At 38.1% G+C, this 71,593-nt stretch overlaps 5 protein-coding genes, 1 long non-coding RNA gene and 1 pseudogene across 7 annotated transcripts; 3 read left to right on the top strand and 4 right to left on the bottom strand.

The window, feature by feature from the left end:
* Window positions 1-11,384: 11,384 nt before the first annotated feature.
* LOC110938082 lies at window positions 11,385-16,055 on the bottom strand. Its single transcript, XM_022180551.2, has 6 exons — window positions 15,952-16,055; window positions 15,789-15,859; window positions 15,629-15,677; window positions 13,834-13,940; window positions 11,783-11,865; window positions 11,385-11,688 (listed from the first exon to the last, which is right to left on the bottom strand). Exons 1-6 carry the CDS (start codon window positions 15,998-16,000, stop codon window positions 11,517-11,519), a joined length of 531 nt encoding a protein of 176 aa, XP_022036243.1. The 5' UTR covers window positions 16,001-16,055; the 3' UTR covers window positions 11,385-11,516.
* Window positions 16,056-19,514: 3,459 nt separating this feature from the next.
* Window positions 19,515-21,350, top strand: LOC110938081 (tetraspanin-2). Its single transcript, XM_022180550.2, has 2 exons — window positions 19,515-20,066; window positions 20,885-21,350. The coding sequence occupies exons 1-2, from the start codon at window positions 19,569-19,571 to the stop codon at window positions 21,173-21,175; spliced, it is 789 nt and encodes a 262-aa protein (XP_022036242.1). The 5' UTR covers window positions 19,515-19,568; the 3' UTR covers window positions 21,176-21,350.
* Window positions 21,351-21,706: 356 nt separating this feature from the next.
* LOC110938080 lies at window positions 21,707-26,023 on the bottom strand. Its single transcript, XM_022180549.2, has 7 exons — window positions 25,687-26,023; window positions 24,326-24,393; window positions 23,051-23,279; window positions 22,364-22,450; window positions 22,205-22,290; window positions 22,004-22,124; window positions 21,707-21,913 (listed from the first exon to the last, which is right to left on the bottom strand). The coding sequence occupies exons 1-7, from the start codon at window positions 25,921-25,923 to the stop codon at window positions 21,836-21,838; spliced, it is 906 nt and encodes a 301-aa protein (XP_022036241.1). The 5' UTR covers window positions 25,924-26,023; the 3' UTR covers window positions 21,707-21,835.
* Window positions 26,024-28,237: 2,214 nt separating this feature from the next.
* LOC110938078 (ubiquitin-related modifier 1 homolog 1) lies at window positions 28,238-36,885 on the bottom strand. 2 transcript variants are annotated; one of them, XM_022180547.2, is made up of 5 exons: window positions 36,735-36,885; window positions 36,602-36,635; window positions 30,287-30,362; window positions 29,546-29,628; window positions 28,238-28,636 (listed from the first exon to the last, which is right to left on the bottom strand). In XM_022180547.2, the coding sequence occupies exons 2-5, from the start codon at window positions 36,622-36,624 to the stop codon at window positions 28,519-28,521; spliced, it is 300 nt and encodes a 99-aa protein (XP_022036239.1). In that variant the 5' UTR covers window positions 36,625-36,635; window positions 36,735-36,885; the 3' UTR covers window positions 28,238-28,518. The 2 variants fall into 2 exon arrangements, with proteins under 2 accessions (XP_022036239.1, XP_022036240.1); XM_022180548.2 differs by having other exon boundaries at window positions 36,602-36,651; window positions 36,735-36,883.
* A 2,114-nt stretch (window positions 36,886-38,999) lies between these two features.
* On the top strand, window positions 39,000-52,031 carry LOC110938077 (annotated as a pseudogene).
* A 3,874-nt stretch (window positions 52,032-55,905) lies between these two features.
* On the top strand, window positions 55,906-59,327 carry LOC118491228. The gene is made up of 2 exons (XR_004890888.1): window positions 55,906-56,355; window positions 58,894-59,327. It is a non-coding gene; the product is annotated as an uncharacterized LOC118491228 (long non-coding RNA).
* A 2,228-nt stretch (window positions 59,328-61,555) lies between these two features.
* On the bottom strand, window positions 61,556-66,023 carry LOC110938076 (probable U3 small nucleolar RNA-associated protein 7). The gene is made up of 8 exons (XM_022180546.2): window positions 65,864-66,023; window positions 65,718-65,783; window positions 65,543-65,632; window positions 64,696-64,828; window positions 63,707-63,825; window positions 63,560-63,627; window positions 63,375-63,423; window positions 61,556-62,695 (listed from the first exon to the last, which is right to left on the bottom strand). Exons 1-8 carry the CDS (start codon window positions 65,876-65,878, stop codon window positions 61,676-61,678), a joined length of 1,560 nt encoding a protein of 519 aa, XP_022036238.1. The 5' UTR covers window positions 65,879-66,023; the 3' UTR covers window positions 61,556-61,675.
* Window positions 66,024-71,593: the final 5,570 nt, after the last annotated feature.

The following is a 71,593-nucleotide window of genomic DNA, read 5'->3' as shown; positions in this document are numbered from 1 at the left end:
TAGAGGCTGGCGGCCCCTTGCCCGCGCGGCAACCCGACACCCCGCAACCTTCCCCGATTACGCCCCTTCCACCCTAATCTAAAAAACCGTTGTTAAAAAATAATAAAAAAAAATGTTATAAGTTACGAAAAATGTGAACAGCTGGAAAATGTAACACATTCTCTCTCCTCTCTCCACTGTCACGAAAAGTGTGTCGGTGACAGAAAATGTTGCAGCTAAAAAGTGTAACACGTGGCAGCATCATGTCCATCCATTAAGTTTTCGAATTTTTTGTAACTCACATGTGATTTCTCCCTATGATTCATCTATAATTTTACCACTCATTTAATCTTATCATCAATTACCTAATCTAATGGATGAATGGGCTATTGAGTAATTAAGTTGAAAATGGTTGGCCTTGGGACTGTTAAAACATCAGCTACGGAAGCAACAAAAGAAAACAAGAATAAAAGGAACGATGATGTATTGATGTTGGCCTACTTCTTAGCATGGCAACTCCGGTTGTAGCTCTGGGGCATCGAGTCGTATTCGATAACAATTTCTCATTTAGACTTTCGATATGTTCCAAAAATAAACGAATAGCATGTTCTTCGTCAACACCTTGAAAACATTTCGATTTAAAATTGAAACCGGACCTAATTCAAATTCAGTGTTTGATGTTTTGTTTGGCCAAAAATATTTAAAACCGAGGAAAGTGATATTTGAGGAACCCAAAATCGAACCGATAAGAATTCACTCCTTTTGATATCGGTTAAATAAAATGTACAATATCTTTTAAATATGTTATCATCACGTATTTTAGGGGATCATGCTATGTTTTGTTTCATCTAGAACTTCATGAAGTTTCCATGCCTTTTCCTAATGACATACAAGTCTAAATTAAAACCTTTCACCACAAGTCATTGAAATGCTTTTTGAAAAATAAGTCACTATCAAAAGGCTTAACGACAAATGTCTTCGGTTTTGGCTTTGTCGCCCTTCGGTAATTTGAAAATAACCCTTTTTTTTAAAAGAATTCAAGTAATTGACTCCTTGACTAGTACCCATTTTTTTAAAAAGAATTCAAGTAATTGACTCCTTGACTAGTAAGGGTGTAAGGGGCACACCCCTAAGAGGGGAGTCCCCTCTCTTACGCCCCACCAATCTTCGTGTGCCACGTCAACTCCCCTCTTAAACTCTCCTAACACCCTAAATTGATAGCGGCACTCCCCTCTTAGGTGACTTGGTTTTTTATTTTTTTATTTGTTGAAATTATGCATGTTTATAAAAAAACTAGGTTAGGATCCCGTGTATTACACGGGTTGAATAAATGTAATTTTATATACTAAATTAAAACAATTATTCTTTAAAAATCTCATTTATTACACGGGTTGAACAAATGTAATTTTATATATTAAATAATAAAAAAATTATATCTCTAAGAACCCCATAAATGTAATTTTATATACCAAATAATAAAAACCCATGTATTGTACGGGTTGAATAAATCTAATTATATATACTACATAATAAAAAAAGTTATATTTTTTAAAAACACTGTGTATTACACGTGTTAAATAAATGTAATTTTGTAACCTTGTATAGTACACGGGTTGGATAAATGTAATTTTATAAACTAAATAATAAAAAAGTTATAACTTTATAAACCCCGTGTATTATTATACAGGTTCAATAAATCCAATTATATATACTAAATCATTATCATCATCATCATACCTAGTAAATCCCACCAATAGCAAAGCTAAGGTAGGGTCTGAGGAGAGTAAGATGTAGACAGCCTTACCTCTACCCCGTAGAAATAGAGAGGCTGCTTTCAGTGAGAGCCCCAGCTCGATAGTAGTTTTGCATCAAGCCTTGGATATAAGGCACACAACACTCAACAATCGGGATAAAGACCGATTAGTGCATGTTCCCTTTTGTCTTTCTGCTATCAACGCCACCACATGATGATGATGCATGATTAACGGTTCTCCGCTTTTAACGTTATTTTCACGAACTTAGTAAAAGAATGTTAAAATTAGTGCAATTTCACTTTTACCCTCCGAACGTCCACACATATGTACATTATATGCGCATACCGCAAGCGGGGCGAATATATACTAAATAATAAAAAAAAGTTATATCTTTAAAAGCATCATGTATTACACGGGTTAAATAAATGTAATTTTGTATAGTAAATAATATGCTATTGGATTCGTTTAAAAAAGCATAAACTTGGTTCGGTTTAATTCGAATCAAGTCATAAACTTGGTTAAGCTTAATTCGAATTGATTAGAACCATAATGTGAAAAATAAAAAACATAATTATATTATAAGCTTCTCTTCCTAATTAGTGTTTTTTAAAGTTTGATCTAATGTCTAATAAGTTATTTTGTATATTTTGTCTGTACTTTAAATTTTTTATATGAGCGTATTATTATTTTTTTAAGTTTAAGATTATTGTTTTGTGCTATTATTTAAAAAATCTTTAATTTATAATTTAAATTTGAAGATAATATATTATTAGATTAAATAGAATGATTCTATCCAACATTCAAAGTAAGATAAGATTTAATATTAATTGATTATTTATTATTTAATTAATTGATATAAGATAAGTATGAAAATGCAGGAAATTAAAATGTAGACGCCTTCAATGAGTGACACGTGTCTCAAAGTTGGTTTCTTTTATTATATAGTATAGATATTAATAAAGATTAAATAAAATTTAACAAAAGACATTTCAAAGTAGAAAATAAAAATAAAAATTAAATTCAAACTAGAAAATTAAAATTACATTCAAACTAGAAAATAAAAATTACATTAAAACTAGAAAATAAAAATTTTAGAAATCGCATTGTCATCCGTACTTGTTAGCGATGTCGCGCTTTCGGGCGAGGATGAACGGCAACATATTTGGCGGAGCATCGTCGTGCGGCTTGAGGAATGTTTTCATATCTCAATCGTAATTGTAGTTTTTCATCGTCTCGCGTTGTTCCGATATGAGCTCGCGAGCCTCCGACGCTCTTTTCTTCCTCAATTCGATCGCCTCCAATTCCATCGCGTGCTTCGCTTCTTTCATGGCGGTGTACTCTTTAAATTGTGCCGCCAACTCGGCCGAGCTTCCCTCGGACGATGTCGCTTGACGCTTGTCTCGCCGTTGTGGTCTTTGTGGCGAGGGGTCTTCGTTTATATCCGGTATCGAAGGGTCCACGTCAACGGGCTTTCTTTTATGTGCCGAACCTTCACCTTCCTCACCCAACAATGGGAGTTGGGCCCATTTGTCGTGTTTTCGAACGACCTCCCACGCCTCGACATGTTGAAAACTGTTCGGAAATCTCTCTTTAAATTCTTTTAAAGCGACTTTCATCACGTCGAGATCCTTACATCCGCTTCCTCGTGTGCGATCCTACATATTATAAAATAATAAGTGTTAAAAAAATATGAACTTAGTAAATAAAATTAAAAAATATACAATGTTAAAAAATATAATTTTTACCGCTTGTTGGTATAGGCCGTTGAAAAAATTTATTTTCGTCAACATCGGGTTCCATTTAGACCGTACTTGATGCACGGTCCGGTTACTTCCACCGACGGTGGCGTTAAAATGATCTAAAATCTTACGCCAAAAACTATCGCGGTTTTGTTGATTGCCCTTCTTTTTGTTGGTAGAGCAATGTACCCACGCCTTCGCCAACGCCTCTTCTTGGACTTTTGTCCATTTTTCGCTCACCGTTTTTCTCTTTTTATCACGAGCGTCATCTTCTTCGTTGCCCGCGTCTTCATCCACATTATATTCATCGTCCTCGTTCTCGTCCTCGTCGCCCAAATTTTGAGTTTTGGGCACTACCTCATCGTCCTCGTCGTCGTAAATAGGTAGAGGACGTTCGACATTTCCTCGTGTAGATGGAACTTGTGGGGCAGGAAAAGCATATGGGTCGAAGGCGGGGGATTGAGGAGGAGCGTCCATTGATAACAAATTTTGAAAATAGCCGAAATTGGCTTGAAGGTTGGGTGGTTGGGTGTTGTAAAAGGAGGGGTGTGAAGGTTGTTGGAAAAAAATGGGGGTTGTGAAGTGTATCCGAAAGGGGGTTGTGGTTGTGCACTTGCACCGCTCGAACCACCACGAGACGGTTGCAAGCCCCGTCCGTTAGTTTTTTTCTTGGCTTCGCGGGGTTGGTTCTCCATTGCTCGGTTTGAAGTGGGTGTGGTTTGAGAGTATAAAAAATGAGTGAAGTGGGTGTGGTTGGAGAGTATAAAAAATGTGTGAAATTGTTGTGGTTTGAGAGTATAAAAATTGAGTGAATGGTGTGGTTATTTATATATGTTTAAAAAGTAAATTTTTTTTTTAAATTCGACCGTTAAAATAATGACCGTTCCTCAAAAATCGTGCCCTTTCAACGCGGTGAATACATACCGAAACCATTCCCCGAATCGGGTCCCCGCGTTGATGGCGGCGGTGTTCCCGATCGGGGTTAGGGGTCACCGCATACACTCCCCGAGTGTGCCCCGAATACCCTAAGACATCGTATACATATAAATATATAATGGAAAATCAACAATTAACCATTGTCACCAATAAAAGTGTAAGATATAAGGGTGTGAGGGGCACTCCCCTAAGAGGGGAGTCCCCTCTCTTACGCACCAACAATCAGCTAGTGCCACGTCAACTCCCCTCTTAAACTCCCCTAACACCCCATTTTGATGGCGGCACTCCCTCTTAGAGGACTTGGGTTTTTTTTTATTTGTTGTAAAATTATGCATGTTTATAAATTAAAAAAATATTAATAAAAATAAAAATTAAATAAAAGACATTTCATTAAATTAAAAAAAAACAACCTAGAAAAATAAAAATTACATTCAAACTAGAAAAATAAAAATTACATTCAAACTAGAAAAATATAAAAACAAACTACTCGTCGTCGGAACTCACTTCAAGATGAGGTAGATCTAAACTTCTGAGATGCTCAACGAGATCGAGTTTTAGTCTCCAATGCGTGTCTTCATCAATGAGCTCGCTATAAGCTGTATCATCGAAGACGGGTTCGACTGGAGGATCTTGAATATGTACCGGTGCTATCGCCCTTCCGACGTCTTTTATAATCATATTATGTAAAATAAGGCACGTATACACGACGGACCTTATCTTTTTCACCGTTTTCGAACGCATTGGACGATTTAGTATTCCCCACTTCGCCTTTACCACACCAAACGCCCGTTCCACATCTTTTTTTGCGGCCTCGTGTTGCCTCTTGAACTGTTTTTCATTCGGGATGTGAGGATATGGAAAAGGCTTCACAAACACGGACCAGGTAGGGTAGATCCCATCAGTAAGATAATACCCGCGTTTGTATAAGTGGTTGTTCACCTGAAATGGACAATTTGGCGCCGTTCCGTTTCGTTGAGCAAGAAATAATGGAGATTGTTGCAGCACGTTGATGTCGTTTTGTGAACCCGCCGGGCCACAAAAAGCATGCCAAATCCACAAATCTTGAGACGCCACCGCTTCTAACATAACCGTCAGGTATTGATGAACGCCTCTCATGTATTGTCCACGCAATTCTGTGGGGCACATTCTCCAGACGAAGTGTGTACAATCCAGACTACCCAACATACCAGGTAGGTGATGCCTCTCCTCATGAGCCTGATACAATAGCACAACGTCGTGGCTCATTGGTCTACGTAAGAATTCACCGGCATACATTTTACAGACCGTCTCGCAGAAATATTCAAGGCACTCACGAGAGGTCCTTTCAGACATATTTAAATACTCGTCGTTTTCGTCTGGTGGGTTACCGGTTGCAAGTTGTTTAATCGCCGAAGTAACCTTTTGCAACGGCGTGAAACTTTTCTTCATTCTCCCGTCTAAGCCCTCTTGGAACCACTCGTCATACGCTTCCACGTCACTAACAATTTTTAGGAACAAAGACTTGGACATACGAAATCTCTGACGAAAAGTATCGGCATTAAATTTTGGATTTTCAACAAAATAATCGGCCATGAGTGTCTCATGGCCTCCCTCACGATCTCGACGGACTATTTTTTTTTTACTAAACGATGCCGTGTCTAGTAGCTCCGCTTGTTGGATGAGATTTTGGAAGAAAATTAAGCTACCATCGCTTGACGATGCATCTTCATCGTCGGGAAAGTCGGGTAGGGGAGAAAAAAACGGAAACTTGGAATCCATTTTGTGTTGTATTTGATAGATTTGTGAGTTTGAGAGTGGTGGGTGTGGTAAAAATTTTGATTAAGTTGGTTATATTTATATTGTTAAAAAATTGAATTTTTTTTTTTAAATTTGACCGTTGCCCAATGGTCCACTCTTGATTCTCGTGCCTTCAACGCGGTGACTCCACACCGATTACCCTCACCGATTCGGGTCCCGGCATGGATGACGGCGGTGTTCCCGATCGATGGATGTGGTCACCGAACCACTCCCCGCTTTACGCCCCGTTCACCCTAACCATTGAAAAGTTCTTTTACCAATAATTTCATCTAATTGCGAATAGCAAAGCTGAAGTATGTAAACCTTCTCCTAAGTAAATTTATTTATTTATTTAAAAAACACATTAATAAAAGGATTATATCATCTTCATCACACTCGGCATATCCCATCAATAGCAAAGCGAAGGTAAGATCTGATGAGGGTAAAATGTAGACAATCTTACCTCTACCCCTTAAGAATAGAGAGACTGCTTTCAGTGAGACCCCCGGCTCCATAGTAGTTTTTCATCAAACCTTGGACATTAGACACATAACACTCAGCAATTGAGACAAACGCCGATTAGTGCATGCACCCCTTTGTCATTCGGCTCTCAACGCCACCACATGATGCATGATTAACCCCCCCCCCCCCGCCTTAACGTTATTTTCATGAAATTAATAACAGGGAAAATTACCAAAATGTTGGTTGACCAAGAGTGTTTTCAAATTTGTCACCCTCCTGCGTCCTTGGAAGGACTACTCAGCCTCGGAAGCGTCCGCCTGTAACGTTGAAGCGTCCGTTTCCTTTCAAGTGACACGTGTTCGATGTTGAAGCGTCCGCCTTGGTTGCTAACGTGTCCGTGAAGCTTCCGAAGCGTCGGCCAAAGACGCAGTTTTGTTTCTTTGTCCAAATTATTATTTTTTTTTTATAACTTATGAACTTTGTTTCTTTGTCCAAATTTTTTTTTATAACTTATAAACATTTCTAACATGGGATCCGGTTAAGATGTATGTTAACGGAGCAAATTTTAAACGATATAAAACATGTTATTTTTTAGTCAAAAATTTTTATATTAAACACTATTTAACATCAAAACATAACATAATAAAAAAAACCAAACAACACATAATATTATATCTAAAACCATATCCTAATAGCCTCCCACTCCGAGACATGTTTGAAATTATGTCTCTCTTCATGACGGTAGTTGATGAGGGCCACCTCCTTCTAATCGTCCTCACCAAGGTCCGGAATTTCTGTCTCCACTTTCTTGAAATATCGATCAAATCTCTCACATTCCAACCGCAGGACACGGAACCTGGAGGATAGTACGTCAACGGTCCGGTTGTGGTCCGGACCACGTAGTTGGGCGAAAATCTGTTGAACACGGACCTAGAGCCCACCGTGTCCTCGACGTGGAGGATCGATCATGGCCTGCTCCCATGCTTCGCACAGAGCAATGTCTTCAACGTCAGTCCAGGAGGTGGCCATTGTCGGGTCGTTGACGGCGTCGGAGTTATAGTGAAATGGCTGATTTTTGTTTACAAATTTTTTTTGAAAACGGCGGGTGTTTGATAAGTGATAAGTGAACGGGTTATATAGTGGGGTAAATGTGTGCACGGTAAAAGTTAAACGGCTTTTGAGTTTCCAATTTTTTTTTTCGTAAGCGTCAGGAAGCGTCGGTCAAGGCTCGGGGGAGTGGGAGCGTCGGTCAAGCCTTGGGAAACGTCGGCCAAACCTCAGGGAGCGTCGGTCAACCCTAGGGAAGCGTCGGGTCAAGCCTCGGAAGCGTCGGCAAGCCTCGGAAGCGTCAGCCAAGGCCTCTGAAGCGTCGGCCAGACCTTGGTAACGTACACAGGGACGCATTAAAAAAAATTATGGTTATGATGCGTCGGTGACTGCCGCAATTTGGTAACGGAACGGACGCTTCAACGTGGCGGACACGTGGCGCTTGAAAGGAAACGGACGCTTCAACGTTAAATGCGGACGCTTCAACGTGAAAGGCGGACGCTTCCGAGGCTGAGTAGTCCTTCCAAGGATGCAGGAGGGTGACAAATTCGAAAACACTCTTGGTCAACTAACATTTTGGTAATTTTCCCTTAATAAAATAACGTTAAAATAAGTGCACTTTCACTTTTGTCCCCCGAGCGCCCACACAGGATGCTATCTGCAGTTACCCAATAATTTCGAAGGGGTGATTCTATAATAAAATTATTTTTATTAAACAATTATTGATGTCAATTTAGATTTCTAGTATAACTAATGTACCTGGTAGACAATGGCAAAGCATTGGTTAGAAAGTGTTTACTTGTTAAGATTTCATTAGCTAGCTTTGACCATCTTGCAATTTCTATAATAGTTGTTTTTGTAATTTCTACAATATGAGTGCAGTGCTTGTTTTTGTTATACTTGCGTTGGTTGTGTGCTTCATTGCCGTGGTGTGTTGTACAAGTAATAAGGCCGAAAGCGATCAGGCTAATGGCAACGCAAACAAAAAAGATGGAAACCGTAAGGAGCACGAGATTGATATCAGTGGGCTTGGTGATCTTGGTGGTGGTGGTGGTCATGGTGATGGTGGTGGTCATGGTGGTGGTTGTGGTGGTGGTTGTGGTGGCGGTGGCGGTGGTGATTGACAATCTCCATCCCTAATACATGTAAAACTCTATGCAATCTAAAGAGACCTATAGAAAAGGTTGCAATATTTTACTCTTTTGGTAGTGAAAGTTCAATAAAGAAGTGTTGTTACTTGTTTGTTTTGTAATTGCAATAATTTTATGTTATAAAACGTCCTTATTCTCCTTTTTTTTTTCTTCATTTTTTCTCAAGCTTTAAATAACGAGCACACAATTGAATATTAATTGAGTGGCTCTTGACTTAGAAAAGGAGAGGAGGCCAATTGTGGAAAATTAGTAGAAATATAAGTAGACCTTGAAATTAAAATCAACAGAACGTACAAAGATAAAGAGAGCCAATCAGATGACGTCAAACAAGATCCGCCAGCTAAAACAAGACGACTATAATTTAGCCAACAAAAATCCTTGAGAAGCAAAATGGGGCCCACAAAAACCAATATAAAAAAGAAACGTATAAAGCGTGGGATCTAGATTTAGCCGGCGGATGAAAAGGCACAAGCTAAATCAATTGGTAGATGAAAAACGAGGGCTAAATAAGCCGACGGCTAAAAACGCGGGGAAAGGGGGGGGATTTAGCCGCAGTCTAATTTAGTTCACTTTTTAAACGTGTTTCAGCTGAATTGCTATTATGTAGACCCCTTTGTACTTCACCGAGAGCTTTTTGTGCAAGCTAAGTCCTAGTCATCTTAGCCGCCAAATCATTTAGCTCTTTATGGTCTTATCTATACATATCATTATAATGTATAGCTGCTAGGACTGAAAATCCGATTGAATTTGATACAAACTGTATGTTTGAGACAGAAAACTCGATCGGTACAAACACACTCTTACTTGCACACACACTTCAAAGATCTAACTCTCAAAGTTATGAAAATATTCAAGTGACTATATCCTAGCTGCAGGGCCAGACCGACAGGCTTAGCATTCTAAGCGAAGGCCTAGGGCCACCAAAAAATAGGGGTCTCAAAAAAAAATATTTTCATGTAATCTCGTTATGTTTTCCTTTTGTTGTAGCTTCTAACGCCTTGCTAGTTTTGGTGTGGAATGAATTTTGCCTAAAAAAAGTGCATGTGTTTGTTACTAGTTAATAATTAATAAATACAGCCATGTTTGATGTTTCAACAGATTTTCTATCATTTAATTTAATAATAACCTTCCTACTTGTGCCCTTTGATTTGGTAAAAGTCACACAATCGTTAGCGCCCTAAACAGTCGGTTTCACTACACGCACTAGTTCTTGGAACTACGGTTGGGTGCACAAGTCAAAGTCCTATAATCCCCTCTTCTACTGCAACTACGGTACGCGCTAGGGACAAATAAGAGAATATAAGTTGAAGCAAAACATAGGACTGGATATCTCAGAATGCTACGGACTGAGATTAGGAAACTAAACATCAATCCAGACCTGCCCCTGTTTGGCGGGCAGGTCAAACAGGGGCAGGTCTGGATTGAGTTTTGCACACCACTAGAAGAAGTGCACCATACACTAATATATATATAGGTCCTGGCAGTGGCGGACCCAGGAATTTCTTCATGGGGGTGCGGAACATTTTTAAAAATTTTAGGCCCCTAGGTATATGAGTAAAAAAATCGGTTCGTATCGGGTCGGGTCGGGTCGGGTCATGTAAAACAAACGAACATCAAACTAAATTTATATAATAATCAAAAACATGTAAACTTTGTTACAAACATAATTAAAACGTCGACGCCCTACGGGTTTTCATTTTTTGAAATCTATCCAAATCATCATTTAAAACTAATTTTTTAAACAATTCTTTCTCTATATAACATAAGTTCGTTGCTCCATAACATAATGTTTCAATTTTAATTTTCAACTATTCAAGCCTAGAAATCATAACGTTAGTTGTAATCACCCTAAAAATATATAAACAACATAATCACCCTAAAAATCATCTAAACAACCATAAACAACGTCAAAAACACAAAATTTCAAACATATTTAACAACTTTATTACCTTTTTTTCTCCTATAATATCAACCAAAATCATCAAAATAACAAAGAAACCGGATTCCGGTTAGATTTGGTGTTAAACGACGGTGGTATGGTGGCTGATTACTGTGGTCGCCGGCTGCTGGACTGTTGTCGTTGGGTGATGTTGTTCGTTGGCAGTGCAGGGACGCAAGAGAGGGAGGGAGCGGGAGAGAATTTCTAAAGGTTTTGGGCTTTATTTATTTTATTATAGTTTGAAATATTGTTGGGTTTGGTTAATGGGCTAAGCCTTAGTGGGCTAGCTAGTTAGGAATTATAAGTGGGTAAATGTATGGGTATTTGGGTTTAGTTAGTTAGGTATTAAAAGTTATATAATTTAGGTAGTATTTTTTTTTTAAATAAGAGTTTACTAAAAAAATTAAAATATAAATTGATAACACTTTTTACCTAAGGGGTGCGGACGAAAAATTTCAAGGGTGCGGTCGAAAAATTCCAAGGGGTGCGGACGAAAAATTCCAAGGGGTGCGGACGGGATTTTCGAAGGAATTTAACACTAATTTTTTTTTTCCCCGGGGGTGCGCCCGCCCACCTTGAAGTGGGCTTGGGTCCGCCCCTGGGTCCTGGTCTGGTAAGTTTGAACACACCCCTATGCTTACTAAAATCAAGAATCATCAACAAAGAAATCTAGAAACATTTCCATGCCAGACAAGGTATAAAAACATATATATATTACTTGCTTCATCAACTTTCAATCTTCTTCATCGTCATCTGAACTCGCATACGCTGCAAGCAAGCTTTTTATGGGATTGTTTTCAACGGTTGGCGGATTTTTTTCGTCTGTGGACGCAGCAGCAGCTTGTGTTGAAACCTTTTGTCGCTTAGGTTTGACTTCCACCACATTTTTCAGTAGATCTTGTTGTCTGAAAAAAAAAAAAAAAAAAAAAAAAAAAAAAAAAAAAAAAACATTGTCACGCACGTTTCTTTGACTAGTTGACTAGAGAGTAAGGGACTCGCCTTATTCCAGTTTTTGTCTTTGGCTCAACACGCAGCGGTAATGGAACTGTAGCTGGAGAAGAATCAGCTAAACTTGCAGCTTTGTTATAAGGAGCCAAAGAATATAAACATATAAAAAACTGCAACATCCAGATTTACCTTTTTTTCGTCTTTGTTAAGGGGCGTTTTAGACATTTGACCAACACTAAAGCATTTACTTCAAGATTAATTAGGGGTCACTCTACAATTACTAAAATATATTTATAGGGAAGAGATCATAAGAAAAACCACTTTGAAAAAAGATTTTTATTATTATTATTTTTTCATTTCTTTTTATATGTTACTAATATTTGTGTAAAATGCCGTTAACCATCCAGAACTTGGTTTTAAAAAGCGCGCCCTAGGCGCGCCTAGGCGCAGGGCTTGGGGCTTTTTTGCTTCTCGCCTTGTGTAATTACAAGAAGCGACCAAAAAGCGCATTTTTTGATTTTTTTTGTGGGCTTTTTGGCCTGAGGCGCGTGCCTCATGTAACTTAGGCATTTTACTGCATAAAAATGTTGTACCTTGGGTTTTTTGACTTGTACATGTAATTAAAATGGTATAAAAGCCTTACTTATAGCTATATTTTGGTTAAAGGAAGCTAAAAACCTATGGGATATGTATGGGATATATAAAAAAAATTATATAAACATCTTGCGCCTCGGGTACGAAAAGCCCACCGCTTTTGCGCTTTGCGCTTCGCGCCTCAATTTTAGACCTCGTCGCTTTTGTGCGCCTCTCGCTTTTTAAAACCAAGATCCAGAAAGTTAAGAGGATCACTTGTTATATATACACACACATAAACCGAAAACATTTTGTTAACTTAGCTCAAGCATTTAAGTAGAGTTCCATTGTGTTGTTCAGATCATACTCATAGGCCTGTATTTTCTAATTATATATACACACACCCTTGGTTTTGAATGTTGCAATGATGTGTTTGGTCCAAAAATCTGAAGCGTGATGCGAGTGCATCTTTTAAAAAAACTAATTATACATAACAGCTTATAAAAACATACTTAAACTAAAAAAAAACTCATGTAATAAGAAGATAAGATTTGGTTCAAATCAAGTTGCTTTTTGTTTCTACAGCTATGGCAGACCTATTTCACAGCCTAAATAAAAAGCCCACTATCGTATGAAAAAACCCAGCCCGTTTCAAAAACTCTGAAAAAAAAAAGACAGTGCTGAATGTATCATAGCGCATCATGCGAAATTGCCACCATATCCTCCCATCACGTAAACGCAACGCAAAAGCTGTGTGTGTGTGTATTACTGGACTTATTTAGGCCATAGGGTGTGGCATAGCGCCACCCCGCCACATCAACATTTTTGGCGCCCCATAGCGCCCTCCCCCTCTCCCTGCATGCATGGTTTTAAAAAACGTTTGAGGCGTGCGCCTCAAGGCGAAACGGCCAAAAAACGAGTCTGAGGCGCGCCTCATGGTGTTTTTAATGTATATGCGCCTCAGAGGGGCTGAGGCGCAGCGCCTCAGGGCATTTTGATAGCTGTTTTTGATGTTTTTGACTTTTTGTGTCAATTTCAAGCATTTCATGTCTTTTTTAAGCGTGTTTTTGATGATTTTGATGAATCTGATGATGAAATTAGTTAGTATTATTATTTTTATAATATATATAATTTTTATATTTATTTATTAATACCCCCACGGCCTTACGCCTCGTTTCGCCTCGAGTCTTACGCCTCGTGAGGCGAAGGGAAAACGCCTCAAAACTCGTTTTTGTTCTTTTAAACCTTGCCTGCATGTTACCAAGGGAGCGCTACCCCTTGTCTGCCAGCACGCTAACGGCCAGAAAATGGCTTTGAAGGTGGGGCCCATTCTTTTCAACCAATCAATTTCTTCTCTTTAATTATTTATTTTTTTTAATAGGGGGCTTTAAAGGGGCTTTAAACCATTGCATGCAAGTTAAAGGGAGGGGCTTTAAAACTCTCTATGTGACATGGCGCTGATGTGGCATGATAAAGCCCCTAGGGGCTTTATACCACACCCTCCAGCTTTAAAAAAAATGAAAGGATATTTTAAAAGCAGCAAATGCTCGTTTTTCAGTGCGACGTAATAAACGTTCTGCATCCTCTTCTGCTTCCATCTGCTCTTTGAGATAGAGCAGATCATCACTGTCCAAGGCTGCAAATTCAAACTTTAGGGGGTGTTTTTGAATAATCAGAATCAGATAATCGGCTACTACTACTGTAATAAAACGGACTGTACAAGTCTATGAGATAATGTGATGGGCTTTTATTGTTAATCAAATAATAAGTTGTTTTGATCATTTGGAAAATTATAATTATTCGATAATTAATACATAAATAACCAAACACACACACACACACTTTACTTGATGTTGAAAATGTAATTAAATAATTTTATTTACTTTATGATAATCAGATTTGTTGCAGTTAATATAAAACTGATTACTTGACCATTTGAATAATTAGATAAAAAATAAGTTTACACAAAAAACTAAAAATTCAGATTATCAGTTTCAAAACAAAATCCAAACACCCGCTCTGTAAATTCAAATTCAGGATGTGTGTTTTGAAAGTAATCATGTGGTTCTGAATCATATAAATAAAAACTGAATGAGCTTTTGTTGTTTAAAAGAAAGAGTAGACCATAGTTGTTAATGGCGAATAGCAACAAATAGCGATAAGGTACCTATATGCTACATAGCGAATAGCGATAAATAGCGGGCGAGTATTTTACAAAATAGCGATACACTAGAAATTATTTTTTTTAGATTTTATATGTATATTATATCAAAATACTCTGGTATATATATGCTATTTTACATGTATATTTAACAAAAACCTAAAATCCAGCTATTTTATAGCTATATTTAATTGCTATATATACTAAAATAAATAAATAAAATGTCGCTATTATCGCTATCTATTATTACAACCCTAATAGCAAGCCTAGAGCTGTACGCTACACAGCGCGCTATAGCGATCGCTACGCTCGCTATTAACAATTGTTTGCCCTTGATAATCACTAAGGGGCTGTTTGGCAACTTTTGAATGGTTAAGGGGTTGTTGTTTACCTCTTAATGAGGCTTTTAATGGTTCAGACCTCTTATTGGTTCAGCACTTAATGGTTCAGACTGTTTGTTTCGCAAGCAGATGTCTGAATGGTTCAGACATTTGCCTCTGAATGGTTAGGTATTATACTGAGTCTGAATGGTTAAGACCTCTAATCTGAATTGGTCAGACATTTGCCTCTGAACGGTTAAGCATTATACTGGCTCTTAATGGTTTAGACCTCTTACTGGTTCAACACTTAATGATTCAGACCTCTTACTGGTTCAGCACTTAATGGTTCAGACTATTTGTTTCGCAAGCAGATGTCTGAATGGTTCAGACATTCGCCTCTGAATAGTTAAGTATTATACTGAGTCTGAATGGTTAAGACCTCTAATCTGAATTGGTCAGACATTTGCCTCTGAACGGTTAAGCATTATACTGGCTCTTATTGGTTTAGACCTCTTACTGGTTCAACACTTAATGGTTCAGACCTCTTACTCTTACTGGTTCACCACTTAACCATTCAGAAGTTGCCAAACAGCCCATAAGTGTTGAGGTTTGAACCATTAAGAGCTAGTATAATGCTTAACCGTTCAGAAGCAAATGTCTGACCAATTTAGATAAGAGGTCTTAACCATTCAGAAGCAAATGTTTGAACAATTCAGACATTTGCTCGCGAAACAAACAGTGTTGAACCAGTAAGAAAGAGCTATGAACAGCTAAACAAACAGCACCGTAAAATAATAAAAATAGTAATAATCTAAAAGTGGTTATTTGATGAGGAATGAATACCGCCACGGCCATGAAGGTAGCCACCACGATCTCCTGCAACCTCTTGCATCTGTGTATATTAAGGAAGCCATGATCCCTGTCAGGGCATGTTATCAGAAAAACCTTCCAAAATGAAAATGTTTGTATAATAATAGAAAATGAGAGTAGAGGAAGCGGGAACCTTAGCAACCATGCGTTGAAAAGTGATGTCTTCATCGTCGATTCGATCTTTCCCCTTCCCCAATTTCTTATCTGCAACCAACCAACCAACAAAAAGAAAGTTGAAGAAAGAAAAAGTGTGTTTGGATTGCAGGAGGAAATATTATTATTTATTTATTTATTACCTTTGGGATCCGACAGATTGGTGTACTCCCGGACTTCTCTTCCGGACATCTTATTTCAGCTGCTGCTGCTGCTCCTCTGATTTTCACCCTCTTCAGGAAAACCAAACCCTCGTTTTTCTATTTATTTATTTATTTATTTATTTATTAATTGAGTAAACTTCCGTTTTCCTCCCTATGTTTTGGTCGTCTTAACGGTTTTTTCCCAATTTTTTAAAAATGGTCATTTTACTCCCTGATTTATGAGGTTTATCTCTATTTCACTCCCTACCCCTAACGTCATCCAATTCAACTGTTAAATCCTGGTCACGTGCCACTCACATGAGGGGCATTTTAGTCTTTTCTCATCCCAGATCTGAACCAGGATTTAACAGTTGAATTGGGTGGCCTTAGGGGAGCCGGGGAGGGGAGTAAAATAGAGATAAGTTTCATAAATCAGGGACTAAAATGACTATTTTTAAAGGATTGGGGCAAAACTGTTAAAACGACCAAACCACATGGAGCAAAACAGAAGTTTACTCTTATTATGTGTTGTTGCAACTGGACCGGTTATCTTCACTTTCGTCGGTCTTGACTAAGATTTTGGCCCAACTATAGTTTTTGAGAAGAATTATTTCACAAGTAAGAGTTAAATGTATGTTTGTTCTATGTGGTTTGTAAATATTACAGACTTGATCTAAGTGGCTTAATAATTACACACCTGATCCTGGTAGTTGTAGATTTTGCACTCGGGTGATCTTTATCATTAACATATGTTAAATATCTCAGTTAAGTATGTGATAAATGACTATAATACTCTTACTTGTTAAGAAAATAAAACAATATATCTTCTACCCTACCACCAATTTCTTCTTCTTCCCCCTTAAACCACCACCACAACTACATCCATAGCTTTTAGGGTAACAAGACCGTGTATCTTTTCAAAGATGAATAGATGATCATACCTTAAAGTATAGATTTATGCTATACGCTTTTGGTTTGGATGTGTGTGGGGCTACGCCGCCTTGAACCGCAAGACTAAAAATCCTAAATCGAACCGAAACTATAGAACAAAAAACCCTAAATCGGTTGAGGGGTTGCACCGCCTTGAACAATTTTTTTTTCTTGTGTCTGATTTGAAGTGGTCTAACAAATACCCTTACTTTGAACGTGGCCACGCATTTGACGCCAGTTCGAATCAACGTGGGCGCCAAAATGTCTAACTTCTTTCTCAAAGAAGAAAAAAGTTCCTTTAACAGCACACAACTCCCACTTAACCTCATATCTACTCCCAATCAAATACCTTTATTATTGCCTTCTTTATAACAACGTTAGGTAAGATCAAAGAACAAACTTTGGTTAAAGTTATAGTTCAAATATATGTCTTATTTCGAATCATAAAAAGATCATACCAGTTTCAAAACTTCTTATGACACAGATCCATGAAGAAAGTTTTGCAGCGAGCTACGTCCGGTATCATTCTCCAATGTATATCTATGAATCTTGGTTCTCAACATGTTGAGCTTTCATCTCATGAACAACCAACCATTCATAATACTCTTTCATTCAAATTCATTCCCATGAATCTGATCGACTACAGACATTTAGAATACAATATTCAAGGATATGTAAACATACTAATATCGTACATAGAAACATTGAGTTTGAAAACATTTAGCCGTTGAATCAAAATAAATGCACAATGTAACTATTTAATGTTAGAAAACATCAAATAATAAGTAACAAAGCAAACCCATTGGCTAGCAAATCTAAGCCTTGTCTTATCGACATGTTCCACATGTTTTGCCAAAGACATAGGTTTAGTGAACGTGTCTACTAGATTTTGATCTGTGTGAACTTTGTCTATCACGATGTCTCCCCGTTCCAATATTTCTCTTGTATAATGGAACTTTCCTAAGTACGTGCTTCGTGACATGGGGTGACCTTGGTTCCTTTGATTGAGCTATGATGCCATTGGTGTCTCGCAATATCTCCCATGAGTTTCCGTGTGCTAGGTATGAATCTCTTCATCCAAGAAACCTCCTTTGCAGCATCTGATGTCGCAATGTATTCTGATTTGGTGGTGGATTGAGCGACGAAGCTCTGCTTAGAACTCTTTAAAGTGTGAGATCCACCATTCGGATTGATTACATATCCCGTATGTGATCAAGAATCATTTATGTCTATCTGGAAATTAGCATCAATATAACACTTAACTGAAAGCTCCCTTTTCTAGTCATCCACATATCAAGAACATCTCCTTAGTTTTTTATTGTATATTTTTTTTAACTAAACTTATACTTATTATGTGATTATACATTCAATATAACGAGAACTTAATTGTTTTATGCTATTACGTGATTAGATCTGTAATGTAAGTTGTTACATGATTATAGATGTAGTGTTACATTGAGTTTTTGTCATCGGTTTTGCACACATGATACGTAATTATTACATGGTACGTGATTACATTGAGGATTTGTTACTGTTTTTACATACATGGTACGTGATTCTAGATTTAGGTATACATTGAGTATTTGGTACGTGATTTGGGTATTCATTGATCATTTGGTATGTGATTATAAATGTAGTGTTACATTAAGAATTTGCACAACTTGCACATATGGTACGTGATTTAGGTATTCACTGATTATGTTCCGATGCATAATTATGTATTGGAACATAATCACGTAACATTACACAATCACATAACTTTATAGCTTGTAAAATAAAAAATTAAAAATTAAAAAAACCATAGCAATAGCCTACTCAAATTAAAGAAAATGAAATTCTCGTATCAATATTTAAAAAAAAATATATTTCCATATGAAAAGGTTATAGTCGTTTGAAAATAATGGGAAAAGTGGGTTTATGAGTCACAAATGTAGGATTTTTCATTTTTGTCCATTTCCTTACTTCTCTTTTTTTTTTTTTTTTTTTTTGTTACGTGAATTCTAAATTTGAAAACAACCAAATTTCAACCATTAAGCTTACAAATCAATGGCCAAAACCCTCTCCTACACTTCGTACATTTCCAATCTCTTGTATAATAACTTTTCTTATTGATGTATGTGTAAAGTTTGAACTTGTGTAGGATATAACATAATCCACTTATTAAGAATGACGACGCCTGAATGGTTCTTTATCCGGTACATTTAAAAAAACATAGGTTTCTATTTATTGAAAAGTCTCAACTCTTGAGTAATCATAAACTGAATTATAAAAAACGATTTTCTACCAAATTATAATATGCTTGATTTCATTATGTTCTTAAGGTAGTTTAGACTCTTCAAATCCATGCTTTAAAACTTAAATTCAATTAAATCCAAATAAGTGCATAACATCCCTTCAAGTCAAATTAGAAGTGGTTCTTGAGCAACAATCACTCCTCAAAAGAAAACCCCACCTTCCGACCATATCTTTAAATAATAATTGCATATATAAAAACACTAAAACAGAATCTTTTATTTTTATAAAATTAAAATTGGCATTTTCTTGCCTAATCATTCAAGAATAATAAAAGTAACCACCTAAATCCAATCATCCTTTGTAAAGTGACCATAGTGGCTCTAGAATATGTTCCCCAACCCATACATACTCTTCAACAACTTCTCCCTTGTGTGCAATTCCTTTGTGACAACATGGCAGTGAGTAACAACATAATAGCTACCGTAAATTTCATAGCACTCATATGTTCAATCCCGATCATATTCACGGGCATTTGGCTCGCTTCAAAGCCCGATAACCACTGCATCCGCTCGCTCCCATGGCCCATTGTTTTCATCGGCGTTCTCTTCCTCCTCCTCGCCCTCACGGGCTTCATAGGCGCGTATTGGAACAAACAAGGCCTGTTGGCCTTGTACTTGTTTTGCAACGCGGCCTTGATTGTCACGGGAATTATTCTTCTCATACTTGCATATATTGTCACACACCCGTCCGGTGCATACTCTGTACCGGGCAGGGTGTATGATGAGTACCGTTACATGGGGTACTCTGAATGGCTTCGGGATCATATTACTGATCCCGAAAACTGGGGGAGTATAAAGGCGTGTTTGGCTGCTTCTTCGGTTTGTAAGAAAATGGTTTGGGATTCATACACTGCACCTCAGTTCTTTGCTTCCCGTATCTCCTCTCTGCAGGTAATTAATTATTCTTTGGGTCCTCTTGAAATATTGCATAAAAATATAATATATCTGTTATCCTTATGTAATTTACCCTGATAATTGGAATGAAATTACCTAAAAAAAATTAATATGAAAAAAAATAAGCTAGTAAAATGTCAAAATTAATTTCCTTTTTTTTCATAGTAAAAGGAATTAATTTTTTATATTTACTCACATGTTCTAATGTTCTATGAACATATCATATTATCAAAAAGTTACTGAAAGAATTGTGTGAAAATTGCATAAAAATATAATATACTTGTATCGAAATTATTTTATTTGAACATTTTTAAGTGAGTGATTTATACAAAATCATAAGTAGTAAAAGTTTTATAATTGTGGTGGGCGGCCGAACCCCAAAACTTTTCGCTCAGTAGTGGAGAGTATGTAGTTTCCATATAGAAATTTTTGGCTATATACGTTTTCGACCCCCCAGTTTTATAGAAATTTTTTGGTCCGGTGAATTCCGCCACCCCGTTCGGAAATCTCAAGCTTCGCCACTGCTATGTTGTAACCATAGAAGCATTTACTACCAGTGTTGGACATTTAGTGGGGTAATTTTAACATTAATTCAACAATTTTTATGAAATGTTTAAATAAGTTGGGTGGTAAATATGATTAAAACATATAATTATAGTTACATTAATCTTTTTAGTAATAGATTGTTGTTTTTATGTTAACTACATTTTTCAAGTTATTACCCAATTGACATAACTTATGCCTCTAAATTGAGTGGTTCATAAATAAATATAAGTGAACATTGTCATCTCTAACAAAAAATAATTTTTTTACAGTCGGGATGTTGCAAGCCTCCAACAGTGTGTGGATATCAATACGTGAACCCAATAACATGGATCAACCCAACAAACCCGATGGGGGACGTAGACTGCATATTATGGAACAACGACCCTAATCAATTATGCTACAACTGTGACTCGTGTAAAGCGGGTGTGTTGGGGAACCTAAGGAGAGAATGGAAGGAAGCAAACATTATATTGATTATCGCTGTGATCGCGCTCATTTGCCTTTATCTAATAGCGTTTAGCGCTTACAAAAACACTCAAAAAACCGAATCCAAAAAGTAAATTTTCTAGGTCCAATAGTTTGCCTGCCTACATTCATGTTTGATGCTTTATGTTTTTGCTTTTAGGTGACACTTTTGACCCCATGCTCTGAGTGTATGTCATGCATTAATAGTTATACATAGGAAAAATGTGGTTTCTTGCAGCTAGTGGAGTGCATATATTCTTCTTTTGCTTCTTTTTTTTTTTTTTTTTTTTTTTTTTTTGCCTGAGTGCAATTTACTTAACCATACAATACAATACAAGAATATGCTTTTTACTTTTGATTTTTGGATTATTCCATTCCATTCCTATCAATGAGAAATAAGTTAAGGAGCTGTTTGGCAACATCTGAATAGTTAAGTGCTGAACCAGTAAGAGGTCTGAACCATTAAGTGCTTAACCAGTAAGGCAGTAAGAGGTCTGAACCATTAAGAGCCTGTATAATGTTTAACCGTTCAGAGGCAAATGTCTGACCAATTCAGATTAGAGGTCTTAACCATTCAGAGGCAAATGTCTGAACCATTCAGACATCTGCTTGTGAAACAAACAGTCTGAACCAGTAAGAGGTCTGAACCATTAAGAGCCTCATTAAGAGGTAAACAAACAGCCCCTACATGTGGTGTTTACAATCTGATTTTTGGATTAACATGTGAATCATAACTCATAAGCGTCGTATTCGATTCAAGCGGTTGCCAGCTTTCTTGAGTGGACAATGTACATCGGGTCAGATCGGCCAGGATTCGGAGATATATCTACAGCCTGCACGATTATTGTAACGAGTTTCTGGTCAAGGTCAAAATGCAGTTTGATTGACTTTCAAAGTCAAAATTGAAATTTTTTTCGGCTCACCTGGGGTGGTTCAAAGCCTCCAGCATAGTGAAAATATGCACCCACTATCATCACATGATCTGCATCACCTGTTGATGTCCATATCGATATCGCCTTTGTCCAAAAACACCGGTTCGAGAAGCTGTTCATGTGTCAAAGTCATAATAATTCAAGCGATTTAGCATTCATACATAAAAAGCGATAATCGAACATAGATATCACCTCATAATAGCCTTGCCACCTGGCTTAAGGACCCGATGCATCTCCTTGAACACTTGGATTGGTTTTGTCAAATAGTCAACACTAACCTGCAATGCAATGCAGTACAATTTAGTCAAAGCCCGGTTCACGATTATGTGAATAACTAACCACAACACGCACCACGTTCGTGATAACATCAAAAGAATTGTCTTCAAACGGAAGCTTAGGGTTCGTGTTTAGGTCTTGCACAACATACTCAGTGAGGACCTACAGCGGGTTATAAATGTAGGATAAAGATCAAATAAAAATAAAATAAACGTACGAAACGTACGAATTGGGGGAAAAAGCAAAAAGTGGCGGTGGCAATCTGGTAATTATCAGCAACTTCAAAATTACTCTAGTAGAGTAATTTTGAGCATCTGTAGAGTAATTTTGGGAAATGTAGGGTAATTATCAAATTACTCTAGTAGAGTAATTTTGACTTCTGTAGAGTAATTTTGGAAAATGTCTTGTAGAGTAATTTTGTTAGCATTTAGTTATGGGGTTTAGCTTTATGGTTTAGTTTTTAGTTGGGGGGGGGGGGGGGGGGGGTTAGTGTAATTTTGATAATTACCCTACACGACCAAAATTACTCTACATGAACATTTACAAAATTACTCTACAGAAGCTCAAAATTACTCTACTAGAGTAATTTTGAAGTTGCTGATAATTACCAGATTGCCACCGCCACTTTTTGCTTTTTCCCCCAATTCGTACGTTTATTTTATTTTTACGGGAACCTAACCCTATAAATGTAACAATGATATTATGATAAAATCAGTTAATGTAAAGAATGTGTCGCGTAGGTATTTCGCATTTGATTCTTACTTTATTCGCCTTGAGTTCTTCTTCGTTAAGACCCATACCCGCTATTCTTTCTTGCTTATATCCTACTGGAAAATGACTCACCCAACTGCTACACATGTCTAGAAGAGCGACGCCTGGCGTGTTACTTGGAGGGAAAGCTTCTTTGTAGTATTTTGTGAGAGCGGCAATGGCTGGATCGTCAATGTGGGTTACAAATCGCGGAGATTCATAGAATACTAAATCTGATGATCTGCAAAAACGCCTTTGTTTTTAGTTAAAGTTCAAAACATAGAAGACGAGTTTGATAAAAAATACAGGCCTGTTGTACAATACTAGAATGGGTCAAGATTAAAAGTTGGCTATAAATGGAACGGGTCGAGCGGGTTGAAAGTCACCAGAACCATTATTCAAATTTTTACAACCTCCTAAATCAGTTTATACAAACATACTAGATTTTACTAATAATCAACGTTATTGTAACTGTATTCAAGACGTTAATAATTTTGTAAAATTCAAAACAAAATTGTTCAAAGAAGTGAATGTGGGTCAAGACAACCCGTTTTGTACCACGTTAAAAACGGCTTGTGCTGAACCATTATGATATGTAAGGGGTCACTATTACATACAAAATTAGCGAACGACCGCTGAAAGATTTACAACCCGTAATCACAAGATTAAGGGGTTGTTTGTTTAGCTCTTAATGATTCAGACCTCCTCTTACTGGTTCAGTAATGGTTCAAATTGTTTGTTTCGTGAGCAGATGTCTGAATGGTTCAGACATTTGCCTCTGAATGGTTAAGCATTATACTAAGTCTAAATGGTTAAAACCTCTAATCTGAATTGGTCAACATTTGCCTCTGAACGGTTAAGCATTATGATGACTCTTAATGGTTCAGACCTCTTAGTCTGAGCGGTGTGGGGCTCGTCCACGGGCCGGCAAGCTCCGGCTCCCCCCCCCCCCCCCCCCAGCACAACCACCCCCTAGCTCGTCAGCGTCGCCTCCGGCTTCCCCTTGCCGCCTGCGACGGGGCTGTCATACACACACACACACACACACACACACACATATATATATATATATATATATATATTGAGGCCCATCCCCCACACCCTAGGTCCATCCCCTTCAGTCTCAACCTCACACCCGCTTACGTGGACAACACTTACTTGTTCAGCACTTAATGGTTCAGACCTCTTACAACCCCTAAGTTAACTAGTGTGGATTTTGTTTCTACAAACTCAAATCTGATCAACAAGGTTATGTAATGAAATTCAGTTAAATGATTAATTCCGTACTCATCGAAACGTTGGAAGTCTTCATCCTTGAAAGGAAATTGTTCGGGCCATTCTACATTCTCCAATATCTGTAATCATCATAAACAAGTTAGTGAATTACATTTTATCATATAAATAGGCACATAACTTACTCAGTTACACAATATATAATATATTTTTTTTGAACGGCAAACAACAACATTTTATTATCACCAAACTTTCAGACAATACAATGGTTAGTAAGCTACTAAGCCAATATATTAAAAAAAATATATATTCATTGTATATGTAATTACCTATCTATAATTTATCAAAAAGGTTTTGTGAGGTAAATTCACTATTCAACTTTTTGCAAGTTTTAAAGCAAATATTACATGTTGGTAGGGTTGAGCAGAAAACCGAAATAACCGAACCGTAACCGAAATAACCGACAAAACCGATGATGTTGGTGATGCACAACTTACTTTGTATACTATCAATACATATAAAAAAAATTCACATGCAAAATTGTCCTAAAAAGGTTGTTTCATAAACATTTATAAATTGACTAAAAAGGTCGCTTCTTCCTTGAAGTTAACTTAATCCGTTGTTGCCAAAGATTTGACGAACTGTGTTGGGTGGTGGCGATAATTGTGTCGTGGTAGTGAAGTGACGACGTCAGTATCAGTTGTCTGACGGTGTTGTATGGTTCCAATTAGGTACAAAGAGAGAGAGAGAGTAGGGAGAACTTTGTTAGCACTAAACTTTAATAAAGTTACCGTAGGGCACCAGAACTTTATTAGACCACCCGTAGTGGGGCGGTTTTTGGGCATTATTTTCAAAAAAAACGCCCCCCCCCCCCATTACATAGGGCGTTTTGGGGGGTTATTTTTGAAAAAAAATTGTATTGGCGTGATTAAGAAAACGCCTAAAATGGATTGTAGAAGGGTTGACTGGGTTTGACTGGCCAATGAGAAACTAGTTTTTTTTTTTTTTTTTTTTTTAATGATTGGAAGGGGCATTATTTGGGCATTATTCCCACTACGTCACTTTTGCAATAACACCCCATGCTGACTGGACTGCCACGTGTCGAATAATGCCCCATGATGGGGGCATTATTTGGCTAAACCACTACACATGGTCTTACAGTTACTTTTCTACTTATTTTTTAGGTGGGTGTTATCATTTCAATTTAGTTAATCTTTTTTCACGATAATGTCTTACGTTTTAGTCTAAATTTGGCGAGTTAACACTACGCAACACGCGTACATGATTCAACGTTTCTGCCTCTATGTTTTGTCGGTTTTACAGTCCCGTCGCAACACGCGGGTCCTAAAACTCGTGTTTATCAATTACAACAAACCTTATTCCACATGAAATAAAGAGTGAAGTAGTAAACTAACCTGTTGGACAGAACCTTTTGTTCTGGCGGATGCGATGATAGAATTGGAGGCAGACATGTTCATGAATTGAGCCCAAAAAGAAACCCCAATCCCCAACACCAGGCGTCGAGGCACTCTTAGATTCCTACTTCTCTTTAGAGTTGTTGACAATTGAGCACCAGTGAAACAAGAAATTGAAGGTTTGGGATGAAGACTGGAGAACTTGTTTTGTAGAATGTTTGGGAAACGATTAGCCATTTTTTTATTGTTTATATTATTAATTAATAAAAAGTGTGACTCAAGACTAAACAGATAATTCAAACATGAGTATGATAATGGGGTTTTGAAAATCAATCATGTGGGATGGTTGGTGTAGTGAGTTATATAGTGGATTAAACTCGTTTACGTGGCCAAACCATCTTCACGTATGAAAATGGATCATCTTTCACAAAAGAGTTAAAATGCTTGGTTGGTCTATGTGGTTTGCAAAAATTTCATATTTGGTTCTAGTGGTTTACTAATTACACGCGTGGTCCCAAAAGTTGTCAAAAATGAACTCGGTTGGTCCCCTGATGTAAACTCCGTTAAATTTCTCAGTTAACTATGTGTGAAATGACTATATTACCCTTGAACAATTAAAAAAATAAATATATATATATATATAAAGAACCTGCAACTACCTCCATTTTCTTCAACCTCTTTCTCTAAAAAAACTCTAACACCACCATCTCCTCCATCTTCACAACCCACCACAACCTGAGAAAATAATAATGGTCTCTAACAAGGGGCAAAACGGTCCATCAACCAAAAACCGTCTCTTCCGACCACTCCTCCGTCGCCGGCGACTTCAACACCACCAGAGCAGCTTTTTCCAAATTTTATTTGAACCTTTTTTGTGTAAAATTATTCAGACATGAAACGATTTTGTGTATTGTTTTTAGATTTATGAACTGGATTATGTGTTATAAAAATTCTGTCTGGGACTGGTCAATGCCGTATTTCAAAACAACACAGCGGGTCAAGGACCTCTTCACATCATCCTACCTGATGCTACACCTGTAGAAACACACATTTCTCTCTTGAAGTACACCTGTAGAAACACCCATTTCTCTCTTGAAGTAAAATTGGAGTATTTGATCCTGTTTTATGTCGTTCACTTGCATCGATTGTAGAGTTTGTAAATGTCGACGACCCATTACTAGAATTAGTGAGTGCCTAACATTGTAACCGGGATGCTAACCCTGAGTTATTAATCCGACCCATGGATAGAGGGTTAAGGACCAACGATTGTGGTGTTGGTCTGTGAGTGGTTTTGGGGGGCAACTAATTAATAACCAACTTCTCCATTTCCCACAACCAAACTTTGGATGTCCGACGGTGGTGTTGAAGTCGCCGGCAACGGAGGAGTGGTCGGAAGAGACGGTGTTTTGGTTGATGGACTGTTTTGCCCCTTGTTAGAGACCATTATTACTTTCTCAGGTTGTGGTGGGTTGTGAAGGTGGAGGAGGTGGGGGTGTTAGAGTTTTTTTAGAGAGAGGTTGAAGAAGATGGAGGTAGTTTGCAAGTTTTTTATATATATATTTTTTATTTCTTTTAATTGTTTAAGGGTAATATAGTCATTTCACACATAGTTAACTGAGAAATTTAACAGAGGTTACGTCAAGGGACCAACCGAGTTCATTTTTGACAACTTTTGGGACCACGCGTGTAATTAGTAAACCACTAGGACCAAGTATGAAATTTTTGCAAACCACAGGGACCAACCAAGCATTTAACTCTTCACAAAAAAAAACCAACAAAATTGCCAACCATTTATGGTTTTTTGAAACACGGGGCAATTGCATGTATCTTTCTCTAAATCCTTTTAATTGCAAATTTACCTAATCCAAAAATAACAACAACAACAACCATACCCGATAAATCCCACAAATAGCAAAGCTATTTATAAGGTCGGGGGAGGGTGGGATGTAGACAGACCTTGCCTCTATCCCTAGGGATAGAAAGGCTGCTTCCAGAAGAGACCCTCGGCTCCAAAACAAATGGCATACCAACACATCAAGTTAAAGAATATAGACAAATAGAATATAGAAAAAAAGAAGTCACCTATACCAAAAATAAAATTGCATAAATCCTCTTACTTAATAAAAACATAAAAACAATTGTATATGTACTTATTATGATTTATTTTATAGATTTAAATTACAGAATAAGGGGGCGTGGTAAAAAAAACACGGGGTGGTGTTGGGCGTGGAAAGGGCCCCACGTTTTGTTTAAAAAAAAAAACTCACCAATCACAAACATCCTACCACAAACCATCAATCAACTCGCGCCACATTACCAACAAAATTTGCCCTCCACGCCAGTGGAGATCCTCAAGCTCCACCCACAATGCCGCCCTCCACGGCCCCACACCATACACAGGTAGGAGCTTCCACGCCACATTTTCACGTCCACACCGTGGTCTAAGGGATCGGTGAAAAATCAATTTTGTAGGTAAATTTCCCAACAATTCAAACATATGGTCACGATAAACTGGGATGCTGACATTAAACACACATGGAGGTGAAATAGGTTCTTTTCAGATTGCATCTATATGCATATATGTGTATTATTATATATATATGTAATTGTACCCACACCATCTAATTTGCATCAATAAAATACTGAGTTCGTAACTTTGTCTTGCAGGCTGTAGCTAGATTACTGCATAGATGAATAAAGTATAACCCGCTTTCGTTCATCACAAAATAAGCTAATGGGAGAGTAGCAAGCAACCATCCCCCATAGATTACAAAACGAAATTGATCTTAATTTCCAACATTGTATCAAGTAGCCGAAACGCAAACATAGCGACTATCCCCCATGCAAAGTAGAGATGAAAACGACAACATCCTTATTTTCCAATGTCGTATCAAGCTGACCACTCAATTCCCAGTCACAATCATTCACAAGAACAAGAACCCCGGGTCGTCTGCACACCAGATCACAACATGACCAGCTTTAGTAGTGGTGGTGATTCACTTATGAATGGGTCAAATTTTTTATAAGGTAAATGGGTATAATTAAAAGATTAACTGAAAAGGATGCAGGTCAAAAGGGTAAAAATCTGCCAGAAGTGTCCTTTTAATGAATGCATTTTCCTAAATCATTTAGTTTAAAAAAGAGAAAAATGCCCGGATAGTCCCTGTGGTTTGTCCATTTTTCACCTTTAGTCCCTAACTTTCTAAAATTACAGCTATAGTCCCCAACTTTTGTAATTTCGTTCCCGGATAGTCCCTGAAGCGGATGGAGGTTAGTTTTTTGTGTTAATTGGGTGTGAATTGGGCTTATGGGTTTGCTGAGATTGAGAGAAAGAAAGCTTCTGCAGCTTTACAGGGAAGGGATTGTTGATTTTTAGTTAAAGTGTTTTTATAATATAGGTGGAGCACACAATATAATTAAATTTCTTTTTTATTGTTTTAATTTTTATGTTTAATAGTAAGGGCATTTTAGTAAATTCACATCCACTTAATACCAAAAACTAATCCCCATCCACGCTAGGGACTATCCGGGAACGAAATTGCAAAAGTTGGGGACTATAGCTTAAATTTTAGAAAGTTAGGGACTAAAGGTGAAAAATGGGCAAACCACAGGGACTATCCGGGCATTTCTCTCTTTAAGAAATGATTGATGTAGCAATACAATTTTAATAATCGTCAGTAACACGCTGTTTAGTTGATATTTAATAAAAAGTGTATTTGGATAGACATGGCAAACTGGACCGGCGAGAACTATTTGTCTTGACCTGACTTGACCTGACCTCATTTTGATACTTCCACCTCAAGAATTGAGTTTTGGGATGTTTATGAAAAAAAAAATCACAAAGCATGAGGAAACTTACACAGTGTCTCCCTTCATGAACATTTCAGGCCTCTCCTTGATTAAATTGTTACGAACCCACGCAAGCAAGTGCTTCATGGTTAACTAAGAAACAAGGTAAATAACAATTATACATCTAACTAGAGCATAGTCGTAAGGAATTATTGGATTTTAATAATCCCAACTATTCGCAGTTGGCCGCCAAGAGTCCCAACTTTAAAAATAACCACTGGCATTCCTAACTTTTAACATATTGGCCTCTAATGGACCCTGACTAATAGAACCCTAACGGCATTAGTCTCCGGTCGTCGGAAAAACGTTTTTTGGCCAGAAAACTCATTTTTCGCCAGAAAACTCAACATTTTCGTCCCGAACATCTGTGTAACCTTATTATGGACCTTTGGGAACCTTTTTCTAGTAAAAGCCCCAATTATTAAAGTCGCCGGAAAACTCCTTTTTGCCGGAAAACTCAACATTTTCATCCCAAACCTCTTCGTAACCTTAGATCGGACCATTTAGAAACATTTTTCTGGACAAAAACGGTTTTCCGGCGACTGGAGACTAACGACGTCAGGGTTCTGTTAGTCAGGGTCCATTGGTGGCCAATATGTCAATAGTTGGGACTGCCATTGGTTATTTTTGAAGTTGGGACTGTTGGCGGCCAATGACGAATAGTTGGGATTATTAAAAACCAATATTCCTAATCGTAAAGATCTAAACTTTTAGCGTTGTGATTGAAAAATGACAACTTAAAGATTTGCACCTTCTTTTCTTCAGCTGGTAGGTCAACATCAACACTGTGAACTTTCACCGAGTCACAAAGAAGTTCCAGCCCTCCACTAGATTTAACAACAAAACAAAAAATTAAGGATCGTATAACTAATGCCACTAAGAATTAGATGTTGAGGACGGTCAGGCATCATAGAATAGAATTGGGTAATAAGTACATATCATAAGTCCGAAATGCCAATTAAATCTTTAGACAGACTCCAGATTTATTAAAATGGTTTAAAATATGTACATAAAACCTTTACTACAAGCTAAGTAGTTAATGCGGTAAAATATTGGATATTGGTTATTTGGTTATCGCGGTGAGATATCGGTAATTTTAATATCAGGCTAAATTTATATATATAGCAATTTAACACTAACAATTCAGTATACTCTCCTACCATTAACAGTGGCGGACCTACCCACGGTCGTGGATGGGTGGGTGGCCGCACCCCTTGATAAAAAACTTTAGTGTATATTTTAGGCAAAAACCCGACCGCACCCCTTGAAAATATGGTTGAACGTCTCATCCGCACCCCCAGCAAACAATTTATGGTCCACCATGTTAGGATTTAGATCACACACACACGATCAATAAACGAAAGCAACAAGAAAAGTAGACACGAGATTTACGTGGTTCGGTCACAGTGTGTAACCTACGTCCACGGGGGCAACTAGGGTTTGTATTTTTATTGAGTGATCATGATTACAAGTACAAGAGATATATTTATAGGCTAGAATTAGGGTTAGTCCCTTGCTAAACAAGTAACTAAACAACTAGGCTTAAAATACTTAAAGCCCATTAGGGTTAGGGCCGGCCGAACCCTTTCCCATCTTCTCTCTAATTCTTGGCTAGCCTTAACGGGTTGGGCTGAAGACAACATCTCCAACAATCTCCCACTTGGTGTCTTCGGACCTCGAACTGCACCGTCTCTTCTGTACTTATGTAAATGAAAATCCCCCTTGATCTTCAAAACTCCCTAGTTACCCCGCCTTCTCAACATTATTCCTGAAGGCCAGCTGAAGCTATGCATAGCTTCAGCTTATCCAGCACCACAACCTTGGTAAACATATCTGCTGGATTCTTAGCACCTGGGACATTCTTCAAACTGATTAATCCTTCACTGATCAATCCTCTAACAAAATGATACCTCATCCCTATGTGCTTCGTCTTCCCATGATAAACGGGATTCTTTGCAAGTTTCACTGCACTTTCATTGTCACAATACAACGGGTAGTCAGCTTGATTCTTCCCTAACTCTTTCAGAAAAGCTTTCAACCATACTAGTTCTTTACTGGCCTCAGCTACTGCCATGTATTCAGCTTCTGTAGTAGATAAAGCCACACTTTTCTGAAGTTTGGACATCCAACTCACTGCTGTTCCTCCCACTGTAAAGACATATCCTGTAGTGCTTTTAAATGTATCTTTACAGCCACCCAGGTCAGCATCTGTATAACCCTTGAGAACCACAACCTTTCCTTTAAAACACAGCCCCATCTTTGACGTACCTTTCAAATAACGAAGCACCCATTTAACTGCTTCCCAGTGTTCTCTTCCCGGATTTGACATAAAGCGACTGACAACTCCAACTGCGTGTGCTATGTCAGGTCTCGTGCATACCATAGCATACATTAGACTTCCTACAGCAGATGCATATGGAACTCTAGCCATATCAGCTTTTTCTTCTTCTGTTCTGGGACACTGTTCTTTAGTAAGCTTGAGGTGACTTCCTAAAGGCGTGTTTCTAGGCTTGGTCTTCTCACTGTTCATACCAAATCTCTCTAACACTTTCCCGATGTACTTCTCCTGGGATAGTGTCACTGAGCCATCTTTCTTGCTTCTGGTTATACTCATCCCGAGTATCTGTTTGGCTGGACCCAAATCCTTCATCTCGAATTCTTTGGACATTTGCTTCTTTAACCTGCTTATTTCTTTCATATCAGAACCTGCAATTAACATATCGTCAACGTAAAGTAACAATATGATATAAGAGTTGCTGAACTTCTTCAAATAGCAGCAATGGTCCATCTGACATCTCTTGTACCCTGACCTCTCCATGAAGTTATCAAACTTCATGTACCACTGTCTGGGTGCCTGTTTAAGACCATACAAACTCTTCTTCAATTTGCAGACCCAGTTCTCTTTCCCAACAACCTTGAATCCCTCAGGTTGTGCCATATAAATGTCTTCATTTAGGTCACCATGTAGAAAAGCTGTTTTCACATCTAACTGCTCTAGATGCAACTTTTCTGCGGCTACAATACTAAGAACCAACCTGATGGTAGTCATCTTCACCACCGGAGAGAAAATCTCATCATAATCAACTCCCTTCTTCTGCTGAAACCCCTTGACTACTAAACGGGCTTTGTACCGTTTAGAACCATCGTGTTCTTCTTTGACCCTGAAGACCCATTTATTTTGTAAAGCTCTTTTATCAGGCGGAAGCTTTACTAAGACCCAAGTCTTGTTTTTATCTAAAGAGCTCATCTCATCCTTCATTGCATGCTCCCACTGGAGAAAATCTTTCATCTTGACTGCCTCAGAGTAGCTTTCTGGTTCACCGTTTTCTGTCAAGAGAATATAATTAACTGAAGGATTATATTTATTAGGCGGTTTACTAACTCGGGTGGATCTCCTGACCCAATTTTCTGACGGGTCAGGCTGCTGTGGAGGCTGTTCTTCTTCATGCTCTGAGCTCCCACTGTCAGAGACTTCTCCTGTCTCATTATATCCACCTTCAACCTCTGGTCCTGTGTCATCTTCAGAATCTGATTCAGGTTCTATAACTGGTTCATTCTTTTGACCGTCAGTGTCAAACTCGACCACTTCTTTCTGAACCTCTAACTTCTCTGAATTCCTATCTTTGTACAGCTCTGCTTCATTGAATTCAGCATGTTTGCTTCTGACTAGCTTTCTGCTTTCATGATCCCAAAGCCTGTAGCCTATTTTATCAGACCCATATCCAACGAGCGTGTATTTCTTTGCTTTGGCATCTAACTTGTCACCTTCAAGATCAATATCATAAGCACTACACCCGAAGATTCTCAGGTGATCATACTCAACTGCTTTTCCCTTCCATTCTTCCTGAGGAATCTTGAATCCCAACGGTACTGAAGGCCCACGATTGATAAGATAAGCCGCGGTGTTAACCGCATCAGCCCAGAACATTTTTGGGAGCCCTGCATTCAATCTCATACTCCTGGCTCTCTCACATAGTGTTCTGTTCATCCTCTCTGCAACCCCATTCTGTTGCGGAGTTCCTGGAACTGTATTTATCATCCTGATCCCTCTCTCAGCACAATAATCTGTAAATTCTTTGCTGATATATTCACCTCCGTTGTCAGACTTCAAGCATTTCACCTTCAAATCAGTTTCAAGTTCAACAGCAGCTTTCCATTTCTTAAATTTATCAAAAACTTCAGATTTATGTTTAAGAAAGTAAACCCATACCTTGCGTGTTGAATCGTCTATGAAGGTCACATAATAGCGAGATCCTCCAGGTGAAGCAACTGAAGTCGGCCCGTACACGTCTGAGTGAATCAGCTCCAATTTCTGAGCTTTTGGTGCTCTCCCTGTCTTCACAAAAGTCACCTTCTTTTTCTTGCCAAGGATGCACGGTTCACAAAACTCAGACTCGACCTGTTTCAGTTCTGGAAGCTTTCCCTTGGTAACAAGTATCTTCATCCCCTTTTCACTCATGTGGCCGAGTCGTTGATGCCATAACTTTGATAGACTCGGCCCATCAGATACTGCATTTACCCCGTCAGTTGGTACCTCAACCATGTATAGTGTACCTCTCTTCTTTCCTCTTGCAATGACCATACTGCCCTTAACAACTTTCCATTGTCCTCTACCAAAGTGGACATCATATCCCTGATCATCAAGCTGACCAATGGATATCAACATTCTCTTCAAACCAGGAATGACCCGAACATTCTTCAAGGTCCAAATGGTTCCCAATGGTGTTTTTAAGTCTATGTCTCCAATTCCTGTAATATCAAGACTGTGATTATTAGCCAAACGAACTTTACCAAAGTTACCTGTTCGTAGATTCTTCATCTTCTTTGTGCTAGAAGTAGCATGAAACGATGCTCCTGAATCCATAATCCAGTCTTCAACAGTATTTTCGACACAACAAATAAGGGCATCCTCTGAATCTGAGGCTGTGGTAGCATTCACCTCCTTTTTGTCTCTATGAGGTTTAGTACACTGACTTCTAAAGTGCCCATGCTCATCACAGTTCCAGCACTGTATGTCTTTTCTCGGTTTTGCTGGTCTTGACTTGCTTCTTCGTTTTGACTTTGACCTTCCTCTATTTCCACCTCTATTATTACTTCTCCCTCTCCCCTCAGTACTGAGCAACGAACTTGTCTCTCCAGAATTCCTCCTTCTCGAGTCCTCATTCAATATCAAGTCACGAACTTTAGCAAAAGTGAGGGTCTCAACTGCCCCAGTGACTGCAGTAATAGTTCCTGACCAGCTGTCAGGTAATGAGGACAAGAGCAGGCATGCTTGCAGTTCATCATCTATCTTGAATTTTACTGAATTCAAACGAGACAAGTGAGAATTAAACAAATTAATATGCTCAATAACAGAACTTCCCTCTTTCATGCGGGTGTTGACTAACTCCCGTATCAGAAACACCTTGTTGGCAGGAGACGGCTTCTCATACATATTTGACAAAGCCTCGATGATTCCTCGTGCTGAGGTTTGTTCAGAAATATTGTAGCCAACATTCATAGAAAGAGTGAGCCTGATAGTTGACATAGCTTTCTTGTCAATGGCTGTCCACTTATCCGTTACAGGTGTAGGAGGAGGCTCTAAGGCTGCATCCAGATCCTTCTGTATCAGCAAATCCTTGATTTGCATCTTCCACCATCCGAAATTCTTCCCATCAAACTTCTCAATTCTGACTTTTCCATCGTCAGACATCTTTGCTGAATAACAGAGACTAACCAGAGAATCGTGAGAGAATAAACTGAAAAAAACAACCCTGAAATCTGACCTCGAAAAACGTGCAGGAAATCCGAAAAACGCAGCAGCGAAAATCGGTAAAGAAACCCTTCTTTTTGAGCGGCGGCGGCTGGAAACCCTAATCTGGTTAGCGGCGGCGGCGGTTCTGCGATTCCGGCAAGATGGTAGGCGGCGGCAGGCAAAACCCAATCTGGGTTAGGTGGCGGCGGCGGTACCCGGTTGCCCTGGAGCGAAGCTGCGAAACTGCAGCGGGTCGGTGGGTGTCGGCGGTGGAAACCCTAGCGGCGGCGAAACCCTAATTAGGGTTTGCGGCGGCTGGAGGCAGGAGGTGGTAGGCGGCTGGTGTGTGTTCTTGATCAAGAGCCCGAGCTCTGATACCAGTTGTTAGGATTTAGATCACACACACACGATCAATAAACGAAAGCAACAAGAAAAGTAGACACGAGATTTACGTGGTTCGGTCACAGTGTGTAACCTACGTCCACGGGGGCAACTAGGGTTTGTATTTTTATTGAGTGATCATGATTACAAGTACAAGAGATATATTTATAGGCTAGAATTAGGGTTAGTCCCTTGCTAAACAAGTAACTAAACAACTAGGCTTAAAATACTTAAAGCCCATTAGGGTTAGGGCCGGCCGAACCCTTTCCCATCTTCTCTCTAATTCTTGGCTAGCCTTAACGGGTTGGGCTGAAGACAACATCTCCAACACACCACTGACTACATAGCTTTAGACAGACTCCAAATTTATTAAAATATGTACATAAAACCTTTACTACAAGTATTATTTGACAAAAATCTTTATGGTGCCTCCTGAAAAATTGAATCAACAGAAAGCAAAGGTGCATTCGCTTAAAGTAGATTTAGCGGTGAGTGCATACACTCAACCAACAATTAGGGTTCTACATTTCTCATGTGCTTAAATAAAAGATTCAACTGACTTGTAGTTATTTGTCTGAAAAAGCACCTAGAACTAGAAGCTTAACTAGATCTGGAGTCGAACACGACCGATGTATGATTACTTTGGATTCCCTAACATCTATAAAAGTTTTCCATGTCAAGAGTTGGGATTCTTTGGGTTTTGTTTCAATTCAGAGATGATCTTGAAGCAGTTACAGGTATAGATAAAGGCAGTGTCTTTGTTTGTGCAAACTCAATGAGGCATACAAGTTGACAAAGGATCATGTACCAAAGCTATCCAAATATCTTTTGATCCCAAACCCAAAGGGTATTTCAAGTCAAATATCAATGTTTTCTACTCTTGAAATAGCTCAGTTTGATCACAAATTGAAGTATACGACATACAAAAGAGAAAAATATATATATATATACCCGAATTCAAGAGTTAACTGCATCTTCAATTATCCTGCAAAAGAAAAACCCTAAAAGAGGGTTAAGAAGGGTTCGGAGATTCAACTCAAAATCCCAAAATAAAACATGTTTTTTTCTGTAAGAAGAAACCAACCTCCGTGAAATTGAAAACCTGCGTTCGTTGATGGGTGAATTGCTTGCAATGAAGAGAGCGTGCAAGTGAGGCTGTTTATTCGGCGGTATTGAAGCAACGGAGAAAAAAAAACCGGTAATGTTCATTCAGTTAACATTTGGGCCGGGTTCATTCCGGTTGGTTTTTGTTTGGCATGGTTGTAAAAATCTCGATTGGCGATTAATCCCGATTAATTGCTAGTCCGCATCCCACCTCTCGACTATCGACTAGCAATTACTTCAACACTTGTTTTTGGTATCTTAGATTGGGTGAAACTATAATAGTGACGTTTTAACAAGCTCACCCTTTATCTTTTTTTTTGAATGACGAAATTTCATTAAAATAACCACTAGCAAAAAGCAAACAACGCTTAAACAACAAAGTACACTAGATTTTCCATAACAAAGATCTAAACGGAGACCTATTTTTTATCCAAAGTTAACTGAGAGACTTTATTTGCTCCATGATTTTGTTAATGTTGACCGTTGCGCCGACAAAAACAACCTCATTTCTTGTCTTCCAAATACACCAACACGTCGAAATCACAACCCCATAGAAGACTTTTCTCAATCATCATTCCATTCTTTGGTTCTTATGCGTCGTCGAGAGACTCTTAATTGAGAACGCATAAATGGGAGGAACCCTACACCAACTCACCACTGCTCGCCAAACAAGATAAGCAAAGCTGCAAGAGGTGAAAAGGTACTTAGGCTTTCATCTTCTTCCCCGCACAGCTTGCAAATGCACGACCCAACTTCTTCATTCCTATTCTTTAAAGTCGTAAGGGTTGGGAGTCTTTTCATTTCTGCCTTTCGAAACCATTATATTAGCTTTAAGAGGGATCAAATTATTCCATTCCATAACGAACGAGGCAACCACGTTATTAGCTTCAAACAACGCGTTTTTCATTGACTGCACAAAAACTCCCCGTCTTTGCTCACAAGCCAAGTCCATCATGCCGAGTCTGAAACAAACCTTTATATAACGTCCGGAAAAACATATCCTAGTTGTTGGTCTTTTAGGGGTTTATTCACAAGCCTGTGACTACTTGTGAAGCTATTGTGATATGACAAGGTACATACGTACTTGTGTTGTTGTGACATCTAAATAGTTATGCCTAATCATTTAGTATTAGAGTGGGGGAGCTCTTTCGAAACAGTATCTCTGTCATCAGAGATATTAGTAAGATTTGCCTGCATTTCACTCTCCACAGCCTCTACCAATAGCGATTTATTTAAAAAGACAAAGATAAGATTTACCTACATTTTACTCTCCTCAGACTCTAACACGATATATTTAAAAAGAAGTAAGAAAATGATCAATTTAAAAGACGACCGATTTACTAAACAAAATGTTTAAAAATTTACGAGTTTTGAACAAACGAACGTTTTTAAATATACAATATATTAAAGAGGATAAATGGATTAAACATAAAAAGACGTCTATGACAAAAAAAAAACGTTTTTAAAGAAAGACGTATTTACTTCTATATATTTAAACGAGTTTAATTAAGTAATAATCGTAAAGATAAGAAAATAATAAAAACAAAATAACAATAAAAAGTAAAAAAAGAATATATATTTTAATAAAAAAATGAATAAAGAATGAGATTGTGGTTTGGTTTTTGTTAGTTTGAGTAATTACATAAATAGCCCCTTAAATATTAAAAGAAACTTTACAATTTACCTAAGTAACTCAAAAGTACTAAAATACCATTACATTTAACAGAAAAAAGTAAGATAGTTAGTGTTAGGGGTTATAACCGTTACAAAATCCAAACTTCAAGTTCTCATATGTCACAAGATTTGTTTTTGGTCGCAAGAGTTAAAATGACTAAACCTGGCCAAAATAGTATTATGATTAGGATAGATGATGTAACGTTATTAAAATAAAATATTAATTGCATATAAAGTTACGATTTCATATAGTAGAATCTTAGTTGTATGAAATTGATTTTCAGGCACATTGATCCATCATCTTCTCCCCCTTGATCCTCGGTTAACTAGGGGCATGTTTGGGTAAGCTTATTGAAACAACTTATTGACTTATTGGCTTCTTGGAAAAGTCAGGATTTTGTGACTTATTGACTTATTGGCTTTTCCCTCTCACATACACCCTCTTTGCCAAACATCATTTTAGAGCTTATGACTTTTCAAAAAGCCAATAAGTCAATAAGTTGTTTCAAAAAGCTTACCCAAACATGCCCTAGGTCTTTCTTACAGACAGACAACACATTTTCTCCCTAAATTCCCTCATCACTCATCCAGGTATCTCCATCCTCTCACTCTAATACTTCCAGATCTTATTCAATTCACATCATCATCATCATCATCATCATCATCATCATCATCATCATCATCATCATCATCATCATCATCATCATCATCATCATCATCATCATCATCATCATCGTTTGCATTATCTGTTTACTCCTAACATACATACATACATTAATGCGTAAATAAACTGAATATTTATAGGAATAACCAAACAGGGGTTTTAAGTTTTGGAGTTTTGGGATGGCAACTCCAGGTGGACCTAGACCTGCCTACATTCCGCCTAATTTTAACCCTAATTTGATTGCTGATAATATGCAAAACCTTCAACTTAATCGCCCTAACCTTCCCCCTGATTCCGGTCCCGGACCGAGAGGTCCGGTTCCTCCCTTTGGGCAACAGCCGTTCCCTACGTCAGCTCCGTTTTCGAGTCGTCCACCGCCTAATGCAGTTCCCAGAGGTGCAGTGGTGCCTCCAAGTGGACCTCCACAAGGTGCACTGCCTCCGTTTATGGTTCCGAACCGTGCCCCTGCTGCTGCTGGTGGTGGTAGTAATCAGCCTCCTTCACTTGCTTCAAGGCCAATGGGTTCCGGACCTTTGCCGTCTTCAACAACTAGTACGCGTCCTGGTCCTTTTGCAGGTCTCCCTGTGCCACCGCAGAATGTAGGCGGTGGTGGTCCGGTTACTAATGGTCCTCCGATGTTTAGACCGGGCGGTATGCAAGGTGGTCCTCAGTATCCTCCGAGACCGTCTGCTGGGCCTCAACCTTCTCCGCCGATCATGTCGTCACCTGCAGGTCCTTATACAGGCCAACCAACACCTTATTTTGGAAGTCTGCCAGACCAACCGCCTAGAGGACCTCCGGCATTTTCCGCTCAAAGTCCAGGCATGCCTCCGCCACAAGCTTCTCCGTTTGGGGCTCAAGCTCAACCATGGCAAATGCAACCTCGACAAGTAAGTATATCGTTTAAAGTTCTCTTGTTTTAATGTAACTTAATTGATCCTACTTTTTACTGTTGATATTGAGTTATAAATTCATATAATGTTTTAGAACGTCCCACCACCACCGATCCTTGGCTCTGGTCAACCACCAAGAATGTTCGGCATGCAACCGCCACTTCCTAATCAACAATCTATGGCTACAATATCACCCGCTATGGGTGCTGGCGGCTCCGCAGTTACAGTACCATCAAAGATCGATCCTAACCAAATTCCACGACCTATCCCTAATCCCTCCGTGCTTCTTCACGAAACTCGCCAGGGCAACCAAACCAATCCTCCACCGGTATCTCAAACTTTCTAAACAATTTATAAGTGTTAATGCACTACATCTGTTGATTGCGTCTAGGTGTCTAGGATCAGGTCTTACATCGTATTGTATAGCATAGGGCACGAAATACGAGAAAACATGTGTTTGTATGGGTTGTATAGGCTAGGTCCGCTCATATGAACATTAGGGTTTTGGTTCGCTTATTTGACATGATGGTCCGCTTATGTGGACTTGTCTGGTCCGCTCTTATGGTCATATGACACATAAGTGGACCCAAATGTCTATATATAGGGTTGTTCGAGCGGACCTCATAAGGTTGTTGTTGGATTCCACGCCGAAGCTCTGCCGGTGTGACGATCGAGCTGTAAAACGTTTCAAATCAATAAAACAAGCAGTTAGGAGGAAGAACAAGCTATATCTACTTGCATTTCTTATTATTCCGCATCTGAAACGCAAGAGACAACCTCTGAACGACTCGTTCGGGTCAGCAAACGATCCTACAATAAGCCTGCTTTAATTGCATTCATTTATGAATTATGATTGTTGTCGTTTTGCTTTATTTTGAAGCCTGCTACAAGTGAATTCATTGTAAGGGATACTGGAAACTGCAGTCCACGGTACATGAGGTGTACCATCAACCAGGTGATTCATACGTCGTCTTTTCTACTTTGTGTTCGAACATGTTGGTTGCTTAGTCTGATATGGGACTTTTATGTTGTTTCAGATTGCTTGTACGTCAGATATTTTGACCACTTCGGGGATGCAGTTAGCGTTGTTAGTCCAGCCTTTAGCCCTCCCGCATCCATCTGAGGAGCCAATCCAAGTAATGCATAAAACCTTGTTTTTTCTTTTGATAAATTATTATATCATATTATATTATATTATATATATAATAGAAGAGGGTGTCTGAGGAATAGTTCCTAAGACACAACCTCTTTTTATTTATTTATTGTTTTTCTTTACAAAATTTACAACAATGCCATTTAGGTTCTAGTTTTTTGTTTTTTGTTTTTGTGTATTCAATCCTTCTACTTTTAGTATTGCCATTTACACCCCCTCAACTTTCTAATAACTTTTTAAAATGTCATTTTGACCCTCTCGAGTTTTACGTGCTTATTTTTATGTATGTGAGTCAAATATAATACGGTTTCGTGCTTATTTTTATGTGCGTTTTTTGTTGGTCTACATTTTGTTCGGAAATGAGTCGGGTCAAATATAATCTGGTTTCACTAGGCGGTATAAATTCGAGTTACTTTACGTTTCGGCTCTGCTGCAACGTGTGGTACCATTCTTTAACGTAAAAAAACACTATTTTCTTACGTTCTTATTTTTAAGTACGTGTCGTTATAAATCCAAGTTGGTTTAAGTTTCGACGTAAATTTTCTCGCTAAAGAGCCAGGTCAAATATAATACGTTTTCATTCTTATTTTCCTGTGCATTTTCAGTTGGTCTACATTTTGACGTAAATTTTGTTCAAAACAAGTCAGGTCAAATATTTGACAGTACAAGTTCGAGTTACTTTATGTTTCGACACTGCCGCAACGCGCGGCGGGTCAAAATACTAGTTATATTGTATACGTTAAAGCTCATCAAATGTGAAAATTCTCCTTAGGGGCACTTTCCATTACAAATGCGCAGTCTGTAACATCCTTATAGTACTTTTATCATATTAGAATATATTTTGAAATTTTAAATAGTAATATTTTCAGATAGTGGATTTTGGGGAAAGTGGTCCTGTGCGTTGTTCTCGTTGCAAAGGCTATATCAATCCGTTCATGAAGTTTGTTGACCAAGGAAGGCGATTTATCTGCAACTTCTGTGGTGAGTAGTGATCTCCTGTTGACCAATCGTTGACCATCATAATCTAAGCTTATGTAGCTTTTCACGTTTATTATGCTTTTTTCGCAGGTTTCACAGATGAAACTCCGCGTGACTATCAATGCAATCTAGGTCCAGATGGCAGAAGGAGAGATGTTGATGAGAGACCCGAGCTATGCAGAGGCACAGTTGAATTTGTTGCCACAAGGGAATTTATGGTTCGGAATTCGGATCACTACTTCATGATTTAAGTTTCCAGTTATATATACATAGTGAATTAGGTTGAACCGTAACCGAATTTCTCGTATTTTGCCAGGTGCGCGATCCGATGCCAGCAGTGTTTTTCTTCCTCATCGATGTATCAACAAACGCCGTACAAACTGGCGCGACAGCTGGAGCTTGCAATGCTATCAGTCGAGTTATTTTAGATCTTCCTGTAAGTTTGTGTTCATTAATATTATGATATTATCGGATCATAATCATGTATTTGATAATCCGATCGGTGCAGGAGGGTCCTCAGACGATGGTGGGAATTGCTACGTTTGACTCAACCATCCATTTTTACAACCTGAAACGGGCATCACAGCAGGTTCATTGTTTTGAACAAATAACAAGAAGTTTAAAACGTAAAGAAAACATGTTTGTTTAACTGTTGTAATATCTTTCTGAATTTGGTGTTGCAGCCGTTGATGCTAATAGTTCCCGATGTACAAGATGTTTACACTCCTCTTCAAACTGACGTTATTGTTCAGCTTTCTGAGGTTTGTCATGCAAAATCTCTACATATATACATATGAGTTTTTTCTACTTGATTGGGACTAATATTAAGTGTAAATTATATTGAGTTAATTACTGTTTTCGTCCCTGTGGTTTGTCAAAAATCACTATTTCAGTCCATTAGTTTAAAAATTGCGATTTCAGTCCCTGTGGTTTCACGTTCGTAACCATTTCAGTCCACCTCGTAACCATTTCAGTCCCTGTACTAACAGAATAAATGGATTGAAATGGTTAGGAAAGTGAAACCACATGGACTGAAATAGTTACAAAAGTGAAACCACAGGGACTGAAATCGCAATTTTTAAACTAATGGACTGAAATAGTGATTTTTGACAAACCACAAGGACGAAAACAGTAATTAACTCTTTTGAGGTTACAGTGTCGTCGGCATCTTGATCTACTTGTGGAAAGCATCCCAACTATGTTTCAGAGTAATAAGACTGCTGATTCAGCTTTTGGTGCTGGGATAAAGGTACTAAGGTTTCTGTTTCATTGACATTTGACAATATTGCGTCTGAAAAGAAGCGCAAGATTTCTGTTGATTTTGTCACATGACCTTCGCTTCCATGTTATTCAGGCCGCTTTTATGGCAATGAAGAGCACTGGAGGCAAACTTTTGGTATTCCAATCAGGTAAGCTCCATGAATTTCTAATTAAATATATTTATTCGACGAGTAGTGGCAAAGTCATATTGATCATATTATCCGTGTAATTAACATATATATATATAGGGAGAGGATCATGAGAAAACTAACTAAAAAAGCCTAAAAAACATACCAATTTTTTTTTTTACAAATTTTTATAAAAAAATCGTTATTTTTTATATATAAAAAAAATTCAAAAAAAAAATATTTTTTTTTGTTGTACTGCACATGTGCATTATATCTGTAATAGTGCACATGTGCAATACAACAAAAAAAAATTTGAAAATTTTTTTCCATACATAAAATATAGCGATTTTTTATTAAAAAAAAAAAAAAAAAATTGGTATGTTTTTTAGGTTTTTTTAGTTAGTTTTTTGGTTTTCTCGTTTAAACTAGTTTTCTCATGATCCATCCCCTATATATATATATGATACTATATTGAGTGTGTATTCTGTTCTAATCACTGTTGAATATTTTAGTGTTGCCTTCTGTTGATATTGCGGCTCTTTCTACTAGGGAAGCGGAAGGACGATCTAATATATCTGCAGGAGAAAAGGTAAATGCCGTTCAAAATTGAAGTACCTGCTTCTGTTGATTTTTCAGGTTTACCTCAAGTCTCAATGTGTGTTTGTTTTTAATTTTCAGGAACCCCACAAACTACTCCAACCAGTAGACAATACTTTATAGACAATGGCTATTGAACTTGCAGAGTACCAGGTTGACTTTCCTAACTTGCCTCCTTTTTTACAGTGTGTGTGTGTGTGTGTGTCTATATATATATATATATAGGGAAGAGCTCATGTGAGAACTCCTCCGAGTTGTGAGAACTCGTGAGAACCGCACTTCTCGTGTGAGTTTTTCAACGAATTTTTGCACAAAGGTAGAGTAACATCTAACTAAGACATCTGTAAAAAACCCGGAGAAAAATTTACGAGCCGGCTTTTTCTCGACCTGTAAGTATCATCTATGGTGGCGTAATCACTGTAGCGATAAAGTTTTAGTGATTTTGCCCCATCGTAAAAAGTGCCCTATGATTTTTTATTTATTTGTTTTTTGAAATGGTAATTTGAAAAAAATCTTTGGAAGCCGGGTTCTCACAACTCAAGCTAGTTCTCATTTGAACCATCCCCTATATATATATATAGAGAGAGAGAGAGAGAGAGAGAAAGTGTATTGTACAATTGGGCTTAACGTACATTGCGTACGCTGTGAATGTATAACATGCTAATTTTGTACTTACAACATGCGATATTTTGGATAGGAGGTAAAATCGTATGAGTAAAAAAAACAATCGCATGTTGGAAAAAAATAAAAAAATCGCACGGTGGTTAGAAAAACAAAATCGCATGTTGTATATTCACAGCGTACGCAATGTACGTTAAGCCCAATTGTACGTTAACCAACCCCTATATATATATATATAGAGAGAGAGAGAGAGAGGCCTAATAAATAACTAACTGGTTGCGCCACGTGTTACAATTCCGTGAGCCCATTCGTATTCTGTTTCTTAATTTATAACAGTTGATTAAAAAAATTCAATAGTAATAAAAAAAATAAAAAAATACTAGTTAGTAACTTATTAGATATTTGACTTCAAATATATTCAATATTATTGCTTTATTACGTAAACTACTTTATTATACGTAAGTTCAATCATATCGTATCTCAAAAGATCGCATTATATGAATTTCTAACCTAGTGTGTGTATATTTATTTTCTATTTCTGTTATTTTAGGTGTGTGTTGATGTATTTCTTACTACCCAAAGTTATGTGGACATCGCTTCTATCTCCATCATCCCAAGGACAACCGGAGGACAAGTAATCATTAATATCTTATAAAACATCATCAATTGTTGTTAACTATATATTTGTGATTTGTTATATAACAAGTTGACGCCACCCGCGCGTTGCGGCGGGATGCTAAAAGGCTAATATAAAAAAAACAATATGAAGGAGAGTTGAATCGGCATGTCCTGTCTGTTGAATATGTGAAAATACCACCCCAACATATTATATTTTGTGATATGTTTTCTTTACAATTACATATATAATACGCGATAATATAAGAAGTTGGTGTTAATTATCGGATGGGGAATCGGCTCACAAATCAAATGGTAAAGACCAGTTTTTTTTTTAAATTATTATATTATTTTAAATTAAATATTAAATATTATATATTAAAAGCCAACTTTTCGTCTTAAAAGAACAATTTCATATAGCATCAAGAACTATTATAGATTTTATCCTAAAATCGTTAATAATAATAACTAATATTATTGTTTATTTTAAATAATTAATAGTTATATACTTATAAAATAATTATTATTGTCATTAAAAAATTGTGAGTGCAAATTTACGGTTTGATTTTAGGTCGCTTTATACAAAAATCAATATTTTTACATGTTAGTTTTTTAGAAATTATCTTCTAACATTATTTTGATTTATTGATTTATTATTCATAAATATTTTAAGAATGGATTGTTCAATCATTTCTGATTTAAAACCAAAATAAATCATCCTAGGAGTTTAACTCAATTATATTACTATATAATTTTTGTTCTTCTGTTTTATTCTATAGTTTCATCATGATGTGAAACATGAAGATTAGAAAAGAAATAAAATTATTTCTCTAAATATTTGCAGAAGATAACATGAATCTCAAATTTAAGGCCACACTATCTTCAAAACCACTAATCTGGAGTAGGTATTCTTATTACTTTGGTTCCAACCCTTCACGTTTGTTTAAATTTTTTTTTTAAAGTTAAACCATCAAACCCATTTATTTAGTTCCTTTTTTTTTGTTAATCACTGTAGACAAATGCATATTAATGCATATTTTAGAGAGATCAGAGTTCTAGAGAGAGAAAAAAAGGGTGTGGTGACCGGTCAGATTTCCGAGCAGCGGCGGCGGCCATCATAAGCCAGTCGGATGATGTTCCGGTTACGTCCGGCGGTTCTCTCCGGTGGCGAAGGTAAAACGATCCGACTTTCCGACGATAATCTGCAGTGTTGGCACTGTTGCCGGTGTCCGTTATTGTTGTTGCCATAAGTAATTTAACGGCAACCGTAACCCTGGTATTATGGCGTTAAGTTAGTGTTGAAGAAGCGAGAAACGTCGAGGTCCGATGTCAGTTATCATTGTTGCGTCCTCGACTATATGATGATTTAGTGCAAAAAGTCACCATGATCTAAACACCATTTGAATAAACCTGCATTCACATAAATATACTTATTCAGAAGATAAGAGAAACAAAATAACACATTCTAAATTAAAAAAAATCAACCCTAATTGAATTACCAAATCAATCACCAGAGAGCGTGGATGGCAGAAAAGGTGACTGAAAACCCGAAATATTCACGGTAATTTGCAGATACATATATATGTGTCACGAAACAGTGTGATGAATCAACACATCTTCATAAGATGGTTGTAGATACACACACATGTCATGGACCAGTGTGATGAATCAACGCACCTCTTCATATGATGGTTGCGTTATATTCTCTTGAACGGAACGACGGTATTTCAAACAGATAGTGTCTGACTGTCCGGTTGTTTAGATTGGAAGGGACACGTGTTTAACAAAGGAATCATGTTGGTTTGTGTGAGTGTAGATGGAAAGGCGGGAAAGAAACAAAACCGCATGAGTGGCTTTTTTTAATCAATTCAGATGGGTGCGTCCGTAATGATATGTGACGGTTTGTTTTGTGTCCCGTGTTACTTTTTGTTATAACGGTGCCTTTGTATGGACACGTCGGTTAAATAAGCAGGTGGTACCCCAAGTTAGTTTTTGTATTGTTATATAATATAATAATATTCAACCATTCTTTCAGGTGTACTATTATCACCCCTTTTCTGCTTTTTCTGATCCCGCAAAACTTTACAATGATCTTCGGTGGAATGTCACAAGGCCTCAAGGGTTTGAAGCAGTGATGCGTGTTAGGTGCAGCCAGGTCAGCAGCTCTCACTTCCTCCATACTTAGACCATGTGTAGTGGTTTGGGTGAATAATGCCCCCACCATTGGGTATTTTCCGCCATGTGGCAGTACAGTCAGCAAGGGGCATTATTGGGCGTTTTTCTAAAATGGGTGTAGTGGGGATGTGGGCATTATATTAAAAGGGTGTAAAGAATTAAATAAAATAAAAAAACTAACCAAATAAAGGGTATTGGTCAAACCTAAAGAAGATAGCTGCGATTGGTGGGTGTTTAATTGTTCCAGCGTGATTTAAATAACGCTAAAACCAAAAAAGTGATGAAAAACGCCCAGGGGGGCGGGTGCTGGGCGTGATTGGGGGGAGAAAACGCCAGGATATAGCCCACTACGGATGGTCTTATCATCTGATTTTATTAATATTAGTCGCTAAAAGTGGTTATTTTTTTCCATTAATTTTTCAGGGTCTTCAAGTTCAAGAATATTCCGGAAACTTTTGTAAGCGCATTCCAACAGATGTTGACCTTCCTGCGGTTCGTCTCCTCCCCGCATTCAAGTTTTACTTACGAAATCATTATTAAATATTAACGGAACCTTAATACTTTTTCAGATTGATTGTGACAAATCGATCATGGTAACCCTAAAACATGATGACAAATTGCAAGATGGCACAGAATGTTCTTTTCAGGTATCTATTTGTTATAAAATAACCTACTGAACTTCATATTGATTAATATTATCTTTTTTTATAGTATGTTTTAGGGCTGCAAACGAACCAAACGTTCGACGAACAGTTTGTGAATTGTTCGGCGGGAAGTTCTTTGTGTTTGTTCGTTTATTAAACAAGCGAACACGAACAAGAAATTTCGTTCATTTAGTTAAATGAACAAACATGAACAGAGGTCGTGTTCGTTAGTTTATGTTCGTGAACGTTCGGTAACGTGTCCGTTTGTGTTCGATAGTTCAGTTGTGTTTTTAGTTTTTATATCTACTTAAATACTTCAAAATTCCAACAAATTAAGTATCTAATAAGTGTTAGTGTATTATATATTCTGTTCATGAAACGATTGTTTGTGTTCGTTTGTTTCCATTTCTGTTCATGAACATTAGTTTGTGCTCATTTGTGTTCGTCAACGTTCGTTTTTGTCCTTTGCCTAAAATTAACAAACAAACACAAACAAGTTCATTTCCTTAACAAACGAACACGAACATAAAATCTCGTTCGATAAGTGTTCGTGAACGGTTCGCGAACACATATATTTCTTAACAAACGAACACGAACAAGGTCTTGTTCGTGTTTGTTCGGTTCGTTTGCAGCCCTAGTATGTTTAATTGTTTATGTTGTTTAGTGTGCACTTCTTTATACTACTGTATACGGGCAACAAAGAATACGCGTCTCTACCTTATCCTTGCCATGCACAATCACGCTGAGTAATCTTTTCCGTTCAGCTGATTTGGACACACAGTTTTCATGTTTTTTAAAACAAGGTAATTGATTTTTTACTGCATACTTGATTAAACACTTTTTTGAGGTAAAATATTGATTATTAATTTTAGAGTTAAATGCCATTTTAGTCCCTGTGGTTTGGGCCATTTTGCCAGTTTAGTCCAAAGGTTTCATTTTTAACCTGTGGGTCCAAAAAGGTTTCACACTTGCCATTTTAGTCCACTGGGTTAACTTCATCCATTTTTTCTGTTAACGAGAAGGCCAATTTGGTAATTTTGTATGTAATTTTGTTTACTAAAAGGACAATTCAGCCATATAAAATGACCGAATTGGTCTTCTCATTAACAGAAAAAAATGGATGGAGTTAGCCCAGCGGACTAAAATGGCAACGGTGAAACCTTTTTGGACCCACAGGTTAAAAATGAAACCTTTGGACTAAACTGGCAAAATGGTCCAAACCACAGGGACTAAAATGGCATTTAACTCTTAATTTTATTTGCTACAGCTGCGAATGGAATTCTTACAAACCCCTTAGTACAAGTAAGGGAGCAAATGACGAATCTTTGCATCAGCGTTCTTCACGCGTATCGCAAATTTTGTGCTACCGTTTCATCATCGGGACAACTTATTCTTCCAGAAGCACTCAAATTGTTGCCTTTGTACACTCTTGGTATGTTTCTTCTTAGTTTTTGGCATTTTAGTTTATCTCCGATTCATACTTTGGGTTGGTTGATAATTAATCTCATTTTTGGGTCCAATTTTAGCTTTAATTAAAAGTATCGGATTGCGAACCGATGCACGGATAGACGATTGGTCATTTTGGATCAACTACGTTTTCCCATTATCTGCACAGCTGGCAATTCCACTTGTGTACCCCAGGATGATAAGTATTCATGATCTTGATTCAAAGGTAAAGATAGAAGTTTTCTTTTTATTCTTTGTATGGTGACTTACTCTTTTTTTTTTTTTTTTTTTTTTTTTTGGGGGGGGGGGGGGGGGGGTTGTTACAGGAAACGGAGGGATCTGTTATTCCGTTATCAAGTGAACAAGTGAATGAAAGTGGAATCTATCTTCTTGAAAACGGCGAGGACTGCTTAATTTATATCGGAAGTACTGCAGATCCCGATACAGTGCGGCAACTGTTTGGCATTTCTTCTGTTGGTGAAATTCCTAGTCAGGTACGACACGTTTTACTTATGAACGGGTCGGTTTGGATTGTATTACCAGAGGATAGTAATAATTTATGTATCTTATATGTCCAGTTTGTATTGCAACAATATGAAAATCCTTTATCCAAGAAGCTTAATGAGGTCATAAATGAGACCAGGAGCCAAAGATGCAATTACCTTCGGTAAGTTTTATGTTTGTTGCATGACTTATAAAATTTTGAGTAAACTGCCATTTTGCTCCCTGAGGTTTGGTCACTTTTGCCACTTTAGTCCAAAACTCAAACCTTTTGCATCTGGGTCCCTGTGGTTTCAGTTTTATTGCCATTTTGGTCCAAAAATGAAATCAGGTCATATTTGTCTTATAAAATCCTGCAATTTTGTCATTTTCCTCAGGGGCAAATCAGGTCATATTTGTCTTATAAAATATGGTATTTATTTATAAAAAAGAAATGATCATTTTGCCCCTGCGGAAAATGACAAAATAACAGGATTTTATAAGACAAATATGACCTGATTTCATTTTTGGACCAAAATGGCAATAAAACTGAAACCACAGGGACCCAGATGCAAAAAGTTTGAATTTTGGACTAAAGTGGCAAAAGTAACCAAACCTCAGGGACCAAAATGGCAGTTTACTCTAATATTTTATATCGATTTCTTTATTACTTGATACATCTTTTGTCGGTATACAACACATTTTTTTTATTGACATTGTTTTACTTGTTGCAGCTTAAAATTATGCAAGAAAGGCGACCCATCAGGTAACAATAACATAAACCTGTTAATCTGTTATTTTTCTCTTTTTTTTTATTTCTTCTTGCAAAAAACACACACTTTTGTAATGTTTGAAAAGTTGCCATGTTTGTAAGAATGGTTAATTTGTTGGGAAAATTACGAAAATGGCCAATGACCAACAGCACTTTCGAATTCGGCCACCTCACGCGTCTTTGGAGCGGCGCATCATGCGTGGGATGCGTCTGGAGGTCCACGGGATGCGTCTTTGAAAATCCCTTCACTGATGATGCGTCTTGAAGTGCACGGGAATACGGGATGCGTCTGAAAGTTGCAGTCATCTCCGGCGAGTTGTAGACGCCTCCGGCTCGGTCTCCGGCGAGTTGCAGTGATGGGTAAACGGTCCGGCGATTCATGCGTCCTCAAGCAGGTGATGTTTAAGTAATTATTGGTGATGTAATTATTCTGTATGTCAAGGATGTATTTTTTTGGTTTTGATTTTGAAATAAGAAACATAATGGTTTTTCGGGATGTGCATATCTCTGAAAAGGTGAAAAGTGAACACTGCACATTTCTCATTGGATGCTGCAACTTATTGGATGCGTCTACATCCCTATTCTCTATGCATCTGGGCCCACTGGATCGCCCGTGTCCATTTCTTATTGGATGCTGCAGAAGTCTGCATACGGACGCATCCCGCACATGATGCGCCGCTCCAAGGACGCGTGAGGTGGCCAAATTCAAAAGTGGTTTTGGTCAATGGCCGTTTTCGTAATTTTCCTTAATTTGTTGCATGTTACTACAAAAAGTCAAATATGAGGGTCAAATCATTTTTTTCTTTTTGGTTTCAGGAGCCCTGTTTTTCTCATACATGGTGGAAGACAAGTCTCCAAGTGGTCTCTCCTATGTGGAGTTTCTAGTGCATGTTCATCAACAAATTCAAAGCAAAATGGCGTGATGGATGTCGGTTTGTTTCGTTTACAACTTCTGATGATAGTATTTTTGTTGGAATTTAGTTGAGCAAAGTTTGGAAATCATAGGCGTTTTGTTCGGTTTCTTCTTGTAGAGTCAGAATAATTAGTTTGGTTTGATTCCTGCTGCTTTTTTTTTTTTTTTACTTTTCTTTTACTGTTAAAGTGATGTTCCTTTTGTTATGTATAAGTTACAATCTTCTTTGAACATTAAATATAAACTTTATACCATTATTATCAATGCAAATTGTTGCCAAAGACACTAATGTTACTTTTACATTAGTGTCCAAAAGCCCTCTGCAACCAAAGTGTGAAAGTTCGGAGTGTCTTTCGGGAGCCCTTTTCTAAACGCTTTAGGCTACACGGTATGGTGATGGTCCTCCTTGGAGATGATCCGCCACGTAAGCGCCACATAGGATGGGCGTGCGGATGGGGCAAAGAGGATGCAGGTAAGGAAATTGGGGGGGGGGGTGATCCTAATATGCATATATATAAGTTGTATGTATAGGTGTGTGAGCCAGGGAGAGGACCGGCTCAAACGGCCGCAACCAAGTGACAAAAATAGCCTCAAAAGTCCAGCCATATTACTACACCATGCTACCGCATTGTTTTGAATTTGGAGTTGGGTCTTCATGATTTGCGACTTGCGGGTATTATAAATTTATAATATACGATCGAAAATACCTGCTACTTACAAAATTTAAAATTTGGTGGACGGATTGTGAATTCTCTAACACCCCGTATTTACTAATCTAACCCTCTTTTTATTTGATTTATTTTAGGACTACGGGGATTATAAATTTGGTACCGAATACCACACCGAACATACATGATGCCCTATTCGATTTTGAATTTAGCTCAATATCGATATCAGTACTATGCGGTACAGTACCGTTCCGGGACTGTTAATGGCACCGTACCATACCGGTACCGACCGGACATATATGGTACATTAATCGGCTTTTAGTTTTAGCTAAATTTCAGTAGTTGTACTATGTAGTACGGTATCAAATCAGTACCGATACCGATCTCATCCCTACTGGCAATCTTTGCCGATAGAGTTGTTTTGCAAAAGTAGGGGGTTTGAGCCCCCAAAGATTACCTTTAGGTGTACTCCATGAAAAAAAAAAAAGCAATCTTAGGTAGTTTGCCATTCAAATCAGCGAAGTTTAATAAGAATTCTGCCAAAAGCATCCGTTTTGCAGGCAAGTACAAGAAGTTCGCTGATTTGAATAGCCATCCTTATTGCCTCGCTGATTTGAACAGGCATCTTCTACAAGATCGCTGAATTCAACAGCAATCTTCTACAAGTTCGCTTTTTTCAACAGCCATCTTCTACAAGCTCGCTGATTTGAACATATATCTTCAAGAACTTCGCTGTTTTTAACATATATCTTCAAGAACTTCGCTTTTTTAATAGCAATCTTCAAGAAGTTCGCTTTTTTTAATGGCAATCTTCAAGTAGTTCGTTGTTTTTAACAGCAATCTTCAATAACTTCGCTGTTTGGAACAGCCTGGTTAAATTACTTCGCTGTTTTGGACATAAAGGTTAATTTGGTCGTTGTGTTTTGCTATAAGAAACAGAAAGTGGTATGGCTAAGCAGTGAAACACCTTCTGTGAGTATGAAGACAATCAATTTGATGTTTAAATTACCTAGCAACAAATGTAACTTGTGAGAGTATGAAGCTGTTTTTGTTAAATGAGTTTGAGAGATTATGAAGCAGTTTACGTGCACCGCACCGGAAGATTATTTGGGACTTCTTTCAACATGACGTTTTTCTCAGTTTTAAATTATGAACACATAGTGAGAAGACTTTGTGGGGTGGAGAACGATACTTCTCATCTACCACCTTCTCACGTAATGTGTATCATTACAATGACTCAACTACTGTTGTGGATGCTTCTACTGCGGCTATTGAGTCTTCCTGAAGATTCAGCTGCTCAACTGGTTAGGCCGTTTATGACGTTTTTCTGAGCTTTAAAGGATACTGCAGCTTCTGGTGGGGGGTATGTGGCAGCGAACTATCATTCTCTGCCCCGTTTTCGGTAGGAGATTAGGATCATAATACATTTGAAGTCACATTCTACCGCATGTGACTTGGAGATGATAATGTACTAATTAGATCCTATAGTAATGTTGTTTGCTTCTACTGCATCAGCCTGGTTTTTGTTCAACCTTCCCTGTCACGCGTATCCAGGCTTTTGCAAATCCTCAAACATCACCGAAGCTGCAGAATCATCACGGAAGGTGCGAACAACCCGTTCCATATCACTTTACGGGTCGAAGAGCCGGTGACAACCTTTAACGAGTGGTCTATATAACGGTACCCACTATCCAGCACCCCACCAAACCCTGTTTCACGTATATAACCTTCCACACGTGGTCCTATAGGATTTTGCCTCACCAACTTTCAAAACGAACGATCAAAACGCTTGATGTTTATGGGTGACCGAAAATTTTCCGGGTGATTATAAACCTCTAACGCACGGTGTTCCTTGTGTAAAAACAAAACCTCGTTACTGAGAGGACCAGGATTCAATTGATAACTCATTTTTAAGTTTGAGATTTTCTTGTGTGTGCTTAATCATTCTCTGCCCCGTTTTCGGTAGGAGATTAGGATCATAATACATTTGAAGTCACATTCTACCGCATGTGACTTGGAGATGATAATGTACTAATTAGATCCTATAGTAATGTTGTTCGCTTCTACTACATCCCCTGGTTTTTATTCAACCTTCCCTGTCACGCGTATCCAGGCTTTTGCAAATCCTCAAACATCACTGAAGCTGCAGAATCATCACGGAAGGTGCGAACAACCCGTTCCATATCACTTTACGGGTCGAAGAGCCGGTGACAACCTTTAACGAGTGGTCTATATAACGGTACCCACTATCCAGCACCCCACCAAACCCCGTTTCACATATATAACCTTCCACACGTGGTCCTATAGGATTTTGCCTCACCAACTTCCAAAACGAACGATCAGAACGCTTGATGTTTATGGGTGACCGAAAATTTTCCGGGTGATTATAAACCTCTAACGCACGGTGTTCCTTGTGTAAAAACAAAACCTTGTTACTGAGAGGACCAGGATTCAATTGATAACTCATTTTTAAGTTTGAGATTTTCTTCTGTGTGCTTAAACTAGGGTGAGGTTTTGTTTTGGATGGTTTGTATGAAAGTTTCTTTAATATGTTTTTTGTTGTATCAGTAAACCACATTCTATGTACATATATGTAGCAAGATAGGTATGTAGATTCCATTGATAATCTGATAAACCACAGTATTCTTCAAAGGAATAATGGAATTTAATAAATCCAACTTTTACCAGTTGGCCGGCAACGGACCCAACTTCAAAAATAGCCACTGACGGTCCCAACTTTTGACATTTTGTAAAACATTGGACCTTTGCTATCACCGTCCAAGGGATGTTACTGGTGACCGCCAGTGGTCCAATGTTTGAAGTTGGGACCACCCTTTCCTACTCTCCCAGCAAGGGTCCAATGTTTTACAAAATGTCAAAAGTTGGGACCGCCGGTGGTTATTTTTGAAGTTGGGTCCGTTGTCGGCCAACTGGTGAAAGTTGGGATTATTAAATTCCATTATTCCTTCTTCAAACTACTATTCTCAATTGTACAAAAAATGTAAGGGGTGATTAGATGGCTCTATACAAGACTACTAGAAGAATCTGCGTATCATACATATGGTTAAATGAATGCACTGTAAAACTCAATTAAAATTGAAGAGACTACTCTCTGCAAAACACTATTTTTCTATTTCAAATTTTGTCATTCACACACATCTCTTTTTTATGTTTTCAATGTTGCATGGGTGATGGAAGGCTGCAAGACAAAAACGGTAAAGGAATCACGTGAACCTGCAGCTTCAAAAAAGAATCAAGATGGCACAAAAAAACAACGAGCTTCTTCAAGGTAATGGTTAAAATCAGTGAGGCTCTTTAAACTTGTTAAAATCAGCGAGCCTTCATAAGTTTGCCATTCAAATCAGCGAGGCTCTTAAAGATTGTTGTTAAAATCAGCGAGGCTTCATAATCTTGCTGTTAAAATCAACGAGGCTTGATAAGTTTGTTCTTCTAAACAGCGAGGCTTCATAAGGTCGCTGAATAAAACAGCGAGGTTCATGTAAGTTGTTAAAATCAGCGATGTTCAGTCTGTGTCACGGAACTCAGGGAAAGAACAGGCTTTTGGCAGAATTCTTATTAAACTTTGCTAATTTGAATGGCAAACTACCTAAGTTTGCTTTTTCTCATGGAGTATACCAAAGGCTATAAGGTATGGTGATGGTTCTCCCTTGGAGGATGGTCCGCCACGTAAGCACCACGTAGGATGGGCATTAGGATGGGGCAAAGAGGATGGAGGTATGAAAATGGGGGATGATCCTAAATATATATATATGTTTGTGAGGTAGTTTTGTCCTCACATGGACCGTCCCCATCGGCAAGAAGAAGACGTTCACGACGCGACGGAGGGGGGCGAGCTGGATGGTGGAACGGCGCCGGAGCTGGACGACGGAGGACGAACCTCCATACCGTCCAGCCTAAAGGTAATCTTTGGGGGCTCAAATCCCCTACTTCTGCAAAAAAAACTCTTGCCGATAAACCTACAACATTCACAAAACTTCCTAGGATTTCCACATTTCAAAACACAAGACAATGTTAATGAACAACAACATGAACACATGATAATGTTTAACCAGATTTCAAAAAACTTATATATCTAAAAAGCACAAAAAATGTTGGTACATCATATCAGCCTATCAGGTATTCATCAACCCTAAACATAAACTGATCTCCACCCTACTTTGCACCTACACTCTCATCATCCTTGTGATAAATAGGCAAAGCCAAAGAATCAAAAAACTTCAAATGAAAAGACTTCACCCCAGCCCACTTCTTAGGCACCACCTCCACCACACCACCAACAGCAGCCACCACATTCTCCACAATCTCCTCCACTTTCATCCCTTCAAACTTGCCAACTTTCACCACACTACAAGTCCCCTTACTTAACCACAACAAAGAACAACAAAACCCCATCTCAATCTCCCCTTTCCAATCCCCATCTCGCCGTAGATCCACCGGCACCGGAATCTTTTTCCTCTTCTTATAAAACACCTTCCCCAATACCTCCGGCAACAGTTCTATCACCCTCCGGTCAGCCAAGAACACATCAAACGAGTTAAAAAGATCAACTTTTGACTCGAAAGACCTGTAATCTGACTTCAACTTTGAAAGTTTTAATATTTTTGAAATGGGTATGCCTAAAGATTTGATCTTTTTGTCGGCAAAGTCAAATGTGAGTTTTTGGGAGGAGGGTTTTGGCCGGTCATCGATTATGAGGCAGCTCCGGCAAGATTCCGGCGAGGGGTGGAGAGAGTGGGGGAATGTTATCTTTTTAGGGGTTTTTGTGAAGTCTTGGTTTGGGATTTTGTTGAGGGTTAAGAGAAGGTAGATATGATCATCAATGTCGCCGGAAAGTGGAGGGTTTTGATCGGAGATTTGTTTCTTTTTCCATTTAAGCAGAGAGATGACAGCTTTTCGAATTGTTGCTTCTTCAGGGATTCTTTGATTTGAAGATGATGCCATAACTTTTTTTTTCTCACCGGCGCCGCAGGGGTAGTAGGGTTTTGGAGTGGGTTTGGATAGGCTTCAAGTTTTTTTTGGATGATTTGCAAAACAACTCCCTTCCTTTATCATTTTATAAGAGTGGTTTAACTAAAATAAACGATAAATTCCGTTTTGCTTTGGTCAATTTAACGGTTTTGTCCCAATAATTTAAAAACATTCATTTTTTCCTTGATGTTTCGATCTTGTCGCCAGTTTGCTCCCCGGCTCTAACTCCATCCATATTGTATATTAACTGGAAGGGTATTTTGGTAATTTCAAGTATAACGTAAGGGTACCTGGATCTTGTATGTTAACTTGAAATTAGAAAAATACCCTTTCAGTTAACATATTGTCGCCAGTTTGGTCCCTGACTCTAACTCCATCCATATTGTTTGTTAACTGGAAGGGTATTTTGGTAATTTCAAGTATAGCGTAAGGGTACCTGGATCTTGTATGTTAACTTGAAATTACAAAAATACCCTTTCAATTAACATATAATATGGATGGAGTTAGAGCCGGGGAACAAACAAGCGACAAGATCAAACATTAAGGAGGAAAACGACCGTTTTAAATGATTGGAGCAAAACCGTTAAAGTGACCAAACCATAGGGAGCAAAACGGAAGTTACCTCAAATAAATATTTGAGTTGTGGGTTTCGCTCGTACTTCGCAGGACGACCCGAACACTTAATATAAAAGTAGAGTGACTAAACATGTATATTAGCAAAGTAAAAGTAGCACTAAACAAGTATATATAATGAAAGGAAATATTTTATTAAAGCACAAAGAAATGAACCTTTATCTCTAAAAATGCCCATTACGGTTAACATGAACTATTATCTACCAAGTAAATATATTTTGTTTACTTTTTTTTACTAAAAGGTTATTATTGTAACAGGAAATATTGAATTTAAATGACCCAAATTTTCAATATTTTGCTGATAGTACTTTCAATTTACGAATTGTACAATGTTACTTCCAACTTCACCTTATTTTCCTCAGACATTTCCAAATTAACTAAGCTTTAACTCAGTTAGCTGACGTTAAATGTTACATCACTAAACATGTGCCATATCAGATGTCACGTCATCAAAAAACCACGTCAGATAGATACCACATCACTAAATAAATGGCACATCAGATACTACGTCACTAAAAAGGGTCACGTCACTACACAAGTACCACATCAGCAAAAGACCAAGGTTTAGTTGGTTTGGGAGTGACAGAGGAAAATACATTGAAAATTAGGAGTGACGTGGTACAATTCGTAGGTTGAAAATATTATCAATCGAATGGTAAAAGTTAGGGTAATAACCCTAAATATTCTCCTATATATTCTCCTATATATTAATAAGTGATTGAAATGAATAGTAACTTATATTATAATATAATAAAATATTACATACAGTTTTTTTATAGTTTTATTATTTTAATATTATAATCATAATAATTGTTATCTTCTTTACTTTTTAACAGTGTTGCAAAAATCGCGATTACTCGGCGATTAATCGCCGACTAGTCGCTAGTCGGCCTCCTACTGAGTAATTTTTCACTAATCAGTCAAAAAATCGCTAGTCGGTCAAAGCCGGTCCAAGCCGCCCTAGTCGGCCCAAGCCGCCCTAGTCGGCCCATTTGAAATCCTTACAAAATAGGCCCAAGATTACAACTTTAGCCCATTTTCCTTATCTCTTACCCTAATATGACGAAGAATTTGAGTCGGAGAAAGAGGATGAAGTAGACGAGGAGATTGAATACGAGTCGGATGGTGTTCAAATCATTGAACACTACGGGGATGACGATTATATTTGAGCTATTTGTTAATGTTTGAATTTTAAGTACAGAGACTTGTTATGTTATGACTTATATGTAAGTTTAGTTTGTATTTTGAACTACTTTTACCTTTTTAAGTATTATACTGATATGGATGTGTGAATATATATATACATATTTATAAAAATAATAAAATTTACATATAAAGTTCCGATCCGATTAATCACGAGTATCCCGAGTAGTCGCTAGTCTACACCTCACCGGCTAACTAGCGACTAGCGAGTTCTCCAACCTTGCTTTTTAAGTTTGATAAGCTTGGTGTTAACCGGTACTTGTATCAAAAATACCGGTTCGTTATCGGTACATGAAGGTAAAAACCAGCACTAGCGTGGTACATAAAACGCCAAAGTCGGTACCGGATTGAGTTTGATAATCTTTTAATTCGAGAAATTTGGTACTGCTACCCAGTACCATTTGCTCATCCCTGATCACGGGTACCGTACGAACAACGGTATCGTACAACTTTTTTTTAGTTTTAGGGGTAGTGATGAGCTCGGTGCCAACTGATACCGAATTCGTATTGGTACAGAAAATACCGGTTACGGTATCGGTATATGAAGGTAAAAACCGGTAGCGAACCGGTACTAGGAACGCCAAACGTCAGTACCGAACTGGTACTTAGGATCTTTCGGTTCAGGAAATTCGGTACTGGTACCCGTTACTATTTGCTCATCTCTGACTACGGGTTTCTACCGAACAACATCATTACCATACAACTTTTTAGTTGATTTTCTTTCAGTTATTTTTTAGTTTTTTTTCTACATTTTTTTTTCTTATCAGCGATTCTGTGTGCAACGCGCTCGTAGTGATTTCAAACACATATAAACACAGACTAAATAACAAAATAAGTTCGCCAGAATGCGGCGACGGTTTTTATAACTAGTTTAATTAAACTTACATGATGCTCTAAATTCAACATGATATATTAGTCCACCTAATACTAACATGATAAAAATAATAAATGAAAATATATATGAACCATAAATATTATATGAAAATATAACCCTTAAAAAATACAAAAAAAAAAAAAAAATTGTAGAACCCTGGTATCTTTTTATTTAGAAAACTGTGGAAATATGACCAATAAACTACAATTAATTAATTTTTTTAACAGCCAACAAAAGCATTTTATTCATTCACCAGCAAAGGTTGCTAGCAACCACCAGTATATACAGAAGGCAAGCTTGCCTAACCAACAGGAAAAAATACACTCAAAATAGATGACAAAACCAATCAGCTACCAACCCACATTGTGCAGTTTAAAAGCACTCCCATGTACCCCAGTCCAAAAAAGGCTGTTCGGATCGAGCTTTAATCCAAAGGAAGCTTAATGTTTTTATCTCGCTCAACGTCCTCTGCAGCGAACACTGTATATGATTAAAAATCATGTTATTTCTGGTCTTCCACACACCGAATGTATAGCCTTTCTGAACTTCAACGAGCCGCCCACATATAAGTGTATATCCAGGATATGTTTTAAACCGAATGACGCATATATAGGTGGTACTTTACACCACGGCGCCACACCATCTGCATAGCATATGAGATACACCCCAACAAGCATAGCATACAATTTGCAACTTTAAATTATAAATCTGAGTTAATTGCTCGGATGGTCCCTGTGGTTTCAAGTTTTTTCACGTTTAGTCCCTACCTTTTGAAAATAGCAGGTATGCTCCCTATGGTTTGTCGTTTTGTTACTCGGATAGTCCTTGAGTAGATGTCAGTTAGTTTGAAAATAGCAGGTATGATCCCTATGGTTTGTCATTTTGTTACTCGGATAGTCCCCAGAGTAAATGTTGGGGGACTATCCGAGTAACAAAATGACAAACCATAGGGAGCATACACGCTATTTTCAAAAGGTGAGGACTAAACATGAAAAAACGTGAAACCACAGGGACCATCCGAGCAATTAACTCTTATAAATCTACTTCAACTATTAAAAAACATTGGAACACAATAATAATTCTTCAGAACAACCTATTGACACCCATAATGTTCTCTCTTTTCCACTGCTACTAGCGGCCTACAAACGTCTTAGAATACATGTTCGAACAAGTCGGTGTAGTCTGCAGTTTAATCACACAGATATAAGAGCCCAACACAAAGTGAATCAGTGGCGGATCTTGCCCGTTGAACGTCCTAGAGCCGAAAGACACGGGCACTAAAAAATGCCCGGGCCGAACATAGTATATATAAAAAATTTCGATCGAAATGCGGAAAATTAGCACTACGACCGAAAAACTTGCCAGGGCCATGGCCCTGGCACGGGCCTTCTAAGAACCGCCCCTGAAGTGAATAAACAGACTACCCGAAAAAAAAACATATTAATAATCATGAATAACCATTTAACTAACAAAATTATGCAAAATTGGATCTTGAAATATGTAATTGAAATATGGTATAACAAGAAGACTTGAGGCAAATTTCAGGTCGCTTTTCGGCTAACAAACGGCTGCAAGGCGATAGGCAGATCACTGGTATCCGTCACTCTCTTTTGCTTCTTCTTCATCACCCCATCCTCATTTTGCTCGACAAACGACCTTTTCGCTTGTTCTATTCCTTCTTGTTTCTTCCTGGCCACCTTACTCGGCTTACTCCTCCCCTTCGTTTTCTTCTTTATAGAAACATTCTTGGCGGCAGCAACCGCAGCCTCCTTCTCCGCCTCTGTTTCTTCTTTCGTCGGCTTTTCTTTCTTCCTACTATTCCTCAAGTTTCCAATTTGTGTGGGGTCCAGCATGATGGACTCCGGTGGAAGCTTATCAAGTAGGACCCGCACTTCCTTCTCTCTCCTCTGTTTAACCGTCTCGTACGGGTTCGCAACCCATGAATCAAAATTGGGTTCACCGGATCCGGGAATAAGAATCGAAGACAGCCCGCTTGAATGCCCTATGCCCAAAACATCTTCATACGGCCTAAACAAAACTTTATTAATCTGGTAACCTTTTGCCATAGTGTGAATCATATACCGACCGTAATCCTGTGAATCCGAAGTCGCCAAAACTTGAACGAATGATCCCGTTGAGGTGGCGAGCATACCCTTTTGACTAAAGTCAATAGACTTCGCAAGACCAGGTAGCGTTTGAACAGGTTTGTATGTCCTTAAGTCCCAAATTTTCAGTTTCTTGTCCATGCCAGCTGTCGCCATGAGATGACCGTTTGGATGAAAAGCGATGGCGGTGACGGGACCACGGTGGCAAAGCATCTCGACAAGCGGCGCTTGACTAGTGGGTTTCCACATCCTTACGGTACCGCCAGAGTGGCCTGATGCGAGAACACTGTTGTAAGGGTTGTGTTGTAAGACATCCGAACGGCCAAGGCGGCTACGGTAATTTCCGATCATTTGGCCGGTGGTGATATCTTGATAATGTAGATGACCTGATTTGTTAATGGATGATAAGAGAAAGTGGTTTTTGAGAAATTGAAGCTTTAATACGGCACCATGTTCCTGAGGAAAGTAAACGACCCGTTATAAACGTAAACGCTTGAAAAAAAAATGCCAAAATATCCAATCAATTTAAAGAGTTAATTACTGTTTTCGTCCCTATGGTTTGTCAAAAATCACTATTTCAGTCCATTAGTTTACAAATTGCGATTTCAGTCCCTGTGGTTTCACTTGCGTAACCATTTTAGTCCTCGTACTTAACAGAATAATGGATTGAAATGGTTACGAAAGTGAAACCACAGAAGAGACTGAAATGGTTACAAAAGTGAAACCACAGGGACTGAAATCGCGATTTTTAAACTAATGGACTGAAATAGTGATTTTTGACAAACCACAGGGACGAAAAGAGTACTTAACTCCAATTTAAAATTAGAGTTAGTTACTGTTTTCGTCCCTGTGGTTTGTCAAAAATCACTATTTCAGTCCATTAGTTTAAAAATTGCGATTTCAGTCCCCGTGGTTTCACTTTCGTAACCATTTCAGTCCCTGTGGTTTCACTTTCGTAATCATTTCAATCCATTATTCTGTTAAGTACAGGGACTGAAATGGTTACGAGGTGGACTGAAATGGTTATGAAAGTGAAACCACGGGGACTGAAATCGCAATTTTTAAACTAATGGACTGAAATAGTGATTTTTGACAAACCACAAGGACGAAAACAGTAATTAACTCTTAAAATTACCTTAAGACAATGAAGTTCTGTGCCTGCTCGGTTATAAATATAAGTGTACCTGTAGATTACCAATTTGTTATTAATCATCGTGTCTTCAATCGATTATCTCATACGCGTTCAAAGATATACAAAAACACGTGACGCTTGATAAGCAACTTAGTAAATAAACTTGCTAGTAATAAGAGAGGCGTTACTTCTTCTGTGCGGCAGCAAAGAACAATTCGTTGTGCAAAAACACCGCATCACGAACGGTTTCCCTAACCTACGAGAGGTATCCAAAATTAATGGTAATCAAACATTTAGCAGACACGAAAATGTCGATAAGTTGAGATCTATTATACCTGCATGTCTTTAATAGGTTTCAAGCTATGCAAGTCTATAATTGACAGGTGGCCTTTGCGTCCTGCGGACAACATGTATCGACCGCTAGAGGTGTAATCTAGTGTGTACGGACCGAGATCTGTTCATGCAGATAATTAAATGAAAAGTAATTAGAAAAAAATAAAAAAAAATAATTCATAAGAACATGAAATTCTAACAAGGAAGGTTTTAGGATTTACATTTTGAAGCTGAATTATCTTATTAGTGTGTCTTGAAGGTAGGGGTGCTAAACGGGTCGTGCGCGCGGGTTGGCGGGTTCAGCCCGACCCGAACCCGAAAATCGTATTATATAAGAACCCGAACACGACCCGAAGTTTCGTGGGTTGACCCGAACACGACCCGTTCAACCCGAATTTTTTTATTTTTTCTGAAATTAATATATTAAAATTAAAATTTACTTATAAAACACAAATGTATATAATAATATCATATTTAAATCATAAAATCTATGTTAATTTCTCTTTTTAAGTTATAATCATGGCATAAAATACACACCCCATTTAATTTACAACACAAAATATATTGTTAAGAAATATAATATAGTATAAACATGTTAAACAGGTCAACCCGCCAACCAGACCAGGTTGACCCGAACCCGACCCGTTAACCTAAACGGGTTCGCGGGTTCAACCTGAAACAGACCCGAACCCGTTTAGACTAGACCTAAACCCGCGAATTTCGTGTTAGGTTCGTGTCGGGTTTTCGGATCGTGTCAGAAATTCACACCCCTACTTGAAAGCACCGAGTATAAACATATAATGTTTCTCCTGATCTGGTTACTTAACAGTCAAATAATAAGTAGTTTCATACCGACTGCAGCAAAAGTTTTTGTTTAACGTCTTATTGGCTTATTTTAGTACCTAACGTTGCAAATGTGATTCTAACATATTACGTAATACTTCTTGAGCTTAACAAAATAATTAGTTACAATTAGAGTAGCGGTGCAAACCTGGTAGAACAAGATCAAACTGATTCTTTCTACTGGCAACGTCAACTTCATTAGCAATTGATTGTTGGTTAAACCTCCATGTTTTCTCAAGACCTTCGGGTTCTAGCCGCCCTTCCTCAGTTTGCATAAGCCACTAAACCAAAAACCGTATATGTAAATCAAAAACCGTATAAAGCAAATAGTGAATCTCTCTTATGTGGTTAAAAGGTTTTTTTACCCTAATCTCAAAATCTTCATATCAACCCAAATTAATCAGAAACTCATAATCCTTATCACTTTTTTACCCAAACACCACTTTTTACCCTTTAACCTAAGTAGTTAATGCGACAAATATCGGATATCGGTCAAGGACCGATCTTTGAGATATCGGTTTTAACACTAACAATTTAGTATACTTTTCTACCATAAACAAATTAACTTCTTGCGACTTGCAAAACACTAAAAATTGTAGCAAGTATGAACTGACTAAGACTTAAAACACTAACATTTAACACTAATAGCAACAAGAAGAAGAAAGGCGAATCGTAGAACTAAAAAGAAAGGTACTGATATCGGGAATATCGATGATATATCGATCAAATATCGGTCCAATGTCGGTCAATTATTGGTCAATACTGCCGATATTATCAGTACCGATATCTCGGTAGGGGACCGATAACTGATATATCAGTGATATATCGGGATATTAACTAAATAGCATAGCTCCGCTTCATCGGAAACTTGCCCAACATCATTCTAACACCAATTCTTATCCAAACAACATACAAATAAACTCAATAATAATATCCTCTCTTTAACAAGAAGCATGCAACTAGCAAACCCATCATTAAAAATCAAATCTTTTTACCTTCTCAGCCTTAGCAGCAGCATTTGCAGACCTCTTGAACAACTCTTCTTTATTAGCAAGCTGACCCTTCAACTTTTTATCTTTCAAAGACTGAAAAAAACAGAGTAATTTTCAAAACCCAATATCAAAAAAAAAAAAAAAAAAAAAAAAAAAAAAAAAAAACAATAAACGATACCTCCAAATCAGCAGCTTCACCTCTCTGGTACTTCTTTACTTTGATTTCAAGCTCATCCGAAACATCCTGCAAACGATACACTCAAATTAAACTACTAACGACTTGAAAAAAGGGGTTAATTAAAATAGAATCTTGATGGGACTTACATGTTGTATCTCCATTTTGAACTGTGATTGTATTTGCAGGTGGAAGAAACACGATGATTGAGCGATAAAAGAAACCCCTCAAAAACCCTAAAAGCTTTTACGTTCAAGTTGGATCGAATTAGGGTTTTTGTTTTGTGTATATCGGTTTAGGTGTCTGAGTCTCTGAGAGAGTATGAGATGGGCCGGGTGTGATTTGAATAAATAATTGGTTTGGGCTCAAATGGTTTGGGCTCAAATGGTTTGGGCTGGGTCATTAACAAACTTACAAGTTACCGACTTGTGAGTTATAGACTTGTAGTTACGTGGTTGGTTATTTTGATTGAATCGGTTAAACGGAACAAATCAAAGTAAGAAATTTGTAAGTCTGATAACGGAACCGGATTTATAATTTGATTTGGTTTAGTTTTGTTCGGTACGGAGATGGTTTGATTTTTGGGTTTTTACCAAGGTTGTAAAAAGCGCTAGACGCTAGTCCGGCGCTCGGATTGGGATTTTTATTTGTAATTTTCAGTTTTGTTGTATGTATATACACTTTTTATAGGTAAATATTTTAAGGAGATAAGTTTTAACTCCTACTCAGCTCATGTTTTAAGTATATAAGATTAACTGCTAGAATTCACATGGTTTGTTTGGAAACTGGCTGGAATTTACATTTTTTTGGCTAGAATCTGGTCGGAATGGCCGATCGAAATGGGGATGGAGGTTTAAAACGAAAAAGGAAAGCTTATGGTTTAAAGTCGTTTCGGCTTTACATTCTCATAGATGCTCGTGGGATTTCCTTCCGGTTCGGGCTTCTTTGAGTGGTGTTTGGAGTAATATCTCTAGAGTCGTTTCGAAGCCGTTGGTCGGTAACGCGAGTTTTATTAAGGGAAAGGTCGGGAACAGAGAAGATATATATTTTTGGTTGTACCCGTGGCTTAAGCCGGAACCGCTGAAAACTTGCTCCTCGAATTTGTTTAGTTTAGAGCTGGATAAAAGATGTAGAGTCTGGGAAAGGGTGGTGAGACCGATTACGAATCCGGGTGCGGCTTGGAATTGGAGATCGGCTCCAGCTTCATCTTTGGTATTAGCGGAGTGAGCCAGTTTGTGTGCTTTGATGAGTTCGGTTTACTTAGAAAATGAACAAGATGGTTGGAGTTGGTTGGGTGATGAGAACGACAAGTTCAGCTTCGGGTCGGTTAAGCGTCTTCTAGACCGTAATTTTGATTATAGTTCCAGATTTGTGTGGGAATGGTGCAAAGGGGTTCCATCGATATGCAATTTGTTCGCTTGGAGGGCTGAATTAGATAGGATCCCGACGAAGGAAGCACTGCGTAAAAGAAACTTTCCCATTTCAGATGAGTCTTGCCCGTTTTGCAACACGGAAATGGAAACGGTGGCGCACATTTTTACGGGTTGTTGTTTTCTCAACTGTGCGCTGGCAGAAGGTCAGCGGATGGTGCAATACCCCGTTTCTCTTTGAGTTCTCGTTTAGAGATATTTTGGAAGGACACAATCATTGTGGTTTGAGAGGAAAGCAAAAGGTTGCCTTACATGGCATTGAGATAATTGTATGTTGGAGGCTCTGGAAAGCGAGAAAGGAGTGTGTTTTCTTGGGGAAGAAAGCGAAGGTGGAAGACTTGTTTAGCGACGTTAAAATGCATTGGGTATCTTTGGTTCAAAAGCAGGTCGAAACGTAAACATGTAACATGGGAAGAATGGTGTAAATTTGTAATTATGTAGTTGTGTATGGCCACTCGGTTTTCGGGTTGATGGTTTGTAATGAAGTTTTCCAAATGCACACTATAGAATCCTCGGAGATTTGAGCTCAAAATGTTAGCAAGTGGCTCAAGTAGCTTTACTTTGTTGGCCACTTTAATTTGGGCTAAACCGGCCCAATCAGCAAAATTGCAATTTTATTGGATTCCATTTGGAAACTGGATAATCATTAACGAATGGAATCCCAAACAGTATCTAGTGAAAGTCATATCTTCATATCTGGTTTTTGATTGGGTAGAAATGATTGTCTAGTCAGCTCGGACCAAATACAACTGCCATCCATTATAAGACTGCAGCGAGTAAGGCGTTGGTTGGGGCGGGGGATACCCTTCAACGTCAACTGCTCTACTACGGTTTGGCGTTGGTTGGGGCGGGGCATGGCGTTGCCCCTTTAGTGTGGGTACTCAGATTGGCAGGGGCGGGGTGACTTGGCTGGCTTTGGTTTGCTGGTTTAATATGGCTGGCTACTTTAATTAAAAAAAATTCACATGGTTGGCCACGCCAAACCATACCCCTCATTTTTCACCATAACTTTGTGTATCCCACCCACGCCATATGTCGAACAATGCCCCCAACCCAAGCCCCTCCACTCCCCGCAGTCTAACCATTACCCTTCAAGTTCTATCAAATCATCTAACATAATTTACTAATCGAAAGAGAAGATCAAATCATCTAACATAATTTACTAATCGAAGGAGAAGATAAGACAATGTAAAATGATAAAACATACACAATGATAAAATATACGTGAGTGCTAAAACATGCAGGTCAACACACTCGGGTCAAATTGTAGTGATAGCGGTGGTGGTTTTGGCAAAGCAAATATACATTTCTTTCCATTTTTAAGTTATACTTTTGTGGTGTTTGTTTTTTCAGATGCAAAAGGTCTGCAATCTACGGACCACATCTGCAGGCATCTGCAGGAGAAGAGGTGGACCAGAGGTCTGCAGTCTGCAAGGAGAAGAGGGGTTTTTTTTTTTACTTCTGTCAAAAAACACTTCACAACACACACAGAGAACACTCCTCTCTCTCTGCCTTCATCTACCACCACCACCACAACCATCCGCCACTACCTCCTCCTCCATTGTCCATCTGCCACCACCACAACCAACAATCACCATGAAGCACCACCGCCCCCTGTCTCCTGCCGCGAAGCCAAGCACCACCGCAAACCCTAGCCCCCACTCCAAGAACCCACCCCCGTCGCAAGCACCACCACCTCCTTCGTCGTTCCACCACCGCCAAGAACATCAAAACCAACCATTGTCGTCGTCATTCGATTTGGGGGTTTTGTTTGAAGATGAAGAACATCAAACCCACCACCGCCGATCTCTCTCTTATTTCGCTCTCTCTCTCTCCTGCCGCTCCCTCTCTCTCTCTCTCTAGGGTCTCTCTCTCTCTTCTTTCCCTTTTATGCAGGTCTGTGGAGAGTAGTGGTGGCAAAGAAGTGGGGGTGGAGGTGGTGGCGGAGATGTGGTGGTGGAGGTGATGGCGGGGATGCAGAGAGTGGCGGTGGAGAGTGGTGATGCAGAGATGTGGAGAGTGTCTGTGTTTTGAAAGAGAGAAGAGGTGAGAAGAAGTGAGAAGAGGTGGGCTTATGTCTGCGTGGGGAAGAGGTGGGGAAGAGCTAAAAGGTGAAAAGTACTTCTAGAAAACAAACAAGTTGTATGACCCAAAGGTCTGCGCGTGTCTGCGCGATGCAGACATAAATGGCCAGAAATGCTTCTGGCCAAAAAACAGATAGTACCTTTATGTTTCTTTAGAGCTTATTTTTCCCATATTCCTATATCTTATTATTTTCACACCTTTTTATCGCTCTATCTCTTTATATATATCTATGTATATATAGAGAGATAAAAGAGATGAGTGTGAGAATATTAACACCCTAATTTAATGGCCCGTGAGAAAACATACGATTGCATTAGTTGACCTAAAAGTTATATTGGAGACTTTAACTATTCTAATTTTACAGTTTTTATAATTCCTGTAAATAGGGGTGCAAACGGGTCGAGCGGCTCACGAGCTACTCGAGATCGGCTCAAGAAAAAGCTCGAAACGAGCCGAGCCTTATCGAGCCCGAGCCAAGCTTGAGCCTAAAATAAAGCTCGTTTGCTTATCGAGCCCGAGCTCGAGCCTCGCATGTGAAGCTCGTTAGGCTCGTCGAGCCTTAGTGTAAACGAGCCGAGTCGAGCCGAGCTTATTCAAACGTGTTTACAAGCCGACCTCGAACCTAAAAATAAGCTTATTTAGTAAACGAGCCTGAGCTTCACTTATCGAGCTCGCGAGCCTAAAATGCCTGTTATTTATATTATTTTTATTTAATGTATTAATTAATAGATAATAAACGAGCCGAGCCCGAGCCGAGCTCGAGCTTGAGAAAATACAAACGAGCCGAGCTCGAGCCCGAACTCACATAAGTTAATCGAGCTCGAGCTCGAGCCTGGTCAAGCTCAGGCTCAGCTCGACTCGTTTGCACCCCTACCTGTAAACCATCTATTCCAAACTTTGAGTCACATGGTATAGAAAGGGTTAACTACTTAACTTCATTAACTGTTTCTAAGTTCACACCTATTATTCATTATTGCAATAGTACATTTGGATATGAAATACTTGACTTTTCTTTTATTTGTCCATTGTCCAATCACATAAATTGTGCATAAACTATAGTCTTTTCACAATTCAGAAATTATAACGGAAGATGTGCGTGTTGTATGTAAACTGCATGCTCCAAACAATCAAACATTATTATGATGTTTTTTTAACAAATATATAATTATAACCGAAAATATAACATAAGTTTTGTATAAAGTATTCTCACCATTCAGAAAATATAACCTAAGACATATGTTGTTTTGCATGTAAATTGCATGCTTCAAACACTATCATGATGTTTTTTTAACAAATAAATAATAAATAATTATATAAACTCGTTGGGATAATCGAATGATGTTTTTTTTAACAAATAAATAATTATATAAACTCATTGGAATAATCGAATAAAAAATAGAAATAGCAGTGAGTCATTGTATTAAATATTCAAAAATAAATCAATATATGCTTTTAAATCTAACCACCATTCCCACACCCCACAAAGTCTACACTCCACAGATCCAGTCTGATGACCTACTTTATGTCTTTTACGTATGAACACATCATAAAGTATTGTACTATTTTATTAATAATTTTTTTAAGTGACAATAGAATCAACCTCGATTACTTATAGACCATTCACTCGATTAAACGGAGTACTCTGAGAGTAACTCGAGTCCACTACTAATTCCAAGAAAAACCCGATAACCCACCTGTTCATAGGCACGACAATAAAATTAGCGGTAAAACCCGTTTGACTCAAGGATTAAACCTAGGTTTCCCTGGGTCTCCTATCATTACCCACTAGTGCCTCACTTTAAACCAAGTGAGGGTTGAACCTGCATCTATTAAGAGAAATGCAAGTCTTTCACCACTCGATCTAAAGATCATTGGCTATTAATGAAATTACAAAAAGATAAAAAAAAAAAAGTAAATAGAGTATCATTTTTCTTGACTTCAAAAATCAACGGTAGGACCACGGTGTGAATGCAGATTTAACCAATTTCATAAGTTTTGTTCATAAATGTGACTGTTGTCTCTACATGGGATGGTCGCTCGAAGTTTCATTTTCATATTACTTTTAACAAACTACGTATATTGTATATTCTTACGGTTTGCTCAATCGTAAATCTTTTGATCCTTGAGCCGGATTAATGATTGGAAATTTTGTTAACTCATAACATGATAAATAGGGCGTTTTTAGCATCTTTTTTCCCGTTTTTCCATCTTAAGTGTTTTTCATTATTGTGGAGCTTGTTTTTATACCCGGTTTTGGAGTGTATTTTTTGCAACTAATTACTAGAAAATTCGGATTGTAGTGTGGCAAATTGTAATTTTTATGTATAAACTTTATATAGAGAGAATTGGTGTACTTTGTAATTT

The sequence above is a fragment of the Helianthus annuus genome, chromosome 4 (assembly GCF_002127325.2).
Source record: "Helianthus annuus cultivar XRQ/B chromosome 4, HanXRQr2.0-SUNRISE, whole genome shotgun sequence".
NCBI lineage: Eukaryota > Viridiplantae > Streptophyta > Magnoliopsida > Asterales > Asteraceae > Helianthus > Helianthus annuus.
Note: the sequence above shows the minus strand (reverse complement) of the source record. Positions and strands in the feature narration are given on the sequence as shown.

Bases quoted from the DNA above. Each gene is read 5' to 3' on its own strand.
- LOC110938082 (XM_022180551.2), bottom strand. From the start codon at position 16,000: ATGTCCGGAAGAGAAGTCCGGGAGTACACCAATCTGTCGGATCCCAAA. The intron at 15,860-15,951 runs GTAATAAATAAA...GGTTGGTTGCAG, and splicing joins CAATCTGTCGGATCCCAAAG to ATAAGAAATTGGGGAAGGGG. The intron at 11,866-13,833 runs ATATCCTTTCAT...GCTCCTTATAAC, and splicing joins GAGCATTTGCTGCTTTTAAA to AAAGCTGCAAGTTTAGCTGA.
- LOC110938081 (XM_022180550.2), top strand. From the start codon at position 19,569: ATGGCAGTGAGTAACAACATAATAGCTACCGTAAATTTCATAGCACTC. The intron at 20,067-20,884 runs GTAATTAATTAT...ATTTTTTTACAG, and splicing joins CCCGTATCTCCTCTCTGCAG to TCGGGATGTTGCAAGCCTCC.
- LOC110938080 (XM_022180549.2), bottom strand. From the start codon at position 25,923: ATGGCTAATCGTTTCCCAAACATTCTACAAAACAAGTTCTCCAGTCTT. The intron at 22,451-23,050 runs GTAAGAATCAAA...AACCCGCTGTAG, and splicing joins AAGAACTCAAGGCGAATAAA to GTCCTCACTGAGTATGTTGT. The intron at 22,291-22,363 runs GTGCGTGTTGTG...ATTGCATTGCAG, and splicing joins TTGATGTTATCACGAACGTG to GTTAGTGTTGACTATTTGAC.
- LOC110938078 (XM_022180547.2), bottom strand. From the start codon at position 36,624: ATGCAGTTAACTCTTGAATTCGG. The intron at 30,363-36,601 runs GTATATATATAT...TGTTAAATCTAG, and splicing joins CAGTTAACTCTTGAATTCGG to TGGAGGGCTGGAACTTCTTT. The intron at 29,629-30,286 runs GTGCAAATCTTT...CTTGTTTCTTAG, and splicing joins TACCAGCTGAAGAAAAGAAG to TTAACCATGAAGCACTTGCT.
- LOC110938076 (XM_022180546.2), bottom strand. The intron at 63,424-63,559 runs GTAACGCCTCTC...GGTAATCTACAG, and splicing joins TTTGCTGCCGCACAGAAGAA to GTACACTTATATTTATAACC. The intron at 62,696-63,374 runs GTAATTTTAAGA...TACTTTCCTCAG, and splicing joins CAGAACTTCATTGTCTTAAG to GAACATGGTGCCGTATTAAA.